At 39.7% G+C, this 71,370-nt stretch overlaps 4 protein-coding genes and 1 long non-coding RNA gene across 6 annotated transcripts; 3 read left to right on the top strand and 2 right to left on the bottom strand.

The window, feature by feature from the left end:
- Positions 1-5,955: 5,955 nt before the first annotated feature.
- Positions 5,956-8,560, top strand: tac3a (tachykinin precursor 3a). The gene is made up of 7 exons (XM_086277860.1): positions 5,956-6,181; positions 6,519-6,634; positions 6,889-6,988; positions 7,278-7,307; positions 7,391-7,444; positions 7,529-7,595; positions 7,861-8,560. Exons 1-7 carry the CDS (start codon positions 5,956-5,958, stop codon positions 7,877-7,879), a joined length of 612 nt encoding a protein of 203 aa, XP_086133986.1. The 3' UTR covers positions 7,880-8,560.
- c1galt1la (core 1 synthase, glycoprotein-N-acetylgalactosamine 3-beta-galactosyltransferase 1, like a) lies at positions 8,020-15,523 on the bottom strand. 2 transcript variants are annotated; one of them, XM_086277859.1, is made up of 4 exons: positions 15,302-15,523; positions 13,946-14,200; positions 12,867-13,531; positions 8,020-9,197 (listed from the first exon to the last, which is right to left on the bottom strand). In XM_086277859.1, the coding sequence occupies exons 2-4, from the start codon at positions 14,154-14,156 to the stop codon at positions 8,862-8,864; spliced, it is 1,212 nt and encodes a 403-aa protein (XP_086133985.1). In that variant the 5' UTR covers positions 14,157-14,200; positions 15,302-15,523; the 3' UTR covers positions 8,020-8,861. The 2 variants fall into 2 exon arrangements, with proteins under 2 accessions (XP_086133985.1, XP_086133984.1); XM_086277858.1 differs by lacking the exon at positions 15,302-15,523 and adding an exon at positions 15,071-15,295.
- A 10,743-nt stretch (positions 15,524-26,266) lies between these two features.
- Positions 26,267-28,850, top strand: LOC147304819 (uncharacterized). Its single transcript, XR_015126654.1, has 3 exons — positions 26,267-26,402; positions 26,850-27,132; positions 27,297-28,850. It is a non-coding gene; the product is annotated as an uncharacterized LOC147304819 (long non-coding RNA).
- A 579-nt stretch (positions 28,851-29,429) lies between these two features.
- Positions 29,430-56,473, top strand: b4galnt1a (beta-1,4-N-acetyl-galactosaminyl transferase 1a). The gene is made up of 11 exons (XM_086278148.1): positions 29,430-29,529; positions 32,178-32,389; positions 32,464-32,646; positions 33,011-33,117; positions 33,442-33,479; positions 33,579-33,759; positions 34,628-34,720; positions 34,823-35,010; positions 35,561-35,701; positions 53,270-53,507; positions 53,686-56,473. Exons 2-11 carry the CDS (start codon positions 32,178-32,180, stop codon positions 53,895-53,897), a joined length of 1,593 nt encoding a protein of 530 aa, XP_086134274.1. The 5' UTR covers positions 29,430-29,529; the 3' UTR covers positions 53,898-56,473.
- Positions 56,474-59,436: 2,963 nt separating this feature from the next.
- On the bottom strand, positions 59,437-66,623 carry slc26a10 (solute carrier family 26 member 10). Its single transcript, XM_086277189.1, has 18 exons — positions 66,218-66,623; positions 65,708-65,818; positions 64,462-64,619; positions 64,208-64,372; positions 63,981-64,133; positions 63,823-63,905; positions 63,571-63,718; positions 63,381-63,494; positions 63,105-63,182; positions 62,925-63,020; positions 61,685-61,791; positions 61,424-61,493; positions 61,078-61,260; positions 60,901-60,955; positions 60,637-60,725; positions 60,455-60,509; positions 60,216-60,322; positions 59,437-60,130 (listed from the first exon to the last, which is right to left on the bottom strand). The coding sequence occupies exons 1-18, from the start codon at positions 66,480-66,482 to the stop codon at positions 60,092-60,094; spliced, it is 2,076 nt and encodes a 691-aa protein (XP_086133315.1). The 5' UTR covers positions 66,483-66,623; the 3' UTR covers positions 59,437-60,091.
- Positions 66,624-71,370: the final 4,747 nt, after the last annotated feature.

The following is a 71,370-nucleotide window of genomic DNA, read 5'->3' as shown; positions in this document are numbered from 1 at the left end:
GTAAGTGTATACTGGGAGTAGGCCCGCTGATTTGTAAGACAATAGCCTCAAATGAGGGATAATGAGGAATAGTTTTAGAGGATACTTTCCACTTCTTATTGTAGAATGAGATCCCAGGAGAAATACCTCGATTTAGCTGTCCAAAATTATTGTCAAGTAAAACTCACAGCACTCAGCAAATCACAAAATAGAGGAGATGGTGAGTGACTGAATGTTAAATAGCCAGAACGACAGTTTGTTCATCTCAACTGTGGCATTAGTCAACCTTGACAGGTTAGCCAGCAAGCTGTGGTCAACAGTCCATCCAGATCGCTGTGGAGGTAGAGTGTAGACTAGAATGATAACACTTGATTTTGATCATGACAGTTGAAGTTCTGTTAAGAGCCACAATTTTTTTTGTATTTTTGATGAAAATGACAGAAAATATCCAGGTGATGATACAGTGGTGGCTCAGAAGAATGAAGTCAAAGCTGAAGAAGCTCGGCTTTAATGAAATGCATCACAGCGGTGTTTTTAGTTTGCAGGTCATCAGTCATCTGACCTGCAGATGACCATAGATGGTACAAAATAACATTATCAAAGTCAGAGTTGTTCCTGACCTAGTTTGTCACTACAACATTCACATTAGTTGATCAATTGTTAATATTAAATTAAATTAAATTAAATTAAATTAAATTAAATTAAATATTAATTAGTGCATCTTAAATCATCATAAGTGCATCATAAATGTATCTAATCTATATTTTATTGTTAGTTATTATTACTTTATAAAATAAATAGCAATTACTACCACCTTATATCAATCCAACAGAGCCAGGAGAATTCTCTTTGGGTTCACAACATGAGCAAACACAAAAAATTGCCAATAGCTGCTACAGGTTTCCTTTCAAGTGAAACACCGCTATCCTGCTGTGTCAGTTTGATCAATAGCTGACCCTCACACCATAAAAGCAATAACAGCTGTTTCTTGCAGATAACACAGGAGCAACATATTAAGAGTGTTCCATGAATAATGTGTTTCATTGACTTGGTCTCCTGTGAAGAGACCACATGAAACAAACAATTGCCAGAGGTTTGTTCATAGGCAAGTGATTTTATTGTCTGAAGTTACTGCTGTGCAGGATTCATGTTTGGTCTAGACTTGTCATTCCTTGACTTTTGAATTTCAGGTGAATTTCAGATTTTGAATTTTGGCAAGCATGGTCAAAGCAGCCATCGGTCTGCAGAGGATCACACACCTCAAAGCTTTTTATGCATCTTATTTGGAAGCAGCTGACCCCATAAGCAAATTAAGAACAAAGGACTAATTCGGGAAATGACTGTGGTGATTGCTGTGGTGATTGCTACAGAAAAGAGCTGAGATCAATGAGTCCAGATTATTTCCGACACTCTCCTGGGAAATTTCCCAGTGTCTCATGAGTTTCTGTCAAATCCCAAGTGAAAAAAAAGGGCAGTTTATTTGCTAATTGTGCATTCATACATTTAAACATTTATGCTGCCATTACTCCAAATATGGACATAAAACTTTGCTCAAATAGATAAACAAACATCCACCATCAATAAAACACTTAATAACAAAATTTCTGAATCAGAGGGTGAATAATGCATGAACTGCTTCATGATTTCCAATTTCTGCCTCAGTCAGTATGTTGCTCGCTTGATCTTGTATTTCCGTAATTGCTCTTGACACAATTTTATGAGCAGGCCACGGACAAAATAAAATAAGCTCCAGAGAGAGGCCACATCAAAACACACTCACTCACTTTTATAAGCTCTGTTGCATTGTGGGTGCTCAGAGACATCATGGTAATGACCTGTGAACTATATTTTACATCACCATCATCTACCCACATGCCCAAAAAGACACACCTCCCAGTCCAAAATAGTGGTTTAAGAGCCTGTTCTCTTAACCTCTTCATTGGTTGGTTTGGCAACTCGTCTGTTTTCTAGCCGGTCTGAACACTGAATAGAGGCTGCATGGAGTGAGATACAGATGAAAACAGAAAAAACAGAATGGTAAAACAGAGGTGGGCATTAAAAATTGTGTTTCAATCAAATTGTTCGGTTCAGCTTAAAGATTTTAATAAAAAAGATGATCTTTAGCACATGACATTACTTCAAGTTATTGCTTCTTCAACCTGGTTTCAAGCTTATATAATAGGTATAAAGTCAGCTTTAAAGTTAAGGTTAACAGAATGAATGGTGACTTCAGTCACCACTGGGTGGGTGTTGTATGCGTAAAGTGCTCAGATCTTCAGAGACAGTTCTGTCTTTGTGTCAAACAATACACATGTAGTTGAGGTCTAAGTGAATATTCAGTCAGCTAGGTTTCTTACTTGTTGTAGCTCTTTGCTGTTATTACAGTAAATATAGCCTCGCTCTTTTGCACTTTCTTTACCCAATAACACAAAAGCCAAATGTAAAAAAAAAAGGGGGGGGGGGGTAAGAAAAGAGAATTTGTGAGTGGTAACAGGAGCAGTTAAAAGGTTTGGGAAGTTGGCAGCGGTACAATTCATAAAGCAAAAACATCTAACCCTAACAGAGGAAGAGAGGCATTCATCACGGCGCTGAAAATGAAAAATCATCCTAGTTTTGATAAGACTGTGCTTGATAATACACTGTAAGTTTAAAAAGTAAACCCCCTTTGGCAAAAAACAAACTGCATCATCAATAACAAACTTTCTATGTTCCCGGTGTGTTTGATTTAAAACTTCTGATGTCACACATTTTATTAACTAAAAAAAAGGTGGTAGGCATGAGACGTGAGAGACGGCGATTGTGTCTGTGATGAACAGGATGTGAATGTGTCTTTGAGACTATTCTCACTCCATGATCAATACAAAATACTGTTTTGAGTCAGAAGGAAAAGTTCACCAATCTAAAAAAGAGTGATTCAAGAGGCTCAACAGCACCAGAGCATCTTATTTTCTCCCGAAGGCCAGTGCCAACCGCTGTCACTGAAAGAAGATTAAAGAGGACAAAGAGAAAAAACCTGTTGACAAGTAGACAGCAGAAAAACACTTTTGGAAAACACTGAGAAAAACAAAAAGGATTTTGGTTTCGAGACACCGCAGCTCACAATCTCACATACCCAGTATGGTCTTATGCTAATAGTATTTCAAGACATATCAACATCCATGTCAGTTTTAAAGAAGCAGCCTTCAAATTAACATTTAGATGGAAGTGACACTTCAGGACCTCGCGAGTCAGAGATCAGGAAAGAGTGGGTTCAAAAAAAACGGGTCCATCAAAATCATTTTACACGCCTCAAGGAGATGTATAAAGTGGAGTCTGAGTTAAAATCACCCACTGGATTAAAAGCCTATTAAGTCAATTACTGACAGGTGTGTCTTATGATCTACCGTGGAGAAGAGACTAGATCTGCTTATTTTCATCTATACGTCGCCACAAGCAACAGTGATCAGCAGGAACTGCCGCTGAGTGTGTGAAGGCGTTCACACTTGTAGAATACCCTTTGGACTCAATGGACGGAGACTCTCATCTGTAAGTCCGGCAGCATACACGCAGTCATTTGTAGCTAAATGTACACCATGCAATTTCTCACACTTACAGTCTCACTCCTTCTTCTCAGCCTCACACAATAAGCTCCTCTGTACCCATCTGATCCTGTATTTCTTCATACCATCACTCCCATATAAGGGCTGTGGCGTCACTGTGAACCTCTTCCCTCCTTCCCACAAACAGATGATTGGCAGCTCCATTAAAGAGAAAGGCGAGCAAAAGGATTATGACTGTACTCCATGCTCTGTCCTCTGCCAAGTACGCAGCTACACAGATGTATGAATCTCTATCCTCATGTCCTTACGTGGACCTCCAAATAAACTGAGCTGCCAAACATGTTGGAAATTTGAACCAAAGAAACCCACACAAAGTAACACACACGGAAATTATTATCCTTTCTCTGTCTGCGCATGTTTTAAACATTTTTCCTTCTCTCATTCTCTTTTTCTATGGGTTCCACAGCAAGGTTACCTCTATCTATTCAGCCTGTTAATTCAATAAGCATTGCAGAAAAAGCAGGATCAATTGGCAATTTTTTTTTAAATTATCAAACAGGTTGAAACCCGAGGATATTTTATGTGGACAAGGATGTCCCACTCTTTATACTCAGATGAATATCTGTGAGATATAGAAGAACGTGATTACATGAGAGGTTTAAACTTTAACAACACTTAACTGCTGCAAACAAAGATTGAGATTAATTTAGTTGGCCAAAGGATTAGTCACTATAATAAAAACAGAAATTTGGCTTGCATGGAAACACTGTTTCAAATTCATTCGCATAGAATGATCTCATCATGGTGTTGGTCTGTGTTTTTGTTTTTGTTTTATATACTGCTTCACCTATAGCCACCATGGTCTACCTGCTGTTACTGAGCCAGCTGTGAAGGTCCAGCTGACCTGTCAGGACTAGAGATTATCCAGCTGTCTGCAGCTCTGAGGGAAGCGCATACATAATGACAGTTCAACAGGTTTGGTACTGAGTAGGATGGCAGGATTGGATGACTTCCAAATGTTGTAAAGCAGAAAGATACAAGACATTATTGTTCAGCACTATGCAAGATATGTGCCTGTAATGTCGTCTGTAGCAGGATGTCAATGTTGGCTAACATAATCGATACAATATATCTACTCACCTTGTCATTAAATGAGAAGCTTTCCCTGCAATTGCATGCTGTGGAAAAACAGCCACTGGCACTCTTTCCTTGTGTTACTGGGTTGCTTTGATTACCAGGGGAGATAAGAAAGAAACACTCATCAATAATGCAAAAACGCAATTAATGACTTCCCCACTTCTGACGGATCTCCCATCCCGGACCCCTGCACTGCTGCAATCCCCACCCTGACCCATCCCCGCACGATTACAGACAGGAACAAGACAAATATGGAAATGGGAAGCCATTTCTTAACATGTGAAAGGCACAATTTGGATTCCGGCTTAATGCTTTGTTGTCAGTGTCACACCCTCTCACATCGGTCCTAAATCTCCAGACCACAGTAATTGATGTGCATTACTTCCCTTTGCCTGCACTACAATTTGAATCTCAAACTTTGCTTTACTGAAGAATTATGCTTGTTTGCATTCTGAATGCGTAAACAAACACCAACACAACTCTAATTGCTTGTGTAATTGCAAGAAAAATTATAGGTTTGGTACTTGCACTAAATTTGAGCCATTTTCAGAGGCTGGTGAAAACATGTTTAAACACGTTTAAACACGTTTCAGGATTTCTGTGAATACTGACAGTATATACTAAATTTCCAGGCTATGCTGAATTAATTTGAAAAAGTAGCAGTTCTTGAGCATTTTACCCATGCAGTTTTTCACTCACAAAAAATGTATAAAAAGTCCCTCAGTGGTTGTCAGGTGATGACATTTCATCTCAACACCTGTCGCACACCATTTAACAGAGAATTTAGCAAGCATGAAAACAATTTCAAATGATGTCTGAATAACATGTTACTCATTGTGTCAGGACTGGTATGAAGATGTGTCTATCCAAGCTCAGCTCACCGCGTATAGGCTCTAAAAATGGTTGTGCTGATAATATTTCTACCCAGTGATATTAAACATATTTAAGTCTTGCTTTCAAACCAGCAGAGATCAATTATATATGGTATATTTTATATTCTGTCTCCTAAAAAAATTCCATGTTGATGTAAAATTAAAAGCCATTAAAATGGTCAGATTAATTGACTTCTATATCCTTTCTTCCCCAAACTAACTGCAGATATAGCCTTATCTTTTTCCAAATATGTTCAGTGGTGTGCTTCAGTCCACGAAAACAAACATGTATCCTCGTCACGAATCCTAAACTTTTCTCTATTTTCTTTTCTTTTTAAAAGGGTGTGTGCGTGTTTTGTGTGCAGTGAGGAGTTGCGGGGGGAGGGGAGGGGCAGACGCTCTCATCATCATCATCATCATGACCATCAATGAGTAGGCTCTGTAGCCTTCAGTGCAACGTGATAAAAGAGTACTCCACCTACGCTGCTGATTGGCGTTACGCAGGTATCCAGCTATTATTTATTACCCCAAAGCCCAGACGCTTCATTCATCCGGACTGGCTCTCACAGCGGGATCTAGCCGATTCCACTCTACTTTGCACTTGGGCGCACTCAGCTGACTTGCCAACCGCATTATCTGCTCGACAGAAAACAGGTAAAAGCTAAAAAAAAATGTCTTAATGCTTAAAAATGATCTTTAAAATAACATTTAAACTGTTATCTTGTTGTGAAAGAAGATAGTTTAAGGTTTACTTTAACTCTTTGGTAACGGAACAGAAAGAAACACTGCGTAAAACTACTGTCTTTGATCAATATGAATCTGTTATTTACTGATTTTGAAAAATTCTCTTCAATCTAACTTTGCGAACAGTAAATTGTGCGTTTTTACGCACCGATTGCATCGTCCCTTGTGCGCAGTGGGTTTCTTAATGAAAATGCAATGAATTTCCCCATTACGAAAACACCTTATAAAACGAATTGTTTTTGCACAGGCGACACCAACAAGATGAGAAGAGGTTTGCTACTGGTGACTTTTTTCCTCGTCATGGAATTTCGCTACAGCCGGTGCAGATGCGACGAGCCCGGATCGCGCAGATCAACTTCAGATGTAGGTTCCCGGGCACGTAATAATAATAATAATAATAATGATTGCATTTATATGGCGCTTTTCGGGGCCCTCAAGGCGCTGTACAATTCCACTATTCATTCACTCTCACATTCACACTTTGGTGGAGGCAGCTACAGTTGTAGCCGCAGCTGCCCTGGGGCATACTGACAGAAGCGAGGCTGCCACATCGCGCCAGAGTCTGAGAACATCTTTTAGAATAATCAGATTTTGTTTTATTCTTCTCATTATTGCAGCAGACCATAGGCTTAGAGAACTTTAAGCGGAACATCCTGAAGAGATATAATGACTTGGATTATGACAGCTTTGTGGGTCTGATGGGCAGAAGAAGTGCAGGTTAGTGTTTTCGACGGGCGAACATGACCAGTTTAAAAAAATAAAAATAATAATAATAATATATATATATATATATATATATATATATATATATATATATATATATATATATATATATATATATATATATATATATATATTGATATTGATATTGTGTGAGTGTGTGTGTGTGTGTGTGTGATGTATGATGACAGTAATGCTGAAGCTATAAACTGAAGAATAAAATATTTGCTGCAATGTTTCTGAAAATCTCGCCGGTCTTCTGTTTTTGTTTTATTTTCTTCATCAGAGGCTGACGCTGAACAACCATCCCAAAAAAGTAAGATTTTGTAATTTACTTATGGCGTAAAACGACCGTTTAAAATTGTCATGAAATATTGCATTTTGCTTTTTATATATAAGGGGAGATGGATGACATTTTTATTGGACTTATGGGACGGAGAAACGCAGAGACTGGTGAGTGTATGGCAGGTGTCTAATATCCATGTCCTTTTAGCTTTGTCGCCTTTCATATTCATGTTTTCTATGTATATGTTACAGATAATGGTGCCTGGAGGAGAGAGTATCCAGAGAGGAGAGGCATTTTTCTCAACAAGTGCAGGCTGAGGTGAGTGCTTCTTCCTTATTCTTAAACAGACATCACCAAATGTCAGCTGTTTAGAAAAAATAAGTTAATGATCATCCTGCATAATTAAGGATAAAACCGATTTCAGACATAGAACTTCGGAAGATTTGGGGTGTTTTAAAAGGGACTGGTTTATGCAAACCATCTGCATGCTTTTCATTTCTTAAAGTAAATCTCTACTTGTAGTTCTCACAGTGGATTTTTAGGGTACTTATGTCCATGTATGTGTTTTGTTTTTTTCCTGCAGGTTACTTCAGGGACTGTAGACACTGAGAGTTACTTTCATTTGGCTACAATGACAGAATGTCACCGAGAGCATCAACAGCAAACCAAATGTCTGATAGAAACAAAAAAAAAACACATGATTCCCACTGTACCTGGCTTATGAAAGTGACAATGTACCAAGCATAATGTACGGTTTTATTTGGAGACAAAGCATAATTAGAAGTAATAAATTCTATTTCTTTATCATGTCATTCTTTTTCTTAAAGTTCAAAATAAATGTAATTTTTATACATAATTCATTCATTTAAATGTCGGTGCAGTTTCCCTTGTTGTTTAAGTGATTCTTCAAGCTGTTGTCTCATGTTGAGACAATACTGTTCAATCACAGTGTTGGGTTAAATAAAATCAGGTGCTCAAACGGTTCAATGGGGGGTTTCAAATATACTCTGAAAGGTGAAAAGAAAACACTTTATTTTGCATTTCTGAAACAAACATCATATCAAACATCCTGGCTCTGGTTTTAAAGCGTGTGTTAATTAGATTGAGTTACAAACGAAATTTAAACAAAATTAATTTATTAACTTGAAGCATTTTATGCCAAATTACTTAATTACTCACAATTAATAATAAATGTCATACATCTATTGCTTTTTCCTGCATAACTCCAAGCACATTGGCTGTGACAATAAATTCAAACACTGATGATGTCAAATATAATTAAGGCTAAACCAGATGTTCATATTGTTTGAACACAGCTGAGACACATGTAGCCTCCACTCAAACATCTCTTATCTTTAACAACTCACTCATGTTGTCATACTCAGCAGAAAAGAGTTGTTAGTGCGCAGTAAAAGGGTTATCTGAAAAAGTCATACTTTTCACCACAGTTCTTCTTGACTAATCACAGAAGGAAAGTAGCCACAGGTGCTCCTGATGTAGTTTCTGATGGCGATCAGACACACTGCAGTTAAAACACATTCAGTACCATCTAAAAACACAACACAGCTAATACAATACAGCGTTTTATTCGACTGCAGTCCTGTTCACAGTGAGATGGGAGTTTAAATTCTCAGTCTCCTTTTCCTCTGTCACCGTATCCTCTTTGGTTTGGTTTCCTTTGAGAGAAAAGGCAACAGTTGTGCGATTCTTTCCGTCCTTCACCCCTCGAACTGCTTTAAGTCCCGCTGTTACAGCCGTCTGCGAGTGTGGGCTGACATTCAAACCATGACGTAAAGAGGGCTGGTAGCGTGGAATATAACCATACGCTCTTAGGTGGTAGGTGTAGTACTCCATCACGTACATCAGCTCTGCTTCGATATAATGAAACGATACAGCCAGGTCTGAGCAGCACTGCGGACCCTAAGGAAGAATAACACGTAGGTTAAAAACATAAACCACACACAGAACAATAAAAAGCAACTCACTCAAAATATGTTAACACTGAAGTATTCATATTTTTACTACATGAGTAGCAGTCACCGTCCATAATCACATTGATAGTCATTGCTATTGTAAACCACTGAGTTTTGCTTTAATGCCCACACCTGAGAACATGATCAGTAATCGTCCTTGTACAAAGTGTACACTGCTCTCTGCTTTCAATCTCTGAACTGAAATGTAATTTTCAACAAAATATTGGATTTAATAAAGACAAATAACCACATACGGTCCAAAGAAAAGAGAGTGCTGCACATTAGGGCTGCCACTAACGATTATTTTGATAGTCGACTATCAGATCATCATCCATTGGACGTAAAACGTACAGCTTACTGCACCAGCAGCATCTGCTCTTATATAACTATCATTAGCTTACAGCTTTAAGTGTTTAAGGTCTGTGCTAACTAAAAATAAAGACAAGATGATAGTTTGTTAAATTTTAATGAAATTTGCAGATTGTTTCAGTGAAGTTTAATAAACTCCTTGCTATCTAAAATATAACAGGACACCGGAGTATATTCTCCAGCATCTCACACTTCTGATGATCAGCTGTCTGGTTGACGTTTATTCAGCTGTGTAAAAACTATAACTTTAATCTCAGCCAAAGCGATTTACTCAGGAACAAATAAAATACTAAAAAAAGCCAAACAATAACATTTTTAAGTTATCTAAGTGACTCATATATATTTAACCTGAGTAGCGAAAGACGGTGGTGGGTTTGAACACGATTTGCCGGGAGTCCGGTGTTCTCACGGCTCTAGTGAGCCTTGTCCCCGGCTAGCTATCGAGCTAGTGGGTAACAGACGTCTCCGAAAACGTGGAGCGCTTTTGAAAATATGCGGTGTCTTGATAAACTGAGCAGATATTTGAAGTTTACACAGCTACATTCTCACCTGAAAATATGTTAAATGTTTATTTTGTGACCCAGAAAGAATAATAAGAGTAACATTAAAACTAACTACTGTTTCATAAACGGACACATGTTGTCACAGTTTTTCCTTTTCATTGTCTGAGGAAAAAAAAAAAAATAATTGTGGCTTAAAAATATTAAAAGTACATTTATGTTCTTATTACCCTTTAAAAAATAAAAATAAAGCAGCTCCATACTCAGGCAGACAGCACTTGACAGCATCAGTAATGAACCTGCCTCATTTTAATTGCAAAGTACAACAGATTAGTTGCATCATCAGCAACAAATTGACCAATTTTCCCCTCATTCGACAGCACATTGTCTGTGCTGCAATCGTCTACTTTAAAATGAACACTTTCTTTTTTCCAATTCAATTATTGTTTGCAAGGGTCAGGCACACAACTTGAATGTGTTAGATACTCACATATTCATTTATTTTAGTCAGTACTCTTCTGATGATTCATTTAAATCAATGCCTATGTTTCTAATTCAAAGTAAAATATACAAAACATCAGGCAACAGTTTTTAAATGTGATTCTAAATAATTAAATAAATAAAGAGATATAAATTGGTCAGAATTATTGATTATTCCTTCACATGTTCAGAGACCCTGCTCGGTGCGATTAAATCTGTTACTTGGTTAACTGACTAATCCTGCTTCGGGTGATAACCGTAGATGAACTGTAGGTTTGGAAAGGCTTACGTTTCACTCAGACATTTGGTCTGGAAATCAAAGCAAACGTTCCACTGAATAGCTGGATAATTTATTTACTTATTTATCAGTTTATTTAAGTATCACTTATGAACAAGTGGTCACGTTTTGCAACACTCTTTGAGCCAAGTAGTTTTAACCACTTTATCCTTTAATTTATCATATTAGATTTGTGTCAAGCATACCTTTTCTTTATTCAACCTTTTGAAGCATGGTGTCACCTGTAATTTGTAAAACTGTGCTTTCAAAGAAGTTTCCTCAACCCTTGATTACTTGGATTACTGTGAAGGTAGCATTAATGCTCAACAATATACATCCATTAGCCACTTCATTAGATTTTCCTTGCTAGTGGCATTTAGATCTGCCTTAATACTGGCATATATTCAACGAGGTGCTGGAAACATTCCTCAGAGATTTTTCTCAATATGAACCTGACAGCATCATGCATTTGCTGCAGATTCATGGGCTCCGCATCCATGATTCTCATGTTTCACCACAGTGTTCTGTTGATTTGACAGATGGCTGCTAGAAGCAGCCATCAGAAGATAAATACACTGTGGTGATAAAGGGATGCAAATGGTCAAAAATAATAGTAATGTAGGCTCTGGCATTTAAACAATGCTCAGTTGGTGCTGTGCCAAGTGTGCCAAGAGAATATTCCTGCGATACAGGCAGGATGGGACCATACCTTCATGTTGCTATGGCAATTTCTGACCGGACCATCCAATTGTCTTAATGAGCCTGTGCGAGACTGTTTTCTGTTCTTAGCTGACAGTAGTGGCAACCAGTGTGGTTTTCTACTGCTCTGGTACATCTGCTTCAAGGCTCAAGATGTTGTGCGCTGAGAGATGTTCTTCTCCATATCTTGGTTATAACAAGTGCTATTTGAGTTACTATCTGGCTATTCTCCGTTGACTTCTGCATCAACAAGGCATTTTCACCCAGTGAACTGCCTCCCACTAGATATTTTCTCCTTTCTATGTGAACTGTACAGATGTTTATGAAGGAAAATTCCAGTAGGGCAACAGTTTCTGAAACACTTAGGCCAGCCCATCTGAAACTGTCTTCCCCATTCTGATAGTCAGTTTGAAAGTCTCTAGGTCATCATGATCAGGTCCTCATACCTACATTCACTGAGTTTCTGCCATGTGATTGGCTAATTGACTGCTACAGTATGTGTGGCCAAACATATTTTGGAGCAAATTATGTTGCCATCCAAAGGAAGGCCTTTTTTGGTTTTTAAAGAAAACACCTTCCTGGTTTCAGTCAGAATATTGTCAAACCAAATTTGCCAATATTCTGATTGCATGTCTCCATATTTAAAATGTTAAACTGGCTAGCTTACAAGTCCAGATACGCCATCGATTGAAAAAGTTTGGCATGGTGTGACACTAAAATTCAAAGAAGGGCTTGAACTGTTGAAAAGTTTTCTATATAAGCTGGCCTCCTTAGTTCTAAAGCAGTTTTGTTAAATGAAAACATGACACCACACAGCAGTAAACATGTTCTTGATCCAACTTTTTTTGAAAGTTTGTATGTGCCTGACATTAAATTCAAAATTTGATTATTTTTCTAAATTAGGAACTTTTTAGTGTTAGCACTAAATATACAGTCTTTGAAGTACTTTCAGTTAAAGACTGTAAACATTATTGCCTATATGACAGTAAGTGTAACTTTCACTAAGAAAAAAGTGTGTACACTTTTTTAAATGAAAGACCTCTGTCACTTGAATGGAAGACATAAGCTAATGACATTAAAGGATTTCTAATTTAAGGTTCAGTCCGTCATCAGCATGACGGCCTAACCTAACTTGCCCCTTTCTAACAAGGTTAATCTACGCGCTATCTGTGAACTGGATTTTAGAAATGGCCTTTGTATGAAAAGATTTCTTTGTTTTTTTACCACCACAATGTGTAAGCCCATTTCACTATTACTCGCTCAAAAATAAAACTAATGTGAGGGGACTTGCCTCAACAATTGGGTAGTAGCAATAGCTCCAGTACCAGAAGCTCTTGGAGAACTTGCCAGTAAGATGGTGCTCTGGCACAAATGGGTGAAAAGTTTCTCGTTGCAAAGTGTCTCTGGAATCTCCTGCCAGAACACCCATCTTCTCCAAACACTGACCGAGAGCTAGGTCTTCCACAGGGGTCGTGTGTGTGCAAACTTTGGTTCGAAAGCCTTCCACAAATCTTTTGAGGGCTTCTTTACTGAGTACATAACCTGCTCCCCCACTCATGTAGCCTTGTTTGGTATAAGGTTTGAAGCGCTTGCCAAAATAGATTGGTTCTTCGGAGGAGTGGTTGGACAGAATCCAGCGCAGGTTGTCCACTACCACATAGGTGTCATCATCCGCTTTTAAGAACCAGTCTGCTTCATTCCCGTGGTGTTCGTAGACATAATGGAACGCTCGAATGGTCTTCCAGTAGAGCTGGTCACGGCCCTCCTTTGTCCCCAGGCCCACAGTGGGGAAGTCAGGGTCGTCCACAGAGCTCATGAACACGACGATGTTGCAGTGCCGACTCCAGGTAGCCCTGACATGTTGGGCCCTGCTCTGCAGGTTATACGGCCCCGTCATCACCCAACAGAGAACACGTACTTTCTGATACAACATATCTGCCACCTGGCTGTCTTCATCTGGAGGGACACACGACAGGATATAGCAGTGTTAACTGGTATGCAGTTGACCTGTTGCATTTGTCATTCTACAAGCCACACCACACTCTGCTTAACACATTTGGATACATATGCAGTTAGTTCCCTTCCACATCCTTTCAGCTGTCATTATTTTGGCCATGCCAATTGGAAGTAGCATGAAAGCAATAGTGGAAAAAATCCATATATGCATCACAGTCCAAAGCAGAATAGGTATTATCATCATTATACAGTCTAAAGTAGACTTGGTGCTATTTCAAGTCCGTTGTGTCTGTAAACCAATCTCTAAACTTTAAGGCAAAGTTCAGTCACGGGCTTAGAATGTTTCCTGCACTGTAAATATGTGAAAGCTATTATTAAATTAGAAAAAAAAAATGTATTCACAACATAACACACCTGTACGGTGAGGAAGGTGCAGATTCTTAACAGCAGCTCCCTCCTTCCTCCAGCTGGTCGGCCTCTCCCTTACAGCAGTGACTTTTTCCTGAGCTCCTGACAGAACAGGGTAACTTCTCTCAAACCACACCTGGTGAAGGAAGAAGTACGTACTGCAGGCCCCTAAAATGAAGCCCAGCGAAAAGCCCAATCTGGAGCTGAAGCCTTTCATGGCGATAATGTCTCCACAGCTGCGAGGTCCAAGTTATTGCATGTCTACATGAAACAGCACCACACTCAGTCAATTTGATGCACAGCCAAACCACAAAGGCCAACAAATATCAGTCATTAAACGTCTTGATAGCAGACTGACTGCATGTAGTTGTACAATTAATTTTGCTATCATTGTTTTCTTTTTTTAATTGCAATAATTTTAAAATTATAATACTTTGCCTCATGATTTTAGTCTTTGAAAAATGTCATTAAAAAACTATTTGAATGTCTATGAAGTCATAGCGCGCTGACACAGCAGTAGACATGCGTTTAATGTATAATGTGCACAAATGACGACATAGTGATTAACTTCGCTGCTCGTGCCTAGAGAAGCCGTTTGATTTATTATGGTGACGTCACGTCAAGACCTCCTCCTTTTGTTTAGTTTAAAGACGGGATGATTAAAACTAATATTAGCAACACTTAAATTCAGTTTGTCGCTGGAGCAAAAAAGACTAGAGAAGTGCTTTTGACACGCACTTCATAACTAACTGTCAGCGGGCCGCTGGCAGTGTTTTTCATTGCGTCTGATGAGGTTAAAGACCCCAAATCCGAGACAGATGTTAATGATTAACGTGACGAGAAATGTTTATGGCAAAGCAGCTTCTCTCCTGTATGCTGCTCTTCTACTTTATCCAGACGATAAATAAAATGACATGACAATCTGGTTACAATAATCAGGGATTCGTCCGTTGAGACAATAAATGAATAAACACGACAGAAACTGCTTGGCAGCAAAACGAGGCCAAAGGGAACCCAGATCGCTTTCCAAATGAAATAAATCAATACCAAAAGTTTCGTGTATGTCCACTGAGTAAATAAATGAGAAATACAAGCCTTTAAGAGACTCCCTCCCTCCTGTATGTTATTTACCTTTGCTGGGGATCAGTCATTTGTGAGCACGATGTGCTTGTCACCCCAAGGAGCAGCTAAAGTATTTCGTGAAAAACAGCACAAGGACGCTACACCTGTCGAGCACACGGCTACATGCAGGTCTCATTCATCCGAAATACTGTTTCTCAGTGAAGTCCTCCCTGCACTGTGTCGCCAAATAAGATGATTACCAGCAAAGAAAAGCTTCTGAGTAGAATTACATTCTTCTACCTCGCGGTGGGTAAGCTCTGAAAATGAACGCTGCCATTGGTCGCCTGTCGGTGACGTATGAGGAAGCGCTCGTCCGAGTCCTGAGAAATAATAATTGTTTCAGATGATCAAGATTTGTTTGTCACAAGTGACACTGGTTTTTCGGAGACGCCGGTGAGACAGTTAAAGGGTAACGCTAAATGATGGCGACGACTTGTCGTCTGCAAATAATCGCCACTAGGTGTCACCCTTACAACGGCTCCAAAAGGCTTCAAGCCAGCTCCAGCAATCATAAGCACTTTACGTTAATGCAAGCTACCTAACCAGAGCTACTGACTCCACTTTCAAACAGAACTCGGAAATTAAAGTACATTCCGAGTCACCTGTTGCCCTGGATCCCCATTTCGTCTCTTGCAGTTAAAGGCAACCTGGCTATAACTACCTGCTCAGCTCCCCAGTTAGTAAAGACGTTTTGATGCTACCTTACAAAAGCTTACATACCTTACATAACCAATAAAACCATGGCTATGATCCTGTTTTTATCTCTGTTCTACAGCTGGGTTCTTAGCTTGCTCCAGATAAGCAAATGTAATATATACAACAAATGTGACTCAATGTAAAGCTTAAAAAATTTAATGTATTTAAATTTACAACATATACAAAAGTGCTAACAAAGCACTTTTGAAGGGGACTAAATTTCTAGAGTTTTGATGTTCTTGAACCTCTAAACACACACAGTTCAATTCATTTGTAGGTCATTTTCACCTCTTGTAAACAGTCATTTGGTATTGTGGTGGAAATCCAAAGTCAAACTGTGAGAGTAATAGGTGTTTTCTCTTTCATTTAGTAACTTCTGCAAAGACAGCAACACTGTAATGCAAATGTATCACTTCTGAGGAGGAAGTGCTTTTTTTGTCTTGTGCAAAAAGAATGTGTTAACAGAGTACGAGCAAATTTCATATATGATAAAGCTACACTTTTTATACTGTATGTACAATCTCTGTTTGTACTTTGTCTATTTAGAGTATACTGTGCACTAAGAAAGAGCTTTAACAGCTGCACAGAGCAAGACTGGTTAATGTGCATCAGCTTATATTTTTATACTGCAATATACAAAAACATAGAAAATAAAAACAAGGACATTTGATCAGAACAGATTATGCAAGCAAGTAAGCAATTAATTAAGTAATGAAATGTTAATTATTGATGCAACAAAATTAACCTCTTAAGCACACACGCCTAACCCTAAATGCGATCTCCTCCCTTTTGTCCCTGTATCTGGGGGCGCTGGTGCTTAAGAGGTTAAGCTCTAAACTAACAAGAGATGAATTCTTATAATTGTAAATACAGCAAGTGTTTCACAGCAAAGTAGGTTATTTCATTTGAGGTCCTAAAGAATAACAGAAAGGAAAATACTGTAAATGGTTACATTTTTTCAAAGCAGGAATGCATAATTGACTTTTTTTTTTTAATTCAGAGAATCTAAAACTATGGAAGTTATTGAATTTGGGTATAAATAAATTTCCATGTTTTGTCCATTTTTATAGTGAGTGATGGGGGAAGTCGACTTTTGCAGATCGTTCAAGCCTGGAATGGTTTGATCACTGTTGTTGTTGGATGGATTTGAAAGGTTTTTCCTAACAAATAAAGGACTCTTTTGGGGGTTTTTTTGTTTTAGTTTTTTTGCCTGCCCTGTTTGGCTCTTCTGCCATCAGAATTATTGTCTAAAGGTGAAGAAAGATGCCCAACGGATTTACTTTACCAAATGGTCCATCCCAGCCTTACCGTAATGGTCTATTTGATTCACCTTTTATTGTTTATTTTCACTTGCTAAATACAGGACAGACTTGACTGAGGAAAAGAAAGGGGAGGAAGACAGAGGGAAAGAAAAACAGCAGAGAAGAGGGACGGGGATAAAGGGCAAAAAAAACAAAAACCAACTGTCAATGGAAAATTGTACTTAGTAGTCAGTATAATATTTTAATGATATAAGTTTGCATATGGTAGAATACTGCATGTAATCATTTGTGTTTAGAAGTATATAGTTGGTGGCATATTGAAAGAATGTCTCATCCTAGGAGGTCTGTAACATTCTTTCAAGGTGCTCTAGCGTCCACCCCCACATCCTGGGAGCATGGGAAGAGGTCGTACCTTGTCTTATTGTTTTACGGTAGGATTAACGTAGCTATATCAGTTTTAGTCTAAGTGCTTTTTGGTTTGATGAACTGCTGGACTTCGAGACCAGCAGGTTTAGGGAAGTCTTTATGGGGTCACACTCTGACCCCACACACACACACACACACACACACACACACACACACACACACACACACACACACACACACACACAAGCACCCACTGAAGTATAAATAAAGACCGGGGCAGTCCTCAGCGCGAGCCTCAGTGCTGGAGGCTGCTCTTGCTAGCAAGAAGTTCTGTGTGTTTCTCTTCTCTGACTCTTTACTGAAGAAGTGTTTTAGAGTATATTTCTTGACACCAACAAAATAAGCAGACAAAAAATACATATATCAATCAGCTGGATCACCTGTTGAGAAAGAAAAAAGAAAACGAGCAGAAGAAAAAGAGAGCAACATAATAAACAACATCACAATGATATATGGGAATATAACAGTAAATGCTAAATATTAAACATTATTGTGCAGCACGTAAGATCGACAGCGCACAGTGTGCTTTGAGGTAGGAGCCAAAAAGGGTGTAGTTTGTGTGTGTGAGCACCCGTGTGTACACCTGTGAGCATGGACGCGCTTGTTTTTAAAAGGTTCCTTCATGTAATGATCTGCTAGAGGGTGTGGGGGGGGGCCACAGCCCTGTCCACCAGGGCATGAACAGGTATGGAGGAGATCAAGACTCCAGACATCCAGAGGCCCTCAGAGCACAAGAGACCAAGGAAGACCAACAGAGGGGCAGCCACGCCACTGTCCCAGAAAGAGCTGGCGAGAGTCCCAGATGAGGGCTCACTCAGCAGCCGCGGAGCAGAAGCCAGGGGGGGTTGCAGTGACGCGCCCGTGAGCTCCGCCGGCAGCCAGCTGTGCCTGAGTGACCGAGGCTCCAGGCTCCAGGCCCCAGGCCCCGATAAGCAGCCACCAAGGAGTGAGCCGGTGTGTACCTGGATGCCCATTCCCGGACACAAAGAACTACCAACGCACCGATGTCTGAGGGAGTCCGCCACTGGCAGGGGAAGTGGTGGTGGGGGGAGATAGGCCTCCATACCTTGGAGGGCCTGAGATGTCCCCAGAGAGGTGGCGTCTGATACCCAACCTGACATATAGACACAGACATACAGGCAGACACAGACACAAACATCCATTCCCACCCTCATGCTCTCATATGCAATTACTCAACACTCACCCAACGTGGAGACAGACATACAGGGAGTGTAGAATTAAGATAAGATAAGATAAGATAACCTTTATTAGTCCCACACGTGGGAAATTTGTTTTGCAATTGTTTTGCAATTATTAGGCAAGTTGTATTTTTGAGGAATAATTTTATTATTGAACAACAACCATGTTCTCAATGAACCCAAAAAACTCATTAATATCAAAGCTGAATGTTTGTGGAAGTAGTTTTTAGTTTGTTTTTAGTTTTAGCTATTTTAGGGGGATATCTGTGTGTGCAGGTGACTATTACTGTGCAGAATTATTAGGCAACTTAACAAAAAACAAATATATACCCATTTCAATTATTTGGTTTTACCAGTGAAACCAATATAACATCTCCACATTCACAAATATACATTTCTGACATTCAAAAACAAAACAAAAACAAATCAGCGACCAATATAGCCACCTTTCTTTGCAAGGACACTCAAAAGCCTGCCATCCATGGATTCTGTCAGTGTTTTGATCTGTTCACCATCAACATTGCGTGCAGCAGCAACCACAGCCTCCCAGACACTGTTCAGAGAGGTGTACTGTTTTCCCTCCTTGTAAATCTCACATTTGATGATGGACCACAGGTTCTCAATGGGGTTCAGATCAGGTGAACAAGGTGGCCATGTCATTAGTTTTTCTTCTTTTATACCCTTTCTTGCCAGCCACGCTGTGGAGTACTTGGACGCGTGTGATGGAGCATTGTCCTGCATGAAAATCATGTTTTTCTTGAAGGATGCAGACTTCTTCCTGTACCACTGCTTGAAGAAGGTGTCTTCCAGAAACTGGCAGTAGGACTGGGAGTTGAGCTTGACTCCATCCTCAACCCGAAAAGGCCCCACAAGCTCATCTTTGATGATACCAGCCCAAACCAGTACTCCACCTCCACCTTGCTGGCGTCTGAGTCGGACTGGAGCTCTCTGCCCTTTACCAATCCAGCCACGGGCCCATCCATCTGGCCCATCAAGACTCACTCTCATTTCATCAGTCCATAAAACCTTAGAAAAACCAGTCTTGAGATATTTCTTGGCCCAGTCTTGACGTTTCAGCTTGTGTGTCTTGTTCAGTGGTGCTCGTCTTTCAGCCTTTCTTACCTTGGCCATATCTCTGAGTATTGCACACCTTGTGCTTTTGGGCACTCCAGTGATGTTGCAGCTCTGAAATATGGCCAAACTGGTGGCAAGTGGCATCTTGGCAGCTGCACGCTTGACTTTTCTCAGTTCATGGGCAGTTATTTTGCGCCTTGGTTTTTCCACATGCTTCTTGCGACCCTGTTGACTATTTTGAATGAAACGCTCGATTGTTTGATGATCACGCTTCAGAAGCTTTGCAATTTTGAGACTGCTGCATCCCTCTGCAAGATATCTCACTATTTTTGACTTTTCTGAGCCTGTCAAGTCCTTCTTTTGACCCATTTTGCCAAAGGAAAGGACGTTGCCTAATAATTATGCACACCTGATATAGGGTGTTGATGTCATTAGACCACACCCCTTCTCATTACAGAGATGCACATCACCTAATATGCTTAATTGGTAGTAGGCTTTCGAGCCTATACAGCTTGGAGTAAGACAACATGCATGAAGAGGATGATGTGGACAAAATACTCATTTGCCTAATAATTTTGCACTCCCTGTAGAGAGACACTGTACATACAATCACACTCCCCAAGCGTACTCTAAACCCCGGGTCTAGGTACCCTTGCCCCTGGAAGGGGAAACTGCACCCAGACCCAGGTGGTGTTACCCTTTTTCCTGGGGTGGGGAGAAGCAGACCGCCCCGACGGGGGCTGTGTGAAGACTCCAAACCTCCCTCCGCCCGCTCATATGTAGTGTTGATGCATGTGTGTTCTAAGGTGCATTTAAAACCCAGGAGGGCATGGAGCTACCTGCCAGAGAGCAGCAGGTAAGCGCATAGCCCCTCCTGATAGCCCTCAATGTCTACATGTATTTAAAATTGAGAGGTGGGCAACGACACCAGGGGTGAGGTTGTACACCCTGATGGTCTTTTGGATTTCGTGTAGCGTGCCAACCCCCACGATCCTATATGTATGTGTTATGAGAGTCTTAAATGGAAAGTTTTTGAACATGGACGTTATTTGGAGTTGTGGTTGCTCGTTTTCCTTTTGTTTGCTTTGTTCATTTGTCTTTTTTAATTCTATTTTTTTTATACTTTTTCAACATGTTCAAAATAAAGATTCAATCAAAATCAAAATCAAAGTTTGAGTTATGTTTGAACAGCAGGTGTGTCAACATTATTCCCCTATTCAGCTGCTCAGCGACTCAGTTTGACAGTTGCCAATACACCTTACCCACAATTGTCCATGATCTTATCTGTGTTTGTTGACATAATTCAGTGTTATCACAACAGCATCATCACCATCTGCTCTCTTCAGGTCCTCTTCAGGATTTCATACAAATGTATCTGCTTCATCTATGACTAGAACAAATTCAAAAGCTTCAGGACAGGTGTACTGGGACTCTATTTGGGAAAATTCATCAAGAACTGTGCCGGTCAGATAATTACTTCAGAGGAAATCATTGATTTTCATCACGGTTTATCATTACTAGACTTTTGGTTCATGGCTCTGTGATTTCTAGTCCTTAGGTTTTGTCTCTTTGTTCCCTCTGGTTCCAAGTCCAGGTGTGTTTCCTGGTTTATGTCAGTGTATCCTGCCTAATTAGTCCCAGCTGTGTTTCCTTCCTGTCTCCTGTTCCCTGATAACTCCGCTGCGTATTTTAGTCCTTTGTCATTCTCTGCCTGCTGTCGCGTCATTAACCTAACCTGCATTCTCCTTGTGCTGTGTCTTCTCTCTTCATGTCCTCCGCATCTCCTAGTTTGAGTTTCCGAGTTTCTGGGTTCCAGTTCCAGTTTAGTTTCTAGTTCTGGGTTTTGGTTTGTTGGTTTGTTTGTTTTTGTAAGTCTTAATTTCTAACAAGAGTTTGTCCGGCAATAAAGCTATGCCCTAAGTTCCACCCTCTGTTTCTGAGTCCTGCATATGAGTCCTCCCTCCTGCCTGCCACACAGCACTAGCCAAATAGGCAGCTGGAAAGCTATGTGGTAAAAACGTGCATACATTTCTGTCATTTTGGAATGCTGTGAGCATTTGATCAGAACAGATCACACATACCTTTTTATAGAACAAGTCAACTCTGATAGACAATGCTCCAAATGCATACCAGCAGGAGCAATTCATAAATGTTTATTTTTAACTTGACCTAAACTATAAAGATATTAAATTGGTGCTTGGCAGTAGACATGTTTTTATATAAATGAGAGACATCTGAAGAGAATTCTTAGTACAAGGGTAACACTTGTTGCAAGACGTACTCTGCCCTGTCATTCTTGGTTGAATTCATTAACAACCAGCGAAAGTGTTCTGGACAGCTCCACTGGTACTGAAGAATGTATGCGAAAAACAGGAAACATGGACTAAGCATTAGCAAACAGGATGTGCGCTTGGTGTTGAAAGAGCTGGATCCCCTTGTTTGAGGCAAGCAAGAAGTTTCACACGAAGGAACTATTTTTCAAAAGGGCCGATCCTCACCTGGCACCTGGAATCATATGATAAACTGAAGCCATATGACATCTGTATCAACGGAAGTGTTGATGGTTTCTCAAGGAAAATAATAATAACATTTTATTAGTAACTATATATTTTTAAATCTAGTGTTAAATCCTACCTTATGTTCTTGATTATTCAGGAAATGTTTAAATCTGATAATGTTTACTTGTTAATTTATCATTTATTAAGGCAGTATAAAAAAATATATAGATCATTTGTATATCACATTATGGGAAAATGCACAGACTTTTTCAAGAGGATAGCTTGTGATGGTAATTTGGTTTTTAACACACACAAAACACACAACTTTTAGACTTTTGTAAACTAGTTCTCATCAACATTAACTTTCAATTACTTTTTCTCAACCAAAAATTGAGATTTGCAAAAGAAAAATTAACCAGGTTTTTACCCCCTAATCAAATGTACATTATGTTGATGTTGGGAGATATTGATTATGAAGTGGTTAGACAGGGGAGGAGCCACACACAGGTAATATCACCTCAACCTCCTAAAAGCATGGAAAGAGTTCACAGGTTACCTGAGCATAAAAGAGAAATTGTTCAGAAGGAATCCGCTAAGCTGATAAAAATGGGAGCAATAGAAGAGTCGCACTATGCATGGTGTATCCCCATAGATCTTGCAGTGAAGAAAGATGGGTCTATACGGTTCTGTGTTGACTACCACAAGTTGAATGAGGTGTAAAAGTTTGAAGTGTACCCCATGCCCCGGCTTGACAAGCTCCTGGACCGGTTAGGCACTGCTTGATTTTCCATAATGCTGGATTTGACCAAGGGCTACCGTTTGTAGAGTCTAAGGGGAAAAAACAGCCTTTCCCACTCCGTACGGTTTGCACCAGTTCACACTTCCGTTCAGCTCGTTTGGAGCCCCAGCCACCTTCCAACGCCTCATGGATTGGGTCCTGTGCCCGCATGCAGTTTATGCCACCACCTACTTGGATGATGCTATCATCCACTGTAACACCTGAGTGGAGCGTGTGCAGCTAATGCTTGGAGTCCCTAAGGCAGGGGGACTGCCTTAGGGACAAGGGAGCCTCGGGGAGTTCAAGGAGAAAAAGCCTACTCTGTAATTAGGAGGTAGCGAACAAGAAGAAATTGTTCAAGTGGCCACTCATTCAATGATGAGGATGTACACATTATGGACAGGTAGGAACTCTGGTTTGAGCAGGGAGTCAAGGAGGGCATTTACGTGAAAAGGAAAAGACCATCTCTAAATCCAGGAGGGGGCCTCCTGGATCACTGGTCTTTGATTAGTGGTTGTTGATCAATGGACATGAGAATTTGCATATTAATGATCAAAAAACTGATTCCACAGCCCATTGTTCATTCACTGGGATAGTTTCAGTCATTGGGGAAAGGTACTGTTTATAAGGTTGGGGAAACCTGCAGTCAGCTGACACTGAAGAAGTCACGTGGATGAGTGACGAAATGTTTCTCCCATTGAAAACGCTATGTTGGGGACGTTGACAGAATTGGGGCCAGTATATGAAACCACCTGCCTTAGACTGATCAATATACTAGATGAATTATCTGAAACTGTTAATACTGTCTGACCATTTTTATTGGTGCACCATGAGTACCAAAATTTTGTGGGCTTAACACTAATTATGAAGACTAGAAAAGCCAGATTAGTGCAATGCTCTGTGCTCAAAAATGGTCTATAGAACAGCAGTGTCATTTTGTGCTGAGTGCGTTAGGAGGAGAACCACTGTGCAAATTCTTATTTTGGAGCAAGTGGAACAGGATACACCAGATAAGATCTTTCTTTAACTTAAAGAACTGTATGGGGATACAACAGCTGTGGGTTCCCTGTGTGCCATGTTTTACGATTGCAGACAAAGACCAAAAGAGCTTATTAAAAAGTTTACTTTATGTTTAAGAGAGCTAGGTCATCGCTTGCAGATAAAAGAGCCACAAGACCCTCGGCGTGCAGACCTGCACATGATCAGTTTGTCTAGGGCCTCAGAGAGAATGAGATCCAATGAGATCTACGGCATCTGTTAAGGCATGATCCTAATCTTTCATTCGAACAGGTGCATAAGATCTCAAAAATACTCTTCAGGAGGAGCTGAGGGAATTTGCTCGACCAGCACCAATTCCACAGATATGCCAAGCTCCCGGAAGGGAGCGAGAAAGGCAGGACTTTAGTCCCTGTTGGTTTCAGGAGATGTGCTGAAGTTTCAGAGCCACTCCAAGAGACAAAGCAAATTTCATTGCCAGTAGAACATCCAGGGCATGAGTGAGATCAACAAGGGCAAGTAAGTGTGGAATCAGTGGACACGTGGCAAGGGAGTGTTGGGGAGCTCCATCCAAGATGGCTTTAAATGATTAATTCCAGTCACTATGGACCAGGTGACTGGGAAGGATGACAATGGTCCAGTCCAGATAAACCACTCTCAATTTTTAGGGGCATTTTTAGAGGTATTTGTTGATGGTAAGGAAGTGATATTTTTGTTAGATACTGGTTTTAATGTAACAATAATGCCTGAAGCCTGTTTTAAGAGGTTGTTTGGAGATCATGAACCAGGAAATGAAAGAGATCTCAACTGGTTAAAGTGGAAAACAGCAAATGGATTAGCAATTCCTTATGTGGGCTATGTTTTAGCCGAAGTACAGATGGGAGATATTACTCTGAAGGATATGGGAATTGTGATGACAATAATAATCCAAATGCACTGCCTATTTTAGGAACGAATGTCATTGTTCCATGCTGGGATATGCTTTTCTCAAAGCCTCAGATACAGATGCTGTTGGATCCAATGTAAACACTCAACAAGTATGGGCAGCAGCTTTTCAGGACTGTCAGAGAATTCTGCCTGCAATAGGACTCTTCGACCAGCTTATCGCCACCCAGTGGTAATCCCTGGACAGAGTGAGCAGGTGATTTGGGTCAGGGCCCCACAAACACTAGGGAAAGAGCAATGTATTTTGGTGGAACCACTTGAGGGGCTTAGTACAGTTGCTGTTGCTCGATCTCTAGGAACTGTCTGTAGAGACAGAGTCCCCATCGAAGTAAGGAATCGCAACCATTTTTTTTATATTATTGTACGAGGTTATGAGGCCTTTGCTATATTCTCTACTGAAAACGTTGACATTCAGGAACCTTTTGAAATTACTTTTGAGCAAAACAGGCCAGGTATTGCTGAAGTTGGTGTCCACCAACTACTAACTGGGCTAGTAATGCACCTGATATTGAAGTTATGACACAAGGGAATTCAAACCTATCTACAGAGGAGCAAGACAAGCTAAGATGCTTGCTTGAATCGAAGAGATCTTGACGGTGCTGACTAAATCAAAATACTATTCTATCTTTGATTTAGCTAGTGGATTTAATATCATGCAATCCCGACACCAGTCAAAATCAAGTAGAATATGCACAGAGCATAGAACAAGACATCTTAGCATCATGCTCATCACTGTCGTCTCTATTCAGCTCAAGCAGCTGCACTGGTAGCATTCACACAAGCATGTGAAATTGCTAAGGTCCAAATAATCACTTTATCTGATTCCAGATATGCGGTGATAAATTATTTTGTCACATTACGGAAACAATAGTTTTTAACTAATTCAGAGAAATCCACTGCACATCATAAACTTGTAGCTCCATTGTTGGAGGCCTCGTTACTCCCAAAGACCTTTCTGTAAATGTGAAGCTCACACTAACTCAGAAGACTCTGTTTCTACAGACAGCTATACACTGGATGCTTCAGCCAACACAGCAGCTAATCAGAATGTGAAACCAGACCACAGCATGACATCAAAACCACACGCTCTCCAAACACTGACTTACAGACTACCCATAGCAAGGTTACCCAGAGGAGAAATGTGTGGAAAACAGCAGGAGTGTACATAACAGGTGAGGTCCTGTATGGCCCTAGTGACAAACCATATCTGCCCCACATTTTTTCCCCTCATTATGCTAAATTGACACATAGGAAGTGTCATGGTCCTGGGTCTTTGAATGAAAAGCCTCTTCTACCCAGTCACAGGTGAATCGCGTTACAGTATCCCCTACTCTACAAGTATATATATAATGTAAACCAACAGACAGGATTGGCATGAGGTGCATACTGAATCTACAAAACATGGAACGTCAGCCTTGTGGAAGAGGGGTGAGGATCGGTGGAGGACGAGGACGAGGACAAAACCGGGTAAGAAGAGGCCAACCACATAGACACGTCCCTGACGAAATCAGGGCAACACTTGTGGATCATGTGATAAACCATGGCCTCACAATGGCCGAGGCTGGTCGAAGGGTGCAGCCAAATGTTGGGAGAACTACTGTAAGTTCTATTATTCAGACATTTCGTCAGGAAAACAGGCAAGCATACTGTAATGTAGTTATTCAGCACAAACTAATTTGCTCTGCACTTTCATAGACATACAGGAGACTTGCATTAGGACATGACCTTATAGATCTTTACATATAGACGTAGTGTAACTGAAGCGCAGACTTGGCCCAGGTGTGGCATAGTGTGCTGTGGTACAATACAGTAATGCTGTAAAGAAAGGAGTTTTGAATGATAGTCCTGTAACAATTACTGTAAGCATGTTTGCGCTTATTTATGTTTGTGTTTTTTCATCTGCATCTCAAAAAGGACTGCCAGACAACCTAGAAGAGGTGGAAGAGGTCCACTTTTGACTCCGCAGCAAGAGGAAAGAATTTGTGCAATGGTGGCTGCAAACAACGCTTTGAGACTGAGAGAAATACAAAGAACTGTCGTAGAAGATGACACCATCTTCGGAAATATTCAGTCAATATCAATTTCCACCATAGACAGAGTCCTCAGACGGAATGAAATGTCCATGAAGCAATTGTACAAAGTACCATTTGAACGGAACAGTGATCGAGTGTAGAAGCGCCATCACCAGTATGTACAGGTAAAACATGTTTGCATATGTACCTCTGTTTACTGTAAAAGTTTAGGCCATGTACTGCACTTACATTTATGCATGTTACTGTAATCTTATTTACAGTTCAAACTGTACAATCTGTTGTGCCAAATGCACCATTACAGACTTTTTTATTCTCATCCTTTGGATAGTGTATCCTGGAATTGGAGGCCAGGGAACCCCTGCACATGTTTGTATATCTTGACGAAGCGGGATTCAATCTCGCAAAAGGCAGACGGCGTGGACGAAAGAGCCACCATTGATGTCCCAGGCCAACGAGGAGGAAATATTACAATGTGTGCAGCAATCTCAGAAAATGGCGTTCACACCCATATTCCTCGTATTGGTGCATACAATACACAACACCTGTTGGCTTTTCTGGACGCTCTTTATAGGGACCTAATCCCACAAAATGAAAGGGATGATCCTGGTGACAATCGGACAATGTATGTAGTGGTTTGGGATAATGTTAGCTTCCATCACTCTGCTGTAGTCAGGCAGTTGTTTGCAGCACACGACAGGATGCTTATGGAGTTTCTTCCTCCTTACACTCCATTCCTAAATCCAATTGAGGAGTTTTTCTCTTCCTGGAGGTGGAAGGTATATGACAGGCATCCACATACCCAAATGACCCTGCTAGCAGCTATGGATGCAGCTTGTGATGACATCACAGCAGAGTCCTGCAGAGGGTGGATTCGACACTCCAGAAGATGCTTTCCCCGATGCATCGATAGAGCTGACATTCGCTGCGATGTTGATGCAAATATGTGGGCAGACAGACGGGAGCGTCTAGATATCAATGATTGATATGCAGCAGTGTCTGTTTTTCAGGTTTTTGTTTCATGACTACTGCAGTAAGGTTTACTGTCTAAGTGAGTTTATGTTTGCTGTAAAATGTTTGATTTACTGTATTTCCCCAGTTGCACAATGCTGTGAACAGTTTCAATTAAATATTATCAAGAGTGCATATGAACTCTTGATTTTTCTTTACAATTTATGGTTTTCAACATGCCGTGCATGCTGTCCAGACTTGACATGTCATTGGGAAGCACCTACAAAGAAATCCGTCACAATGAGAACATGTTCAAACCATTTGATTTTGTGACCAAAGGTGCTGGTGTAGTGACTTGTAATTGTGACAGCCCTGACACTTTGATATAAGTACTTGCTTTTGATGGATATATTATCTGTTTTGATTAAGGGACTTGCTTTTGAAGCATTGACTACTTATTTTGAACAACTGACTTTTCTTTTTGATGAAGTGACTCACTTTTGCAAGTTATCCACCATGTTTTGCAGTTTGCACTAATTGTTTTGAGAAGAGCCTTAGTAGTGGTGCAGAGATCAATTCTGTGAGAAATGCACCAAAGCAAATGAGGGAAAAACTGTAAAAGGAAAAAAGGCACTGTTAAGGAGTTTTTACTGTTTTATTTGATTATGCTTCAAATGTTATGTTATACTTATGTTCACATATTTCACCAGACAGTTTTCTGTTGAAACAAGAAGCTGACTCTGTGACCTTTACCGCAAGAGATCAGTACAGAAATACATATCCGCAGAAGTTGACTTGTATCTTATTCTTAGAAATTGACTTGTAGCACACACACTCCGTGACACACACAGCTTACACACAGAGAGCATTAGGACCTGCATAACAGGAAATGTGATTATATTTGCATATTGACGATGTAACCTATGAAAATAAACGAATACTGCAGTTCGGTGTGATTGCTCTCTGAGTATTTCACCCGTGCAGCACGTTAACTATCTCCAGTGTCTCAGTGTTGTTTATTCACCTGACTGTTAACTGTAAATCTCTGACAGGCACAGACCTCCAAAGTGGCCTGCAGAGTTACACTCTGTGTCGCCCACAAGGGAGCAGCAATGGAACACAGACAAAACCTGTAATCGGCCTGGCTGGTGTGACCCAAAAGGTTATAATACTTTTTTAAGTTATTGTAGGTACTGACGAGGCTTTTCTAATCATGTTTGTATATGTTAAGCCTTTGACTCTCCAAACATATTTTCTTTTAGCTTCAACCCTTACTATAGTAAATTGTGAGCTTAAAAACAAGTGTGGTTTTGGCAATATATTAATTTGTAACAGTACTATAGCACCACATGAATTTTACAAAACCACTGAATGGATAATAATCAGGTTTCATTCAGGGGACATTCGCACCTTTCAAAAATGGCCTTCTTTTTAAAGAAAATGTTTTACACTTTGACCAGTCGGAAGCAGTTGGTTTGTAAATGAGGTGTGGCTGTCAGCTGTAACGTATACTGACAGCCTAGAACCCACAAACACGTGAACGCACCCTATGCAAAGCTGGTTGGAGAGTTCTCCGCCGTAAAGAACGTCTTTATCGCAGGGAAGCAGCAACAGTAAGAAACATTTCTTTTTCCTGTACTACTGTCACATATCTTCTGAAAAAGTGCAGGCTGCTGGTTATATTCAGAGTGCAGTGGTTTTCTTTCATTTCCCTTTGTAATGGGGCTACAATGTGTGCGAATATGTTGTGCTAAATAGTTTTAATTGTCTAAGAAAATATGAAACGGAGCATTCTCATTTTGCCAAAAACACTAACTAACATTTTTGAATGATCGTTTAGCCCCCAAGTTTATTTATCAAAAAAAAAAAAAGCGTTGTGGTGTACCAGGATCTAGTTAACTTTGAGCTGATTTGACTAAGGCTCTTGCTAGCACTGGGTTTTGCCTTCAGAGCTTCGTAGATTCAGCGAGGTTCTAGAAACATTCCTCAAACGACCATGATTTGAACTTCCTGTTCCACTGCATCCCAACGATTTTCTGTAAAATCTGTTGCGTCAAGTGACTCAGTGATCAATAAGAACAGAAACACTTTTTTAAAGTGTTTGCAAGCTGTTTTTAAAGCTGCCTTGCCTGGTTATAAGTACTGCAAATAAGCTACCAAGAGGTAAATAAATATAAAATAATTAGACAGCATCCCATTTCGGTAAGATGTTTTAATATATGTTTTAATATAAAATATTAATTTAATACAAGATATTACGTTTTCAGCTGGATAAATTAAAAGAAAGAAAATTATCTAGAATATATAGATATAGATATAGAGATATAGATATATATATATAGATAAGAACTGTTGCGCGTTACATCCTGTACCTGCTGATTTGTAAACTAAAGTCTGAAACTAAAGCCTGAAAGAAAGAGTACAGTAGCACTCCAAAATGCGAAGTTATATCTTTAAACACTGCTGTGCAGAAGTCTTCAACAAGCACTCAGTTCATTTGTAATATCATTGCTACATGTATATCCCCCAGTTCATCCAATACTGAGATGAGAGTGGGCATGTTTGAGTGTGAGACCTCGGTCTGAAACTTGATTGATAAGTGATCACTGTTAATAAGTGCCATACAAGGAAGCTACTGTAACAACCTCCAACAAACCACAGTGCGTGGTAAAAACCTGTTCCTCCTGAAGGTTGAAACGAAAAGCTAGTTTCATTACCTGACATATCCAATAATTCAGGCTATAAAGCAGGAAATACTATCAGCCAGTGATGAGTGGCTGAGTGCAAGTAAATAAATGATAGTTATTTCCCACATGCAATGCTAGTTGCCCTCCATATGACAGAAAGAGCAAACACATTGCACACTACACATTAACCCTAGCTCTAGTTTTTAAATGATAATGTCAGCACAGCAAAATTGTACTAATATTGTCATGTTTTCTAAAAGTAAGAACTAATTAGGAGGGAAGAATACGGACCAAATAAATCAAAGACATTAATTAAAGTTCCCTACTGTAGTCAGGCTGATCTATTCCTTTGCATTGTGTGTTTCCTTCTTAATAAAAAATGTTTCCTTCCTTTAAATTATGATAACACTTCCTTTTGTGTCTTTTGGAAGCACAAATTTGACATCTTAAATTGGCAAGTCAGTAAGTCTGTATTTTCTTGACAATATCTTGGAAAGTGGAAACATTAAATGAAAGCAGATCTACAATTTTTCACAAACATAACCATTTACAGCTACATTCAGACTTCAGTTGTTAGGATTATGCGTCCGCTGGAGAAGCAGCCAATGTAGCTCAGTCAGTTATATAAAAATACCTATTAAAGACCAACATTGATTAATTGATGGTTACAAACGATCACAGATGGTCCTACAGACTTGACCTGCTGCCTTTCAAATGATTATCTACACAGGTTCTGTAGTTGTAGATTTTGTTTATTAAATCCCACAGAAACTATGATACCGACAAACTGCTGTTATTGTGTATATATATATTTATTTATATTTCTTCATACATTCTTATATAGTTCTATACTGTGTATTGTGTATTTTGTTGTACAGTTATTTCATTTTTAACCTTCATTTTTTTATATTTTATTCCTTCCTAGTTAAATTTACCCTTTTTAATTTTTCATATTTATTTCCTATCCTATTCATAGCCTTTTCCTTTTTGTTTTCTTTAGGTCACGAGCAGTTGTCTAAGCATTTCACTGCATATCGTACTGTGTATGACTGTGTACGTGACAAATAAAATTTGAATTTGATTGTGGTTACACAACCAATGATTTTCCAGTTCAGACCACATAAAATTGTGTCAACAGCAGACCCACATGCTTCAAAATAAGAAGTACAGTAGTAGAGCAGCTCTAAAAAGCTATACTGGAGTTACAGTTTTGATATAATTTCCTCGTGATGATTTGTGCATCTGCAGCATAATACGTCTTCAAATAAGGTTTGACAGTCCTAATAAAGTTAGGTAAACTTTATCTTTGAAATTATAAGTCTACAAGTTCAATTATTTTATGGTTTAGTACTTTGTACTGTAGTCTTCAGCACATGTTTGCAGTGTGCATGTCTGGCTTTCGGCCTTGCACCTAGATAGGTTTTCCATCGAGCACTAATAAAGTGTAGGCTCATTTCAAGTTTCCAATGACCCACTGAAACACAGTAATTCCAGTGTGAAACACATAATGTCTGTCCCTCCCAAGCCACTTTGCTTTATCAACCTGATGATATCTATACAAATTTTCTTTCTAGATGCACAACAGTTCTAGGAAGTGTGTTCAACTTGCTTTGCTTAGTGGAATTCTTCTGGTCGCCCTCCGTTATTTTTGGAAACCTAGCAGCAAAGAAGTTGACATAAGCTCAAGCCAGGTTACGCCCATTAAAAAATTCTTCACTGGGAAAATTGGAGACGCCACAAATGGTTATAAGAACATTTCCTACCACATAAAGGAGGAAATGGCAAGGTGTGTAAGTGTGACCTTTTCTTTTAAATTCAAGTTTTTGTTCCTATTACTTAACTCTTTGTTATTTCCAACAGTCATTTGGCTCAAAATGCCTGCGTATGCCAGGCTGATGAAGAAACCTTTCACCTACCATTGTCAAATCTGCTCTTTCCACACGTGTGGGCTCACAATCTTGATCAAGCATTTTTGGAGCTCCACCCTGATCCTGAAAGTGTAAAGCAGCACAGAGCTGATGAGTACAACAACCTTCAAGAAAGGTGAAGCATGTTTTGCATCTTTTGATTAAATAAGGAATGGTTTATAAGATTTTAGATGACAATCTGGAAATTTTCCCACATCAAGCAACCTTTTCGTCCAAGAGGCTTTTAATATACTTAGCAGAACGGCATTCTTGATACAATCTGCAATTGTCTATGATCATATTTTAAAGTAAGATATTTTATTTATTTTAGATATACAAGAGGATACGTGAATTTAGGTTTTTAGATGTCACCTGTTAAATTCACTATCAAGCCTGAGTTGATCAAATAAATTGTACTGCTCTAAGTGTACAGACTACAACTGTAAAAACTCACAGCTTTTATGTTGTAGTGTGTGTATATCATTGTCATGTTTCCAAAGGTCCTACAATCCTGCAGATGTGCTTAATGTAGCTGAGGCCAACAGTCCTCTTCAGTATCCTACCCAGGGGGTGCTGGTGCGACCCCTAAAGACAATCATCATTCCTGGTAAAGGCATATTTAACATGCAAAAAAACATTGAAACCCAGTCTAACTTTTACCTTTAAAAGGTCAGTTACACTGGGCCCTACTTTGATTGAAAACACTGTGCATGGTATAATACAGGATGCAGAACAATCACAGGAAGGTTAAGTGCATGTGTGGTCTTTTTATTTAAAGCTACAGAAAGCAAAACAAAACTTAACCGTCTGTGTTCTACATGAGCACTTTCTTGTTAAAAAGAGTAAAATTGCTATTTAAATGGGTGCATATTTTTAAATCTTCTATTTATATAATTTCACTTTGTCTCCAAAAATAACCGTTTCTCTGCAGGTTTAGCCCTTAAAGAAGAAACAAGATCAGTTCACATGGTAATGCCTCAATTATTGTCTTGCACTTTTTTTTTTGTCATCATTTTAAATATGATTATTTTTAATTCTTTATTGCAACCAATGCTTATCCTGTAACAGGTATCTTTGACTGCAACACTTGGAAGTTTTGATGTTGCTGCTAAGGTGGACATGGTCTCCATCCAGGGAGTGGGAGAGAAGAACATGGTTCTGTCGAGTCCTCTTCTCTCTGCTCTGAACAAACAACTGCAGTTTGTCACCTATACAAACATCGTGTTTCATCCGAAGACAGCAGACACAAGTAAAGCTATGATGTGGATATGAAACTGATACTAAAAGTGCAATGTAGAATGAACCTGTTTGAACATATAAACAGTTAGTGCACCCCCACCCACAATGAGACGAAAGGAAGGCAAAGTTTGGTACGTAACTTTATACAAGCAATTATTTTCTTATCTATTAAATAAATAAATGGGCATTAGAATACAAATTTAAGGAGATTTAAACTCAAGTAGATTTTTTTAAAGCATTGACAGTATTTGATTAAAGAGCTTACACATGCTAGCTAAGCATTAACCATTACAGAATGATAGATGATATCCGTGAACTGGAGGTTACAGATGGCAGTCTGACAGCCGTGTGCATTTTACATTTACTGCTATTTCTTGACTCATTATGTATTTCAGGAAGTTAAAATGTAAGTGTACTATTCAGTTTTTTTCAGCTCCTAGTTGATGATAACATCAGCATATGTCACACTTGTAAAGACAAGAAAGAAACTACTTTAATCAGATCAGAATACTCAGAACTAAATTAAATAAATCGATATATTACAATGTTTATAAAGTATAAGAAATAGCTCTAATATATACAAATAGGACTGACCACAACAAAAATAAAAAGGAGTTGACCAATGTAATGTTTGAGGAATATTCTTGTCCAGAAGGTTCCAATAGAAATTCAACTTGACCACATGGTTTAAAAGCCAATGAAGTAGGTGAGTGAAGGCTTCTCCAGTGGGTTTTTTTAAGACATGTCATTGAGGGCGGGGCTGTGCTTAGGCAAATGCAGCTTACAGCTTCATGTGCAAAGGTTATTTTCACAACGATAACTGCCCATAAATTCTGCAGCTGGCCTTTATCATTTTGTTTGTTTGTTTCATTCTGCAGTTCAGTTTGCAACTAAAGATCACCAGTCATTTTTCACCATCAAAATTGAACACAGAAACAATCCGAAACTTTACAACTCGGGATACCAAAAAGGTTCGTGAGCAGTTACTATGAACACATGTAAAGTTTAGCTTTTTGATGCACAGTGTTTAAAAGTCACATGAGTATTTAATTTGTTGTTCTTGTTTCCCTTAGAGTACAATATTACAGCTCTAGTTACCATCGCCACCAAGACCTTTCTGCGCTATGACAAACTGAAAGATCTCATTGACAGCATAAGAAAATATTATCCCACCGTCACTATTGTGATAGCAGATGATAATGAACACCCTCAGCCCGTGACTGGTCCTCATATTGAACACTACATTATGCCATTTGGAAAGGTAAACAAGTTACTGTTTCTGTATGTAATAACCTGGGCCCTATTCCAGGAAGCAAGGTTAGTGAAAAACTCTGAGTTTGTTAAGCCTGAGATGAAGGACACTCTTCTGGGAGTTCCAGAAAGAGAGTTAACTTCAATAACTGGAATAACAGACTGTGAACTTAACCTGCTTGCTGGCAGGTTTTCTCCAACAATCTGAGTTGGTCTCCAACTCTTCCCCTTCTGCTTCACTTTAACCACCTTGTTTACTTTATTTGTAGGACCCAAATGCAACATATTTACTTTGTTTTAGTTTTTTTTATTCAATTTAAAAATGCCCTCAAACTTAATACTTTTATCTTTAGTTTGTGCCACCTATTTCCTTGTTGCTATGGTGAATCCTAGTATCAGAGCTCCCCTGATAATCGCTTTCTTCTCTCTGCCCAAAACTGTTCTGGAACCAAAACTCAGAGTTGCTCATCTCAGTCAGTTTGACCTGCTTCCTCAAATAGGATCCTGCTTTGCCATTTTTACTGTGGTTATTCTATTATTGATTGCTTTTGTTTATACAGGGTTGGTTTGCAGGTAGAAACCTGGCAGTGTCTCAGGTAATCACCAAATATGTACTCTGGGTGGATGATGATTTCATCTTTACTGCAAACACCAAGTTGGAGAAGATGGTGGACATCCTAGAAAAGACCACTCTGGATCTGGTAAGACGATGCAGTTGTTTTTGTTTGTTTGGTTGTTTTGTTTTGTTTTGTTTTGTTTTTAAAGTGAGCTTAAAGGAGTGGCCTGAAACTTCATGCAAATATGCAAACTAGTAATTAGAAAAGCGCAATGTCACTGTGCCCTTACAATCTTTGATTATGAGCAGAATATTCAGTTGTTGCTGAAAGAAATTTAATCACTAGAATTACCATTTTACAAGATTAACTTGTAAAATACAAGTTAACTTCCTTTTCGTGTCATAATTTTCTGCCACTGTATGTTTCTATTTATTCATTCATTTATTACTTATAGTCAGGAGCAGAAGGGAAATGGTGACTGCGTTTTACATTTCTTTTCCCTGAAATTGCCCTGATGACAAGTCTTGGGTGCCAGTTTTGGAAGTGCAGTGGTGATGTAGATCTGAATTACCAGTCAAAAGTTTTAGGAAACCCAATTTTTTATTTATTTATTTTTTTAAATTGAAAGTCATGCAGTTTCCTGTTAGCCGCCTATCACAAAAGCTGTTGTGGCTTTGGGTCTGCCAGACCTCTTCCTGTCAGTTTGTCCCAGTTTCTGAGTCCCTTTACTTGTACTCACGCACACGTTGACTTTCCTTGCAAAGTCTCTGTGGGAAAGATTTTTTTTTTTTGCTAGCAACGCACTACTTTCTGCAGTACAATACTGTTCAACTGATGCTCACGAGCGTATGGTACCACAGTGTGTTTCAACACTGCTTTTATGCAGACAGAGGGGGTTTGTAAGTAATCCAGAAAAGCTGGAAAACCTGTAGCAACTTGTAGCACCAGCTTTCAAAGCTTGATCAACCTCCATTGCTGCAGAACAGCTTTAAATTGTTATCCCATTTTGTGTTCCCTGAAAAGGCCTTTTTGTATAATTCTGAAATGTACATTATTTTTCAGTTTTGGGTAACCTTACCTTTTTTTTTTTTTTTTCTCCTCTAAACCTCTGGCAGTTCACCACTGACCTTTGTACCATTTCAAGCTATTCACTGGGCTTCATGACACAAATTGCAATAAATAACGGGAAAAATTGGAGTATGCTACAACTTTTGATGGATAATTTGTATATTTGACACATTTTGTCCTCTTTGTCCACGGTGTTCTACCATGCAGGCAACGAATGCAAACAATGTAATTGTTTGTATGCCGGCTTGCACACATACGCGAGAGGCACGAGAGTTCTTCTTTACTGATGTTTACTGTGCTTCTCTTAACGTACACAGGTACACCGTAGAACTGGTGAATGCATATGTACAAGGAAATTATATTTCAGCAAACATATTGCAATATAAAATTCACAAAATATAAACAAACATACCACTTTGGCCTGCAAGTAGACAAACGGTGTATTTGGAACTTAGGACTTTTTATTTCTTCTTTGACATTCACCATGAGCAGCTTCTGACCTTTTTTCCCAAAACAGGAAGTGACCTCTGCCCTTACCTTAAACTTAGAAAACTTTAACCGATTATTTACCATGTATCAAATTAACAGTACACCAATCTGGTATGCAAATAATAATAATATATTATCATGCTGTTTACAACTACATGAATGTACTAATTGCTGTGATTTATTACTGTTACTGAAGGTCCGCGGCTCCGAACCGTAGTAAAGGGACCTCTGGCTAATAGGTCGGGCTCGTAGCCGAAAACTAGCTTTACTTTGTTGTCTGGGTCAACTTTGCTATTGTGACCAAGTGGTCGGCGGGGTTATAAACAAAATAATAAACTTGACAACGCCACCTAGGGGAATTGCACCCCCAGGAAATATATTTAAGATAAATAGATAAAAGGAATAAAAGGACTCCGCACAGATTCAAGGATGCACACTGAGGCAGGTTGGCTTCCAATACTAAAACAGTTTTATTTATAGAAAAAATAAATAAAATATTAAAAGTCAAGATGTAGCGTCATTATTGACAGTGTCCTACAGTAAAAAAATAAAACAATCGTGGAACTTGGACTTACCAGCAGCCGTGGAACCAAAAGAAAAATCACACAAAAAGAATCACTGCAGCCCACCCAGTGCTGTACAAAAGAAAGTGTGAAAACGACCCACCACCTGAGGTCCCAGGGCCACTGGCTCGTCCTCCGTTCACTGAAATAAAACACAGAAAAATATGTTAAAAGGATAAAAAGGACACTGAGCGTCAGGCTCGCTACAGATCATCAAAAAACTAAAACACACTTTAATAAAAGAAATCACACACGCACACACAGGAAAGGCTTATACCCCACGGGTCAAACTACCACTCGTGCTGGTAATAATTATTCTCAGGCGTAGGCCGGTCTGGCTCCCCACCGGCTGAGACCGGCAACCCAGGCGATTTGGAGTCTCAGCACAACGCTCGGGCAGAGTGTCACTTCCGCCCGATCACAGAAGCGTGGGTACGAGCAACAGTCCAAAATAAAATAGAAGAACACCAGGCGAACCAAAAAAAAAAAAAAAGTGAGCCTACTTAATAAAAACAAGACAAGACAAGACAGCAGCTAGGCAGGCGTCTCGACTCTTTGCTTAAAAATCAGGCAGTTGGTCCCTGAGAAGGTGCAGCAGCAATCAAACCCTACAAACAAAAAAAGGCAAAGATAACCTTAATCGTCTCCAATTTACAAATACTAGCAGCTATAATATAAGCGGGCTTACCCCAAGACTGGAGGCGCTGTACTGTACGGTGAACGCGTCTCTCCACCACAGCTGGAGTAAAGAAAGAGAAACAGCCGCGCTGTAGCGGGCCACAGAATTATGACTACCAGTTGCTGACTTTTGAGATAAAGAGGTCGAAAGGAGGCCTACCTGTAGCAGTCACATAATCCGATTGTATCGGTAAATTAACCAATAGGCCAGCATTTACTGCTGTATCGCACCAGAAGCTCGGGAGGAATGATCCAACAAAAAACCGGCTTCCCTTTATACAGGTAAACACCCCCCTGTAATCAATATGCAGGTGGGTTCCTAATTAACCCAATCACATGATACAAGGAGCGAGTGCAGCGGAGAGAGAGCGAGGGTGGTAGAGCGAGCGAGAGAGAAAAAGAAGGGCGAGTAGCCCATCCGGCTACACTAGCGAGAGACAGAGAGAGGCGTTGAAAGACTGCTCCAACGGAACTTATTGTTTCAATAAGTTTCAACAAAGTAACTGTATTCTAAATACCACCTTTATAAACGGTAACTGTAACGGAATACAGTTACTCATATTTTGTATTTTAAATGCGTAACGGCGGTACATGTATTCCGTTACTCCCCAACACTGAAGGTGTGTGGTGATTTGTGCTTTTACCAGTAAATGTCCTTTCTGAAAAGGCAAAATGTTAAAAAAAAATAAGTTTCATTCCACATCCTCTTAAAAACCCAGCACTTCCCCTCTGCTGTCGGACACATAAACAATAACCGTATGACTGTTCCCACCACTAACACATGACCCTACGCTGTGTTCACTGCATCATTCCATGTTTGGCACTGATCACTACCTGCACTCATGTATATATCATGTATATATCTATCTACTTAGCACTTTTAATTCTTATTCTTATTTTCATGTCTATTTAAGCGTAATTTATGACAGTATGTTTGCACTGAAGCACCGCAGCAATTTCCTAATGTTGTAAACCTGCTCAACATTTGGCAATAAAACCCTTTCTGATTCTGAGTTCACTTTTCCCCTCTGTGGGTGCCATGAATCTCAAATCAAATCAAAATCAAATCACTTTTATTGTCACATCACATGTGCAGGTACATTGGTACAGCACATGTGAGTGAAATTCTTGTGTGCGAGCTTCACAAGCAACAGAGTTGTGCAAAATACAAGAATGGCTACATCTGAAACTAATAAATATATGTACAATATATAATAGTATATGCATTTCTGGATGTGTATACTAAATATTTTTCTGTGTGTGTGTGTGTGTGTGTGTGTACACATATTTTACAAATTAAATAGAGTAAACAATAAATAAAATATATAAAATAAAATATACAGAGTGAGACATGTGCAAAACAGTGGCGTTACTGTACAGTATGGAGTGCATAATGTTGAAGTTCCAGTAGTGAAGCTGAGGTGTCTATGACGTGTTCAGCAGTCTGATGGCCTGATGGAAAAAGCTGTCTCTCAGTCTGCTGGTACGGGACCGGATGCTGCAGAACCTCCTTCCTGATGGAAGCAGTCTGAACAGTTTATGGCTGGGGTGACTGGAGTCCTTGATGATCCTCCCCGCTTTCCTCAGGCAGCGCTTCCTGTAGATGTCTTGGAGGGAGGGAAGCTCACCTCCAATTATCCGTTCAGAGCACCGCACTACTCGCTGGAGAGCTTTGCAGTTGTAGGCGGTGCTGTTGCCATACCAGGTGGTGATGCATCCAGTGAGGATGCTCTCAATGGCACAGTGATAGAAGGTCCTGAGGATGCGGGGGCTCATGCTGAATCTTTTCAGTCTCCTGAGAAAGAAGAGGCGCTGCTGCGCCTTCTTCACTGTTTTGTTTGTGTGTACTGACCACGTAAGATCCTCAGCCAGATGTACACCAAGGAACCGGAAGCTGCTCACTCTCTCCACAGCAGCGCCGTTGATGGTGATGGGGGTGTGTACTTCTCTGCACCTCCGGAAGTCCACTATCAACTCCTTTTGTCTTTGCGACGTTGAGGGTGAGATGGTTGTCTTGACACCAGTGGGTCAGGGCGCTGACCTCCTCCCTGTAAGCCGTCTCATCACCGTTGGTGATAAGACCCACCACTGTAGTGTCGTCCGCAAACTTCACAATGATGTTGGAGCTGTTAGTGGCTGTGCAGTCGTAGGTGTAGAGTGAGTACAGGAGAGGGCTCAGTACACACCCCTGTGGAGCACCAGTGTTCAGTGTGACGGGGGATGAGGTGATGCTGCCCAGTCTGACCACTTGGCGTCTGTCAGACAGGAAGCTAAGGATCCAGCTGCAGAGGGAGCTGCTCAGTCCTAGATCCTGCAGTTTCCTGTCCAGCTTCGAGGGAACGATGGTATTGAATGCTGAGCTGTAATCTACAAACAGCATCCTCACATACGTGTCTCTCTTCTCCAGGTGTGACAGGGCAGTGTGTAGTGTCAGGGCTATGGCATCATCAGTGGACCTGTTGTGGCAGTATGCGAACTGTAGAGGGTCCAGTGAGTCGGGTAGTGCAGAGCAGATGAAGTCCCTGACCAGCTTCTCGAAGCATTTGCTTACGATGGGGGTCAGGGCTACAGGTCGCCAGTCGTTCAATGAGGAGATGGTGGAGGATTTGGGTACAGGGACGATGGTGGCCATTTTGAAGCAGGCTGGGACTACAGACAGAGAGAGGGAAAGGTTGAAGATGTGCGTGAACACTCCAGCCAGCTGAGCCGCGCATGACTTGAGGACGCGGCCGGGAATCCCGTCCGGACCAGTAGCTTTGCGCGCGTTCACCTTCCTGAAGCACTTCCGCACATCCTCCTCAGACACAGTGTGCGCACTGACGTCATCCGCGGTGCGCACACTGTCCGGTCTCATGGTGTTCGCTGCGTCGAATCTAGCGTAGAATACGTTTAGATCCTCACACAGAGAGGCCGTGGTCTGCGGTGTGCTGGTTTTCCCTCTAAAGTCTGTGATCGTGTTGAGTCCCTGCCACATACTCCGCGGGTTGTGAAACTGTTGCTCCACCCTGTCCCTGTACTCACGTTTGGCTGCTTTGATCGTCTTCCGGAGTTGGTAATGTGCGTGTTTGTAGTCCGATGTGTTCGCGGAGGCAAAGGCGGTGCTCCGTGCCGCGCGAACATCTCCGTTAATCCAGGGTTTTTGATTTGGGAAGGATTTAACTGTTCTGGATGGGACGACATCTTCCACGCATTTCCTGATAAATCCGCAGACTGAGTCTGTGTACTCATCAATGTCTCTGGCGGCCACGTGAAACATTTCCCAGTCCGCGTGATCAAAACAGTCCCGCAGCGCAGACTCCGATTGGTCCGTCCAACAGTGCACCGCCCTCCGGGTTGGAGCTTCCTGTTTCAGCTTCTGCCTGTAGGCGGGCAGGAGCAGGATGGAGCGGTGATCTGATTGGCCGAATGGGGCGCGGGGGAGGGCTTTGTACGCGTCCCGGAAAGAGGTGTAGCAGTGGTCGAGTAGCCGATCTCCACGAGTGTTAAAATGGATGTGTTGGTGGAGTTTGGGTGAGACTTTCTTCAGGTTTCCCTCATTAAAGTCTCCGGCTGTGATAAACGCTGCCTCTGGGTGTGCGGTTTCCTCGCTGCTTATCGCGCTGTACAGTTCCCTGAGTGCTCGGTCAGTGTCGGCTTGTGGGGGAATGTAAACAGCCGTAATAATCACTGCTGTAAATTCCCTCGGTAGCCAGAATGGCCGGCACTTAATCATCAGGTACTCCAGGTCCGGTGAGCAGAAGGATTTGACCGGGTGCACGTTCGCATAATCACACCAGCTGTTGTTGATCATGAAACACACACCACCACCTCTGCTTTTCCCAGTAAGATCCTGTGACCTGTCTGCGCGGTGCACAGAGAACCCCGGTAGTTGTATTGCGGAGTCCGGTACCTTGTCCGATAGCCAGGTTTCTGTGAGGCAGATCACGCAGCAGTACCGCATCTCTCGCTGGAATGAGATCCGTGCCCGAAGCTCGCACAGCTTGTTCTCCAGAGACTGCACATTAGCCAGTAATAAACTGGGTAACGGTGGTCTGTTAGTGCGCCGTCTCAGTCGAACCAGAGCGCCAGATCTTCTCCCTCTGCGTCGGCGTTTGCGGCCTCCAGGGCCAGAGAACAAAGGCGTCTCAGGTGAGATGAATGGGGGGTCTGCAAACGGAGCGTTCGTGTTGCAAAACTTGAACTCCGGAAAGTTATAAGAAAGACCGTCTTTTATGTCCAGTAAGGTTTGTCGGTCGTACACAAGGAGACATGTGCTACTCGCGAAAAAATGAAGGAAAAGTAAAATTAAACACAGAAAAAAGCTGTTGCTTGGGGGAGCTCGCGACGAGGCTGCCATACTCGGCGCCATCTTGTTCTCTTGTGAATCTGAAAGCTCTATGTCAAGCACCATTTGTGCAATCTCTGTGAGTCAACCTCTGTGAGTCCATCTCTGGGCTTTCTATTACCACATTTGTGGAGGCTGGGTTAACAGAGTACGTGACATTTCCTTTCAGAATAACAGGAATTGATATGTTTCACATTTTGTGGCCACAAGTGAAGTTAAATGATTCTGTTGCTAAAACCCAAATCGCTTCTTTAATGTCTTTGTCTTAACTTGGATTTTAGTGGGATTTGAGAAAACTACGGTAACTTTACCTTCCAAAACAAAACTTTAATTCGGTAACTCTGAACCACTACCATAGATTTTTAACCTGTGTCCATACTTAAAGAGGAAGAGAGACAGATGAGTCTAGAGTTTACTTAAAATTGTGAAAGGGAAGTCAGACATTGGAACATGGAGGTGAAAGGTCAGAAGAAGACATGATATCATTATGAATGAGAAGACGTGTAGAAAACTAAATAAGAACCTTTATATACACACACACACACACACACACACACACACACACACACACACACACACACACACACACACCTTTATCACTGTAACAAGTATAACGAAATTAATTGCAGTGTCAAAAGAAAGTTTAAGTATAATTACAAAAGAATAGAATAAAAAAGTAGAGCATGATATTCAGTAATAATAAATAGAACCTTATTGCACATAAACACTATAGCACAGGATGTCATCCATTGCACTATTTGCCAGTTTGAATTGTAGGTGATTACTTGTGATTCAAAGCCCTAACAGCTAGAGAGTAGAAACTGCTATCTAGTCTATTAGTCTTTGTTCTGATGCTCTTGTATCTTTTGCCTGATGGCAGCAGTTCAAAAAAGATTATGAGTGGGGTTTGAGGAGTCTTTTATATTTCCTCCTTTCCTGAGACAGCAGAAGTGGTTGAGTATATCCAATGATCCCCTGGGCAATATTTACAATCCCCTGAACTTTTTTTTTTTCCCTGCGCTGTCGTGCAGCTGGAAAACCACAGAGGGAGTAGCACAGGATGCTCTCAATAGAACAACGATAGGACCATAATGGAAGGCCTTAGTCATCACATGCTTAAACTCATCATATATTTTTGCATATGCTGAACAGGCAGTCAGACATGCTGTAACTGTGGGGTAGAAAACAGCATGAACACCATACAGCAGGGGTCTCAAACTCCAGTCCTCGAGGGCATGGAAAAGTTGCATGACACTGGCCCTTGAGGACTGGAGTTTGAGGCCCCTGTCATATGGAATATGACAGGTGTGGTTGAACTGCATGAAGACTCTGAAGTTTCTCTTCTCTTCTGGCAGGACAGGAATGTGGCCTTGTCCTGTGAGCCACCGTAAGGATGTACTTAAGAGTAGAACTGGACTGTCACCGGCCTCAGGCTCTTCACCCATTTCAAAAACAAAGCAGTCATTTAGATAAAATATTAGATATTGTTTACCTGTAAATGCACAAAGTAAATTTAGAAATGTAATTATTTTCAAGAATGAACAAGCACTGATAGTGTAATCTACAGCTGTGGCCAAACGTTTAGAGAATGAGAAGTGTTGTTTGCTTATTTACAAAGTTTGCTGTTTCAGTGATATTTGTATATCACATTATATCACTTCAAACAGAGGTGATCCAGTAATGCTGCACTAATGAATTAGACTAACTATTCACTTTAGCTAAAGTTATTAAGTTAGCTAAAGAGTTGGGATGCTGTGTAAGACATAAATAAAGCTAAAATACAAAGGTTTGGACACCGTTTTGCATGTTTCCCTACTGTAGGGGTCTCTGCAAGCATACAGAGGGAGTACTCTGAGAGGGTACAAGATGACAACTTTGGAATTCTACTAGAAACAGTCGATCATATTTGTTTGTCAAAGCTGAATTCAGGGCAAACTACGCTAAATTAGCGTTTTTAGCTAACAGCTACAATAAGCATAACAGTTACTGTACGGCTATCATTTGTTAACATGACGCTTGTTCTTATACATGTAGTACATTTATTACCAACCTGAGAGTTTATCCGCTGGTCATTCGACATGACGAATGACTTCTGAAGTCTTAATTCAGCTCAAGACGCTGTAGATTCCCGTCAGTAACACTTTCGGTCCGCTAGTAAAACGTAGTTCTATTAATCTGCGCTTGAACCGGAACCGGATGTAAGTTCCAAAAAACTGAATTGTAGAACTGAAACTGAATCGTGAGAAGTGAAACTGAAATTATGCGAGAGCTGAATTTTTAAAGGATAAAATGCAGTTTCAAAGCAAATCAATTCATTTTCAAAATATAAAATTCAATTTCAAATTAGACTAATTCAAATTCAGTTTTCAAAAGCATTTATTCAAGTTACAATTCAGATTCAATCTCAGCAATTCAAATTTACCTTATTAGTGTGAATGCTTGAAAAGCATTCACAGTATTGTTCTTCTAATCTTTATTAGTGTGAATGCTTGAAAAGCATTCACAGTATTGTTATTCTAATCTTTATTATTATTAGTGTGAATGCTTGAAAAGCATTCACAGTATTGTTCTTCTAATCTTTATTCTATTTTTTTATTTATTATTATTCTGTATTCCGTACGTTTTTTGTAATCTATCTCCTTCAAAACCGTTCAACTTAGAAAAACCATTCAAACACCGTTAGATTCCTATTCTTTTGGACAACACTGCTTCTATTTTTCTCATTTTTAACATTTATATTTTTAATTTTATTCAACTTTTTTCAACAAAAATTTATAATGTATTTCAATGGGGAGACCCTTCAAATCCTCATTCAACTTCCTCCTCTTTAAAGTGTATCTACTTCCACATACATTGACATAGAGCCACCATTCAAACTTTAAAACGAAGACAAGACATTCAACTATTCAACTTGTATTTATCTTTTCAATATCTATTATACTTTTTCTTCAGTTCCAGTTTAAGTTTCATGATGTTTTTTCACCCGTTTCAAAATTTATAATGGGTGTGTATGGGACGGAATGTTGGGGCTAGAGTGAGACAGCTCAACTGCTAGAGTGAGAGGAGCAAAAAAATTAATCTTAAAATCTTTTTTAAAACTGCAGCTGTGTCCACAGCGTTTGCTCTACAGGTATGATTTTACCCTCAAAACGTAGCCATGGCTGTCCTCTTTCATCCAATGTTTTTACTATTGTACTAGGTGTTATGGTTCTTTCATAAATGTCGCCAATGCACAGCCTCCTCCCTCCAACTCTTCCATAGACTCCAATGTTAAAATGGCTCAGAAGGTTCGTTTGAAAATCAGAAGAGCATGGTGTCTTTCCACTGTCACCACGTCCATATAATAAACTCCACAGACATGAAAACTGAGAATTTGGTAGACTAGAAGCTGCTGTCGCTCACGGTGAAAGAATTTTGTCAATACGACTTTTACTTTTCATTTGGGAACGATTTGTTTCGGCCTGACTTTTCTGTTCATTTTAAGGAGCAAAAGTGAGGTGCATGTCTGTGTCGTGTGTATGGAGCCATTGGGTGCAGTCACTATAGCAACCAGGCTCACACCTGCCTGCTTAGCTCTCTCTCTCTCTCTCTCTCTCTCTCTCTCTCTGCCAAGATTTATCTTAAACACTTCTCTTTCAACTGCTGCTGTGTCCACAGTGTCACAGCCATCATTTTACCCTCAAAACGTCGCCATCGTTGTTCTTTTTCCAACATCTTGTCTTTCAAAGCTCAGAGATGTAAACTTTTTAAACTGTGTGGGTCCAAGTGGAGGGATCACATTTTAGTCATTCAGTGATTCAAAGAATATGACCTTTTAATATTCTTTCAGATGTTTTCTGACTCTAAATGTTCTTTTCTCATTTCTTAGGTTTTTCTAATTTACAATTAAAACATTTTCAGCTTTTTTCCAACTTCTTCTTCTGTGTAACCTTCAGCTTTTAGCAGTTCAGCACTTTTGTTTTCAGGTTAAATTCAGGTTGTTTTTTTGTTTTTTTATCTCATTCAATATTTTTAACTCAAAATTCAGCAATTAATTCATTTCAGTCCATACATTCAGATTCAAGCATTCACACTGCAGTTTCTTCAGAAAATGCACTTTCTAGTTATTATTATTATATTTTATCTATTCCGTACGTTTTTTGTAATCCTATAACTTCAAAACCGTTCAACTTAGAAAAACCATTCAAACACCGTTAGATTCCTATTCTTTTGGACAACACTGCTTCTATTTTTCATATTTTTAACATTTATATTTTTAATTTTATTCAACTTTATTCAACAAAAATTTATAATGTATTTCAATGGGGAGACCCTTCAAATCCTCATTCAACTTACTCATTTTTAAACTCTTACTACTTCCACATACATTGACATAGAGCCACCATTCAAACTTTAAAACGAAGACAAGACATTCAACTATTCAACTTGTATTTATCTTTTCAATATCTATTATACTTTTTCTTCAGTTCCAGTTTAAGTTTCATGATGTTTTTTCACCCGTTTCAGAGTTTATAATGGGTGTGTATGGGACGGAATGTTGGGGCTAGAGTGAGGCAGCTCAACTGCTAGAGTGAGAGGAGCAAAAAAATTAATCTTAAAATATTTTTTAAAACTGCTGCTGTGTCCGCAGCGTTTGCTCTACAGGTATGATTTTACCCTCAAAACGTAGCCATGGCTGTCCTCTTTCATCCAATGTGTTTACTATTGTATTAGGTGTTATGGTTCTTTCATAAATGTCACCAATGCACAGCCTCCTCCCTCCAACTCTTCCATAGACTCTAATGTTAAAATGGCTCAGAAGGTTCGTTTGAAAATCAGAAGAGCATGGTGTCTTTCCACTGTCACCACGTCCATATAATAAGCTCCACAGGCATGAAAACTGAGAATTAGGTAGACTAGACATTGCTGTCGCTCACGGTGAAAGAATTTCGTCAATACGACTTTTACTTTTCATTTGGGAACGATTTGTTTCGGCCTGACTTTTCTGTTCATTTTAAGCAGCAAAAGTGAGGCGCATGTCTGTGTACGTGTGTATGGAGCCATTGGGTGCGGTCACTATAGCAACCAGGCTCACACCTGCCTGCTTAACGAGCTCTGCCTGCCACTCTGCCAAGATTCATCTTAAACACTTCTCTTTCAACTGCTGCTGTGTCCACAGTGTTAAAGCCATCATTTTACCCTCAAAACGTCGCCATCGTTGTTCTCTTTCCAACATCTTGTCTTTCAAAGCTCAGAGATGTAAACTTTTTAAACTGTGTGGGTCCAAGTGGAGGGATCACATTTTAGTCATTCAGTGATTCAAAGAATATGACCTTTTAATATTCTTTCAGATGTTTTCTGACTCTAAATGTTCTTTTCTCATTTCTTAGGTTTTTCTAATTTGCAATTAAAACATTTTCAGCTTTTTTCCAACTCCTCCTTCTGTGTAACCTTCAGCTTTTAGCAGTTCAGCACCTTTGTTTTCAGGTTAAATTCGTTTTTTTTTTTTTGTTTTTTTTTTAATCTCATTCAATATTTTTAACTCAAAATTCAGCAATTAATTCATTTCAGTGCATACATTCAGATTCAAGCATTCACACTGCAGTTTCTTCAGAAAATGCACTTTCTAGTTCTATTTTATTATTATGGATTCCGTACGTTTTTTGTAATCTATCTTCTTCAAAACCGTTCAACTTAGAAAAACCATTCAAACACCATTAGATTCCTATTCTTTTGGACATGACTGCTTCTATTTTTCTCATTTTTAACATTTATATTTTTAATTTTATTCAACTTTTTTCAACAAAAATTTCCCATGTATTTCAATGGGGAGACCCTTCAAATTCTCATTCAACTTCCTCCTCTTTAAACTGTATCTACTTCCACATACATTGACATAGAGCCACCATTCAAACTTTAAAACGAAGACAAGACATTCAACTATTCAACTTGTATTTATCTTTTCAATATCTATTATACTTTTTCTTCAGTTCCAGTTTAAGTTTCATGATGTTTTTTCAGCCGTTTCAGAGTTTATAATGGGTGTGTATGGGACGGAATGTTGGGGCTAGAGTGAGGCAGCTCAACTGCTAGAGTGAGAGGAGCAAAAAAATTAATCTTAAAATCTTTTTTAAAACTGCTGCTGTGTCTGCAGCGTTTGCTCTACAGGTATGATTTTACCCTCAAAACGTAGCCATCGCTGTCCTCTTTCGTCCAATGTGTTTACTATTGTCCTAGGTGTTATGGTTCTTTCATAAATGTCACCAATGCACAGCCTCCTCCCTCCAACTCTTCCATAGACTCTAATGTTAAAATGGCTCAGAAGGTTCGTTTGAAAATCAGAAGAGCATGGTGTCTTTACACTGTCACCACGTCCATATAATAAGCCCCACAGGCATGAAAACTGAGAATTAGTTAGACTAGACATTGCTGTCGCTCACGGTGAAAGAATTTTGTCAATATGACCTATACTTTTCATTTGGGAGCGATTTGTTTCGCCCTGACTTTTCTGTTCATTTTAAGCAGCAAAAGTGAGGCGCATGTCTGTGTACGTGTGTATGGAGCCATTGGGTGCGGTCACTATAGCAACCAGGCTCACACCTGCCTGCTTAACGAGCTCTGCCTGCCACTGTACCAAGATTCATCTTAAGCACTTCTCTTTCAACTGCTGCTGTGTCCACAGTGTTACAGCCATCATTTTACCCTCAAATTGTCGCCATTATTGTTCTCTTTCCAACACCGTATCTTTCAAAGCTCAGGCATTTAAACTTTTTAAACTGTGTGGATCAAAGTGGAGGGATCACATTTGAGTCATTCAGTGATTCAAAGAATATGACCTTTTAATATTCATTCAGATGTTTTCTGACTCTAAATGTTCTTTTCTCATTTCTTAGGGTTTTCTAATTTACATTTAAAACATTTTCAGTTTTTTTCCAACTCCTTCTTCTGTGTAACCTTCAGCTTTTAGCAGTTCAGCACCTTTGTTTTCAGGTTAAATTCGTTTTTTTTTTTTGTTTTTTTTTTAATCTCATTCAATATTTTTAACTCAAAATTCAGCAATTAATTCATTTCAGTGCATACATTCAGATTCAAGCATTCACACTGCAGTTTCTTCAGAAAATGCACTTTCTAGTTCAAATTCAGTTTCTGATGGCACAGATTTCTGCCCATGTTTCCACCCCATCTCCATTGATGTAAAGAGGTTTAATGTCCATTTTCTTTTTTCTGAAATCCACAACAATCTCCTTTGTCTTGGTTGTGTTCAGGAGCAGGCTGTTGTCCCTGCACAATGCTGTCAGCTGCTCCACTTTGTCCCTGTAGGCAGATTCATCCTCCCCCAGGGATGAGCCCGACCACAGTGGGTCGTCTGCAGATTTTATGATGGTGTTACTGTGGTGAGCGGGGGCACAGTCATATGTGTATAGTGTGAAGAGCATTGGGCTCAGCACACAGTCCTGGGGAGAGCCGGTGCTGATGCTGATGGCCGAGGAAATGTGGGGACCCACCCTTGTGTCCGGTTTGTCAGAAAGTCCTTAATCCATAGACAGGTGGATTATGGGAGTCCTAGGGTCAACAGCTTGCTCACCAATCTGTGAGGGAGGGTGGTGTTAAAGGCAAAGCTTAAATCAATAAAGAGGTGTGCGGAGCTCCTCTGCTTCAGGTGGGACAGGGTAGCATGGAGAGCAGCAGCGTCCTCAGTAGACCTGTTAACCCTGTAGGCAAATTGGTGAGTATCAAACTACTGGCCGATACTCATTCAGGCAGGTTGTGGGTGATTTGTCTTTTTTCTTTTGGTAAGGGGACTATGGTGTAGGATTTCAGACGGGGTGGAAGTGAGGCCTGGTAGTGTGACAGATTAAAAACATCAACTAAAAGTTAGATTTATTTAACTATTTACACTGTTGATTTCTGCAGTTAGTATCATAGTATGCAATAATAATGATAATAATAATGATGGATTGCATTTATATAGCGCTTTTTGGGGCCCTCAAAGCGCTTTACAATACCACTATTCATTCACTCTCACATTCACACACTGGTGGAGGCAGCTACAGTTGTAGCCACAGCTGCCCTGGAGCAGACTGACAGAAGCGAGGCTGCCATATCGCGCCATCGGCCCCTCTGGGGCTATAACTGCATTAGACACACACATCTCCTGTCTTTGTCAGTTCAGTTTCAACCATATAGAAATCTGCATGAAACATGAAAGCAGAACACCTGGTCACAACTGCCAAGAGTGGTAGCTCTCTGATAAGATCAAACAGTAAAGGTTTGAGAAAGACAAATGTCAAAGCACATAAAACACAGACAGATCAGCTCATCTCTGTAGATAGCATTTAAACTGAAAACATACCAGTGTTTGTGGAAAAACTCAGATAACCTAGAATCTGCATTTACTGGTTCTTTGTTTTAGTCAGTTCAGTAAATTAAGACAGACTCTTTAAGATCAAAGTAACAAATGATCTTGATGTCTCTGGTAAGGGACCTCTGGAAGGTGAGACCTCTCTTAAACAGTATGCGACAAGGCTGTCTCAATCTGCTGAGACCATAGAAAGATGGGCCGCTGTCCTGTATGGCATTTGAGAAACCAATTCCCACAACTTCAGAGCCCTATACAATACTTCTTATCCATAATGAATAAGAAGTATTGTATAGGGCTCTGGATGTCGTCATTTATGCCCCTGCTTTCCTGTTCCTGCTTTAGTGCCTTTAGTGCCATCTCCTTTCAGCACTGACTGTGACTCATCTTCCACAGTTCTTCCTCACTCAGCTCGGTCATACCACGCATGACCATTATTGGTGCCATGGGTGATGTGATCTAACAACATTTAGGTGACTATTGGGTCAGCAGATTGAAGTTTAATCAAAAAGCTTGACTATGAGAAGTTATTGCTTAAAATTATGTTTTAGTGTTCAGATGCAGTTCTAATGTTCAGAAATCCACACATGGAAACGATGTCATTACATTACACCACATCATCCTGTGATCAAGACATGACCCGATGTCCACTACAAAAGACTTACGATTTTTTTTTTTCAAAATCACAATTTTGCGGGGGAAAAAGCAATTGTAAGATATTATTTTCATGCAAAATAGTTAAATTATCTTTCAAAAAAATAAAGATCAAAACATATTTTGCTCAGGCTCACAGGAGGAAATATTCCCCAAGCTGTGAATGACTTGCTATGTTTCTGTTTTGTCTTATTTATTTCCTCTGCACTTGATATCAACAGCAGCAAGGACACAGGAATGCTGCAACTGTTGAATGCAAAAGAATGCTGTTGACATCAAAGGCTGAGGAAGTTGGGGGAAGGTGGAGGCTGGGGGGGCTGTGAGTGGGTACCCTGTGGGATTGGTTGTCCATCAGCTCCTGTAGACATTATCAATTGGCCAAAATTGGAAATCTTTTCAAGTTACTATTCTCTCATATGTGCACTTTGCAAAAAATTTGGATTTCTTTTTATTATTTACATTTCCATTCAAGGGCAACTCTGAGCACTGACACACAGGCTGTGTGAGTCAGAAACAGACATCCTGTAAAGGGATTTTCCAGATGGAAATGAAAACACTGGAAATAGTTCGTAGAAAGGAAATTCTCTACTGTGATAACACCATTTTATGTCCACATATGGAAGAAGCACAAAAAAGAGAACAAGCAGCAAAAGAAAACAAATACTAAAGGAGGAAAATCCCTCAGACAGATCCAGAGACTGCGCAGAGACTGAGGTCACTGGCAGAGTCCTTTCAGCTAGGCAAAGAATATGCAGTTACATGAGATATGAATAACTCATACAACAGTGAAAGTAAGGATTCAGTTGTAATAGATGATGTTATATCTTCAGCATTGCTTAACTTTGATTTTCAAAATGTTATTGCTCAGTTAGTCGTTTCAGCAATCCGATTACCTATAGACTGTGTTCAGGCAGTCATATGATATATTCTACCTATTGAAAGGTGTTAAATAATATATATTTTTTGGAACAACAAAAATATACCTCAAATGAAATATGAAAATGCTTGAATAAAATATGTCATTGTCATTTCTACAGCAGATTTAAAGCCACAGGAGTTGATCCAAAGTGCTTTTCAGGTCTCCAAAAAAAGAAACCTGGTCTGTTCCAGAAAACATTTGGAAAAACTGTGAAGCTGTGTTTTGTTAACTTTGTTAACTACCAGTGAAAAGCAAAGGTCAGCTATTTAGTGCTCATTAAAATGTGCTCAGATTTAGCATTTTACTTGGTAAAACCAGGTTTGGTAGCTAATCATAGCTTTCTATGGCTGCCCATGCACATGGTTAACTGGGGAGCAACATTCACAAAGTCGATTAAGCCAGCTTCTATCAGTTTGTGCTCGAACTGAAAACTGCTAACAATGGCTTTCTTTCCGTACTGACGCACAACCCTAAATCAATGATCAGCCTTTCTTGAAGAGAAGAAACTCACAGTTGTCAGACTGTTTTTCTTTGTTTTTCTGTAATTTTTTAAAATTTTTGAACACTACTCCAGAAATAGGGCCCAGATCCAAGTTGCAATGGTTGCCTAGTCAACGTATTGCTTCTTGAAACCATGCATATCTTTTCTGCCTTAACATTATTGTCTTACTGATTTCAGGTTGGTGGTGCAGTCAGAGAGGTGACAGGTTACACTGCAACTTATCGTCACACCATATCGGTGGAGGATGGCGGAAACGAGGGTGACTGCTTACATATCAGACTTGGCTACCACCATGCCATCAAAGGATTTCCCAACTGCGTGGTAGCTGATGCTGTCATCAACTTCTTCATGGCGCGGACGGTCAAAGTGCAGCAGGTTGGATTTGACCCGCGCCTCGCACGGCAGGCCCATCTAGGTGAGTTATTAATTGTTATCAGAATCACAATACTTCAATAATCCTTAAGGAATTTGTGTTACTTGTGTAGAACTTATAGAACTTGTAGAAATTACATTGATGAGTTTCTTCGCAATGAAAAAAAGTAAAGTGGCACAAAATCAAGGCTTGTGGAAAATGGAATACTTTCTTTTTGCAGAGTTCTTCATCGACGCTCTTGGCCACCTCCACATTGGCTCCTGTAGTGACGTCATTGTGAGTCACGCGTCAAAGATCATACTACCCTGGAGTAAAACAGACGTACAAAAAGCCTATGAAAAATTCCGCTACTCATCGTCAGCCACGAATGCTAAAACTCATAATGAAATCTTCTACTTTAAGAACAGGTTCAAATGCATGACCAGTCAATGAAGTGTGAGAAATAGTTTTGCTCGGGTAAAATAAGACAAACTGTTTATTTTGGCTTTTACTGACAAAAGAACTGGGTGGATTACCCAGTTATGATCTTTGGTATCCAAGGTTGGTGTTTGTTTTCTTTTTTTTGTTTTTTATGTTTGTGGCTTGTAGTGTTTCTAGCAACTCTCTGGAAACTTGTAAATCGCCTTTTGACTGTTTTCAAAGCGTTTCAAACTGATTTGCAAAATGTTGACACTGAAAAGGAAAATCTTCAGTTACATAATAAATAGCTTCAGCTTGTGAAGCACCGCATTTTTATTTATTTATTTTATTTAAACGGGTTCTAAAAAAATGGAGTTAAGAAAAAGGTACGTTGTTGCAAGTCACAATATAGCAGCAAGTATTCTACAGCAAAACAGTTTCAGTTTGATAAAAATGGCTTTGTAAACTAATGCCCAGTGTCACATGATTGTTTTTGTTGTTTAAGTTGTTTCATTTGTATGTATTTTTAGTAGGATACTGTTATGCCCCACTTAGAAACGAAGTGTTAACTGGGGTGGGGGGGACACAAAGTGAAAAAGAAACACAGGGAAGCTCTTTTCTTCAGGGTCTCCAAGGCCAAAACAACAAATAAAACACCCTCTTTAACTAAGAAATGAACCAAGAACTCTTTAGCCGAAAACAAAATACAATGGCTGAGCTCCCTGTCTAGCAAAAGCAGGAGAAAACGATTGAAACAAAAATGGCAGAGAACCCCTACCTGCTTCCACTGTGATTAACCAATTACCACTGTAAAGGCACACCGTTGCTCACAATAAAGAAAGAAAGAAATGGGGGAAAGTGGAAGGAGCGTGGCGGTTTGAGATATGCCGTGGCTGACGAGCTGCAATACACCTCAGCTGCGGCTCATGAGGCAGACCTGGAACACAGGAAAGGGAGAAAAAAAACTCTGACAGAGGGAGAGCCACTAGAGGTCAGCGACCATAACAAACACTCAGGTCAGCACTCTTTGTTTTTTCCCTCTCCCCTAATGTCAGTGATTTCGCAATATCCTGCTGCTGTGACTGTCTCTAAATTTAATCTATGAAACCTTTAGTCAGTAATTTACGTAAACAGATGCTGTCTCTGTCTTTTCTTAACAGTATTTCTAAAAATGCTTGTTTAATATTTTTTAGAGTGTATCGTTTGTTTGTTTGTTTGAAAAAAAAACCTTAGCATCCATTTCCTGTTTATTTTTTATATTAAATTTCTTGTTTTCTGGCTAAGTAATAACACAGAAAAACTGTGTAAGAGAGAGTGAGCACCCAACAGATTGACAGTCAATCTTTAAACAGAAAATATGACTTACATTTCGAGTTTAAGTGACACTCCTTTAGCAAATAGTGGCCTTGCACTTCTTTCCCAAATCCGATGGAACATTAAAGATGGTTCTCATTAATATCTACTACAGCCCCCTTCCACTCTAAGGGAGGCTCTTTTTTATGGTTAGTGGTTAAAGGTGTAATATGTGAATGAGTGTACATGTTTACCAAATTAGTACTTGTTTTTTTTCCCCAACATCTGCTGTTTCTTACTAGTAGAACCAAAGTTGCTCCTCAACTACCTCACTCAGTCTAGAGAGCAAGGCAATCACTGGGCTGCAGAATCCTTTACATGACTATCATGACTTGTGAACTGAATCTGGTCAGCATTTACCTCTTTTACTAACCCCCCCTTTGCTGGGAGGTAAAGTTGGCAATGTTGTTAGTTCCACACCAGAATAGGAGCACATCAACCATCAGCTAAGTACCTACGTACACAGAAACAATCTAGCAATCATTTTGGGGTTGTTTTGTTCTGTGATATGAGTATTTAAATACAGCTTTGTTATATTTAAAATGATGTAATTTAAATAAAAAGCACAGATCCATTATGTGGCCATTGTTTTGTTAAAGCCTACAGGGCCTCAGGAGGAAGAGTGCGTCGTCTATCAATTAGAAGGTTGTTGGTTTAATATCTAGCTCCTCAAGTCAGCATGTCGAAGTATCTTTGAGCAAGACACCAGAACCCAAGTTGCCCCTGATGCGTTCATCGACACTCTTCGACATTGAACAAATGGGGTAAATAATGTTTGTCATAAAAAGCGTTTTGAGTGCTCAGAGTAGAAAAGAACTAAGTGGAAGTCCTTTATCCCTGTATTTTAGGAGAGAGGAAGTTTCCTCATCAGAGTTCATCATTTCTAATAACGAACACAAATTATGAATAAATAATGTGGAACCTATTTGTATACTTCTTTGTGTCTCACTCATATCGCCTCCAGCAATCCTCCACTCAAAAAAAAAATTTGTGGTAACCTGAATATGATTAAAAATAATTAACAACACTTTTTGTAATGGTGTTAAAATCAGCCCAACTTTTATTTTCAAACACAAAGTATAACAGCCAACATACTGGACACTGTTCTGCTGAACAACAAACAATTATATTGCCATCACTGTTATAATCTTACAATGAAACAAAGTCTCAGATGTAATTATTCTGAAAATAAGTTTAGGCCTACCACAACTTTGTTTTGTACTTACTTATATAATCAAAATAAAATGTTTATTGTTCTGTCACAAGTGCAGTCTCTGATTTAAACAACACATTTGTTTTTCATTCCAACACAGGAGCTGGAATGTTGTAATGTTTTAAGGATGCTTGTTTCCAGTCCAGGCATTACTGCCTGAATGACTGTCATGGATCGAGGTGATCCAAATGTAGGTGCAGAAGAAAGTCTTTAACTTCCCTTAAGTACAGTGGCAGTGGATGTGGGTTGGAGATGCAATGAGCTTGAACCTGCAGGCGACCATCTTCACTGACCACACCATCTGTGACGGAGGACTCATCTCTCCTGGTGTCCTGCAAGCAAACAATCCTATTTTTTGGAACACAAACTTCATTGCCTTCTTAAAACATTTTTTCTGCATTTGGTATAAAACAGACTCCAATTTAAACAATCTCAGGCCCCCTCCCCACCGGAGAGGTGACATTCAACATCCCACTTGTCAGTCTAGATAGCCGTGGCCACCACCCAACATACAATAATGTCATGAAAGCATCATTTTAAAAAGGGCTATGCAAACATGGCCAATAACTTTCATTCTAATGATCTTCAAAATGATTTGGGCAGAAAACAAATTTTGCTGTTAGAAAACTTGCAGACTTCACTATATGCAGTGTAGACCCTCTAAACTAAGTTTGGGGGATGTAATCTTTCAAGAAATGCAGACCAAACTGTTGTTTGTTTACTTACACAGCGTGTCATAAGATAAGATAAGACTTTGTCTGTGAAGGTTCTCAGTCATCCAGGTCATCGTAGTCAAAGGAGCTTGCAAAGAAAAGCGTCTGGACTCTTTGCAAGCTCCTTTGAATAAGACTTTATTGATCCCACAACAGGGAAATTTTTGTATCACCTCAGCTCAGGTACAGATATCAGAAGGAATGCATGAAGTGGTGACCGTGGATGTTCAGTGTCCAGTGACTTATGACATCGTGATTGAGGAGTTATAGAGTCTAACTGCTGTTGGGATGAATGATCTGTGAAAGCGCTCCTTCCTGCAGCGAGGGTGTTTCAGTCTCTGACTAAATAAATATATAAATAAAAATCCAACATTTACCTATTGGTAAATATTAGGGGGAAGGGCGCTAGTTAGTGAACGTGATTAGGCGGAGATCTCATCTGACATAATTAACACACTGCTGTTAATCGTGTTGTCACCTATAATGTATCTTTGGAGTAGTGGCGCCCCCTGGAGACAAGCAGTTAAAACTAGCGCCACCTCAAGTTAAATCAAATTCTGTTTGCTTGCTCTTTAACAATATTTTCGTGCCATCATTGGGCCTGATCTATAGACATTCAATTTCACTAGGATAAATGGCAACTAGAGGCTTCCCACCTGGCAAGACAGGCAACACCTCGGGGCCTCAGGCCAGAGAGTTCACAAACTTTAAACTGCAGCAGTGGCAATGTGCAAATTTTGCAAGGATAGTATGAGAAACCTGGCCTCCCTAAGAGGGCCCTACAACGGAGATGGGAGGGGTCGTCTGTGAATTTTTGCCGAGGGTCAGAACAGATCACCACTGATGACGATGGAGCAGCACGTGACCATTTTCTCAGGCTAGACACCCGCAGACTAACTGCTGCTCCAACGTTTGACCACAAGGTGAAAATAAAACATCAGACAAAAATGCAATACAAGTTGCATTTTTATGAAGTGAATTCATCCATCCATCCGCTTCCGCTTATTCTTTTCAGGGTCGCGGGGGGGCGCTGGAGCCTATCCCAGCTATGAAGTGAATTCCAGCATATTTATTTTTATTTTAATTCACGCTCTTTATCTTCAAATTCCTGTTATTACCAGATACGTTTCAATTATAATCCACTTTATTTCTTGTTCCTGGTTTTCTTTCTTTGCTGCCATAATGGTACTCAAAGCGTGGGGAGAAAATTACCTTATTTTTCCCTCTCAGTAGTCAAGTCAGCTTATATGAATTATCTTCTGCACGCCTCCAGTTTTCCATGTTTGCAGATTATCTTAAAACAGGTATTCATTTAAATCCGAGTTTGATTACTACATCGCTGAAATTCCTGGGGGATTTTCCAGTGTTACTTTTATTTTGATTTAGATTTATTTTTTGGAAAGTGTGTGTGTGTGTGTGTGTGTGTGTGTGTGTGTGTGTGTGTGTGTGTGTGTGTAGGCAGGCCTGAGTGTAGAATCGGGCTTAAGTAAACATTTGGCCACAGCCATGTGTATGGCGTTCTAATTAAAGTGGACAACTTCCTACTAATTAGTAAAACACTCCTTGAGCTTTAAAGGGAAAACCCAAAGGGCACGGTATCCCGAGGGCCCTTTGAAATATGCACAGGAAAAAATTAATAACTTGGCTATCCAACATCAAGCAGGGAAATAATTAGGGTTTTTTGTTTTTTTGTCCTGGTTTTTGACTCTCACTACATGTAGTTTTATCAGGTCAAGGTAACAAGAATGTGATAGCAGGGAGGTTTTTACCCGTCGGACAGCAGAGGGCAGCATAACAGTGTGAGATGCTTTCAGTTATTGTAATGAATATAGCAGATTTCATCACATTTTTTAGAATATGTCTGCGTTTTGAAAGTAAAGACAGATACACATACCAGAATAAAAGTGGCATGTTTATGTATTTCCAGTGAAAACTGCATTTTGTATCATAAATTAACCAGTAATCTGCAAGATTAATAACCTGTTTTTCTCCAATTGTTTTTGGGTTTGTTTGTTTCATTTTTTTTATAATACTAAAATATAATTTTCTCTGCTGCTATGAGACTTTGTAGTATTTTTTAATCTTTCTCAGTCCAGACAGCCTGGTTTACAATGGCTGATAAAGTACAAAGACTGCTCTTCTCCCCCCTTCCAAATCTCAGAGTGGCATTCTTCACATTCCTCACCGTTTTCCTTCAAAAGTATAAGTCTTCACACTTAATAACTATTGCTAATCAATACATTGATTTAGAAACCTACAGATGACATTTTACTTCTATTTATTGCATGTTTTTATTCACTAAAATGCTCCAGGTTTTGTTTGTAAGATGTATTCATTGTCAGAACAGCCACTGGGTGGCACAGTCGCCGCAGCTCATTCCTAAAGTCTTTTATTCAGTCTTTCTGGAGTCGCAGTGCTATTTACTGTACATGACTGCATACTGAAGCACAGATTTCAAAATGTATAAATATGCATAGTAAAAGAAAAATATATACAATGTGCATGAAATGCATTTGTATTAAAAACAACAAAAAATAAATACAACCAATGCTGATAACATGCCAAAATACATCATATACAACAAGAAAAATACAAAATTATACAACAACTAAAAAAAAAAAACGGGCGAAAACAATTCACGTCAGTCATATATATCATTTTTTTATTGTTTTGTATTGATGGGTTTTGTGTTGTGGACTAATTCCTTCTGCTTGATTTGATTTTGATTTAAGTTTGGCAGTCAGTCTGATATTTGAAAAATAAAAAACATGGTAAAACTATCATGTAAGAAGTTAACACAAATTAAGACTTCATGCTACAACAGGCTACTGCGCCTTTCAAACACTGGCAAGTACAGTCTTAGCTATTACAGCAGCTAAAATGGTCTCTGCCATTTTAGCACTCAACACTTGGTTGAGGGGAACATAACTCATCACCTTCCTTCAGCCTCATACCCAAACTGTCGTGGTGTTCGCTGAAGGTTTTTCCTGCAACAGACAAGATAGTTAACATCATTGTTCTTATTATCAGAATTTAAAGTCTCATCTATTTATAAAATACTCTGACATTTACCTTCTGCTGTTGGATATACACCACAGCATCGTGGACGGTGACAAAGATATGTTGTGGATTCATGTATTTCATCAGCCCACTGGACGTTAGGATCTTTAAAACACTCTCTGTGCACAGAGAACAAGCGGTCAGCATGTCTACTCTCTAGAAAATATGAAAGCTTCTACATAAAAGTTTGCACAGAATAAAACAGAAAGAACACAATTAGGAATAAAATATTTGGGGTACATGGGCCTCACCATTGCAGTTAGCCAAATATACATGAACTCCAACTTTCTGGCACTCAGTACACATCTAAATGGGGGAAAAGCAATAAATTGCACTGATTACAATGCATCAAGAAATAAGGAAAAGCCTATACAGTGACATGGTGTAATTCAGGCTCAATGTTTTCAATTAGGTCTTACTTTCACCGACTAACCTGTGTCAGGAGTCTTGCTCCAGCAACATCAACAAATATCACGCTGCTGCAATCGATTAACACTGCCTGGTCATAGCTTTCAGATGTTTCTGCAGAAAAAATGTATTCATTTGAAAGTTCAAACTATTTGCAATACAAGAACGTCTTCAGAAAATGTTAATAAGGTGTGAAAAAGTCTCTTGATTTTTTTTTTTTAATTCATGAAATAGCAGTTGTATTTAGAATTGTTTACTTAGCATACACTTATACAAAGTCATTGCTTACCTGATTTGAAGAACTCATTTTCTGAGGAAAACGATGTGTTTGCAATCCCTCTTTCCTACAAAAAACACAGGGGGAAGCGGAAAGTTACTGAAGTATTTTGTATTTTTACCATGTATGTGTACTCTATTTTTTTTATATTTTGTGACTCAGATTAACGAGGAATAGCAATAATCATACCACAGTGCTGACAGTGGTCTCCCTCTCCCGTTTCTCCAGGGCTTTTATGGCCTTCTCCCGTCTGCGGATCTTCTCTGGTGTCAGGCCCAACAGCCTAATCATTTCCTCCCTGAAGAAGCTACGGTTGCCGTAGTAAATGGGCCCGTTGTAAGTCAGGATTTTCACTCCAGGCACTTCGTGGCACTGTAAGAAAAATAGAAATGCATCACCTGTATTCTTGGATATTCATACTGCAAATCCACATGCAAATTTGACGAGATATTGACAGGGTGAGAGAAAGTTTGTATATTTCTGGAGCTGGTTGCTCATTTTCATATTTCAAAGAAGAGAAGTAACCCTCGCTCACCTTGTTATGGTTCTCCAGAGGTCTGTAAATTTCTGTGTTGCTGGCCCGACCAAGCACTGAACAACCAGCCCTGTTAAATCATAAACTTTAAATTAATATAAGAAGTTATGATAGACCACATATGCTACTTACATACATGAAGTATGATGTTTGTGTTTATGTGAGTTTTATTTTTAACCTTCCAGATGTGCACATTTTCCCTTATAAGTGCTTTTGCTGGATTGCACTGTGGTATTTGTGCAGAGGGAATGGAAAATGTACCTTTGTGTGCGGCAGATGACAGTCATCATAGAGAAGACCACCCCGATAGCCAGGCCAAGGTCCACATTGAGTATCACCACAGAGAGCCAAGTTACAAGCCAAACCATCTACACACAAACAGAGACACAATAATGCATTGTCTTGTCAGGATATAACAGGATATAAATTATGATTAATTCTAGCCTAGCAATTAATGCGAAGGTGCAAGGATCAAGCAATTTATGTGATGTGCTCCCCGTGTTCCAGTAGGTCAGGATTCCAGGGTCCTGATTAATGCTTCTTGGCTTCAGGCAGTGTTTATTTCAAAAAGTCTGGCAACTGATGATGCCGTACTTATTGTTTAAAGACAGTACAGGTGACATCAATTTGTCAAATGAACTTGGAATAATTGAGTGTTAGTATTACAAAGTATGGAAGACGTGCATGGAAAAATATTCACAGCATTTCTTTAAATGGCACATACTTTGACACAGTTCAAAGCTGGAGATACTGTTATCCTGCATGATTAAATTAAACATTATAATATACTTCACCCCACCTGTGTAAAATGTTCACTAGACCAAGGAAATCTGTGTCACTAATTCTTAAAGTTACATTAGTTGCTGCACTAATTACTTAGAAGTCTGGATGACAGCTATGAGGCCAGTCTTCTATCTCCACACTGCCAGCAAGAACTTCTGCTGCAATTCTGGAAATTTGAGGAAAAACCCAGCAATATGACATGAGGCTTTAACCCTGTAAAGCCTGAACTATATGAAAATGGCCAGAAAATTCTCATTTTTTTAAACTGGAGCATTTATTTAATCTTCAGACCTTTTTTAAAAAAAAAATAGAAATTAAAATATCAATTTGCATATATGTGTTTGCTACTGCCAGCATTTTTGTTCAATTTGTTGCTCAGAGGTTTTTTTGTTTTTTTTTATCATAAACAAACAAAAGCAGGTTATGGTTAAAAAAGAAATCCTACTGATGATGTAGAGCAGGGATGCCAAGCTCATTTTACATTACACTTTGATCTCATGTGGGCCGGACCAGCGAAATAGTCCTTTCTGGCAGCGTACAGAAGTTTATCTATATATTTAATCCCTGAGATAGCTATTTATATGTCTATTTGCAGTGTTTTAAAATAAATAAAGATTCTGGCTGCATTAAATAATCATTCTTCTGTTTTCTGGTATTTATTTGTCTTCATAGGTGAGAAACACTTATCGTGTTATAGCTTTCTTTTAAGTGGCCTTACAAAGTCAATTTTACTGATTCTCCACAGGTCAGGTAAGTCTTGGAACTGCAGGAACATCTGTCTGAGGCTGGTAACATTGATGCATGCCAGGACTGCCTGCAGACACAGACAGAGGATAGGATAAGTGAACTTGCCCCCTCTCCTTCTCTAAAGGTTGTTGAGACACATATTTAAGCTCACCTTGGGTAGGAAGTAGAACAGTGGTCCAATTAGCAGAAGAACAATCAGGACAACAAGACTAGTGAACAACCCAGAGAGCTGCACGAATACACCAAAAGATACAAGGATTTCTATGTTAATAAATGTAAAATTAGCATTTTGTATTCTCTGTGCAGATTGTTTGGAAATTGAAGCATGTTTTTCTGCTCCTATTATAACATCAGTATAACATCAGGTGTCACATTTTCTGCTCCTTGGTGAGAACTCTTAGTGGAAACTGAATATCATGTATGCTACCTGTGTGTATCCTCCAGCACTCTCGAGTATATTAGTGGTGGCTAAAGTGGCTGAGCTAGGGAAGCAGGTAAAAAAGGATGACACTGTGTTGGAGATCCCATGAGCCAGCAGCTCCTGAAATAAAACACAGGTTCAGTCCAAATACCTGACAGATTTGCAAGAATCGAGCAGTGACATTCCTACATTTTACCTGGTTGGGGTGTATAGAATATCCATGTTTATCGGCATAAATCATTGCCAGTGACACGGACACAGCATAGCCAACAAATGTTATGGCTATTGTGTCCCCAGCAATGGCAGGGAACATGTGAAAGGCAGGCAATTGTGGCCTCGGGAATCTGAAGACCACAAGATTTGTGAAAATTAGTCAGAGCACTTTTAACTACTGAATGAATCAGTCTTTTATTTTATTTTATTTTTAAATTTAAGTCTAAAAGCTTACCCAGCAGGGATATGGCCAACTATCTCAATGTTGTAAGTGGAGTCCAGTGAGCAGGCATAAGCCACACCTGTGGCAATAATCACCTGAAGCATAAAGTCAGAGTTACAACTGTAAATTATTAAATATATCTTTAGTGTTCACAAAGCTAGTTAACTAACCGTGAGGATCTCCACAGGGATAGGTGTTCGGAGGCGTTTCCTGAAACGCATGTTGAGCTCCTTAACTGGTACCAGGATGGCCAAACACACCAAAGAGATCAGCAGCTCCGCCATGTTAGTGTGAGGCAGGTTTTCCATCACTGATGCTAAAGTCTGAGCACACAAGACCGTGATAAGACTACAAAAAATAACTCTTTGCTTCTTCACCAAGAAGCACTGCTTTTTACCTTGAAGAGAGAGAAGGCCCCATTGTGGCGAGGGAGCCGCAGGCCCAGCATGCTTTGCAGCTGTGAGATGGTAACATGGAAGGCGGCAGCACTGGTGAAGGCCTTAACAATTGGCTCAGATAGGTAGGTGGAGAGAAATCCCAGCTGAAGAGCAAACATGCAGAGCTGGGCGAAAAGAGTTTAATGTAACACTGTGAGTTTGATACACACATACACTATTATTTCACTTTATTGACTTTCTGTGTCTGTTTTACCATAATAATTCCTGAGAGAAGTGCTATAGCTGAGGCCACTCCAATTCTCTGGGCTTCAAAGTCACTCGCTTCAGAAGAACTTGAGTTAATCTCCAGAGGACTGGGAACCAGCTGCTCCACCACAGAGCCAGTCATCAAACTCACTACAGCAAAGGTCCCTGAAAAGAGGCCAAACATATCCATAAAGCAATATAAAAGTAATCTGACTTTAATTCCAAGAGATATGCTTCAAATCATTTAACCCTCACATACAGGTGGGGTAACATTGACCTGTTTTTCATAGCCTGAAATGTGATGACTTTTCCTAAAATTAACCAAAACACAAAAAAGGGAAATATATTATTTACAAGCTAGAAGATTCAGTATATTTAAGGCTTGGTCAAATTTGACCTGCATCCATTGAGACATTGGAAATGGTGTTTTTAGGGAATCTTCAAATTGTGAAACTGTCTGTGTGTATTTTTATGTGATACTGGTGGTTCAAGGGGGACATTGACTGTCCCAACAACTGCCTTTGTTCATCACATTTACCCAGGTTCCCCTGGTGTCAGACTCCAGCTGCTCTTTGAAACTGTGAAATAGGAAAACTGTGTAGCAGCAACCATTTAAGGTGCACAGAAGCCCAGAGGTCATTAAATCTGCAACTGCAAGCACGAGCAATGCCATAAAAGAATCTAATATATATTCTGAGATAAGTGAGATTACAACCAAGATCAATAGAACCATTGTGAGTTTCATATGATTATAAAATTTCAACGAATGCACTCAGTAGTTTGCAATAAACAAAATAGTTGTTTTTTAATAAATACTGATGATATAGATGGTAGTTATGATTGTAATGGCTTTTTAATTGTAATAGTTTTACATTTATATAGTAAATCCCAACAGCTCTAGAATGTTCTGGACATATTCAAATAATTATTGCTGCTATAAAACAGGACATAAAAACAAACAAACAAACAAACAAAAACACTCCACCTGCTCTCTGAAACATTAATAAAAGATTAAGGTTCCGTTTAATAATGACATGCAGGGTATTTTACAGAGATCTGTTGTTCGAGATTCAGTATAGACACTTATTACGTGGAAGTTCTTGACCTCATCAAAACTTACAGAGAGGGCATGAAATATGCACAGTATGTGAGGGTTACATCTGATCATGACTCTGCTGTTGTCCCAGATTATTGAATTTCATCTTATACACTTCTCTGTGAATAAATAGACACCCTGTGGACTAACATCTTACCTGTGGATACATGGCGACCCGTGCCAAAAAACATATAAAGGACAACAGGAAAGAAAGAGGTGTAAAGACCAAATATCGGAGCCACGGATGTGAGTAGAGCAAAGGCCATGCCTGTTTAGAGGGGGGGAAGAAGAAGGAGAGAAGGAAAGGACAGTTAATGGTGTGTTGCTTCTCTTTCATTTAGGAATTTACGATCTGTTCCTGTTCTTCACACTAAGGCGATGAAGGTGCAGTGTGACCAGATCAGACACCAACTATGTAAATGTACATTTAAGAAGTTTGAAGTTTACAGTTGAAACATTTTTGAAATACTTGTTCAAAATAAATTTATTTCAAAGTATCAGTATTAATAATGAACTATGTTTTGTCGTGAGATGCTTTTTTTGTTAATATTAAATTTTGGCAATGTAGGATTTTAATAAAAAAAAAAAAATTAAAGTACGAGAGAAGCTCCAAGTAATTAATTCTAACGCAAACTTTTTTCTTTTTCTCGACGCAGTGTTCTCTCACCTTGAGGAATATGAAGAATACCGACTGTGAGTCCTGCTATGGTATCTCCTAGAATCCATTTCTTTAGCTTGTATCTTGGCAGCCAGCTGAAAATGGGCACTCTCTCCCTCAACAGGTGAAGGCAGGCTCGGTTTGAACACCTGCACCTCCCTGCGAGTTTTTCCCGGAGCCGCAAGCTTCCACTGGCGTTATCGTCAGAGCCGTAAGCCTGTTTGAATCGGTCCTCCGTGTAAATGCTCCTGTATACAGCAACAGAAGCGCTCATGTTGTCCCTGCAGAGATGACTAATGACACCGTGCAGCCGCAGCAGTTGACTCAGTAGAGGTGTTGTCAGTTATAATACATTTATAGTTGACTCTACTCTGACCTCAAGAGCCATTCCATTTTCCTGTCAGACTCTAAGTAGCCAATGACATTGCTCATAGCTCTACTTTTTTTTCTTACAGTAATCAACAAGTTTTTTCACATCTTTGTCCAGCCTCAGAAATCATAAAGGTGTGCTGGTCGATTTTCCCCCCGAGAGAAATCCTCTGGGTCCTACTGCTAAAAGTTTTTTTTGTTTTTTTCCCCAGCAGAAGATAGAAAGCCAGACATACAATCTTCCTGTCCTTCACTCTCAATACCTACTTCTAAACACACACATAGGGGAGACCGGGGATAGTTGTAACGTGGGTCAGTTGTAACACTTCAAATTTCTCCAATCAGGGCTAAGTTTCAAATGATGCGACTCATCCTGTGCATGCCCAATTCAGTTCTGCTATCACATGTGAAAAATCAGCACATTTTGTCAAACACAGACAATTTAACATGAACAAAAGTCATTTGTATGCCAAAAAGTAAGTTTTTCTACTTTTTTCAATGTTTAATAGCATTATCTGCTTTGCAGCTAAACTCATCAAACTTAAATTTAGTTATTTGTATGTCTATGGGGATATATTCTGTGTAGGTCTTTAGTGCTAATGTTTTAGCCGTTGGCTGTAATGTTAGCTAGTTCAGTTGTAACAATAATGCAGATGTTACAACTTACCACACTTTTACTTTAATTTATATTAAACAAGTTGGGGCAACGACATCAGCAGAGAGAGGTTCACTGGTCGCATTTGTATATGTGGTTAATGCCATTGGCAACACTGTTTGTGTTCCCACACATACATTATGCAGACCACTGTGTCAGAGATGGACCAGTAAGAAATATTGGTGGAAATAAGTCAGGATGGGTGCAAGAAACAGATTTCCTCATCTTTCTGAAGCTCTCTGCAAACCACACCAAGGTAAGCCATGATAAAAAGTAATGGAATTGCGATGCTGGTGAACAACTACATTTTTTCAGCTTCATTGTTATGTTCAAAATTGGTGCAAGAGTTGTAGGTTATAATGCCCACTGAGCCAATGAGGCCAAACTCAAGGAAGACCAATCAAAATTAATGAAATATTCAGTTGCAGAAAATTCCATAATTTTACTTTTTTGGGGGGGTTGGAATATGTTCAAAAGCTAGATTTCTGCATTCTGTCACACACACACACACACACACAGCTACATAAATGGATGTAAGTGCATTCATGTGTTGAATAAACAAAGATTACATGTTAATGTTTTGTTAGTACCCTTATTTCATTGTGTTACATTTCACCCCAGGATATGTTACAACTAACCCAGACTATGGGGTTAATTGTAACATTTCACTCTTTGTGTTTGAGGCCATACCATGCAATGGGTAATTGTGCTGCAGAGAAAATAGCTGCACTATTTAATAGCAGAGACATGTAAATACTTTGCATTACATTTTGAATCCACTACCTTAAACGAGCTCCAATTTACAGACAGAAATGTCAAAAATGTTACAACTATCCCCGGTCTCCCCTACACACTCCTTCACACTGCACAGCTATGTGGGAGGTCAAAGGAGGCACAATTGATAAAGTCATACAATGTATAGCACTGTGAAACTCCTAAAGACATCAAAGTAGTGTCGCTGGTGGAGCTGAGGTGTAACCTCAAACCATGTCTGTTAACGAGGAGTTCATTTCCGAGAAGGATAAATGTCTGTAGTGGAGGGGGTTGTTTAAACTGTGTAGCCATAAGGAAAAGAGTCTGCATGGTACATGAAACCTCTGTGAAACTCAATCTTACATGGCATCCTGGTTCATGGATCAAACCACACCTTGACTCTGATCACAGATTGTATGTGATGAGTGAGATCTTCTTTGTCAGACAGGAGTGAATACAAGGGAGCTTTGGATAAATACAAGATAAAACGGGATCTGTATGTTTGTGTGTGTGTGTGTGTGTGTGTGTGTGTGCGTGCGTGCGTGCGTGCGTGCGTGCGTGCGTGCGTGCGTGCGTGCGTGCGTGCGTGCGTGTGTGTGTGTGTGTGTGTGAGTTAGCCTGCTGGCCGTATTCTCTGCAAGACGCAACTTGGAAATCTAACCGTATAATCAAAACAGAAACGGTTTTACCGAATGTGTGAGCAAGGGCGAAGCAGAGGGAAATCACAGTCTCAAGAAAGGACTGGTCTGAATGGTGGAGATAAAACTAAGGAAATGGAGAATTTATCTTAAAAGTAAACCCAGTCTTGGGTGCTGTGAATGAATCTCTTCCGTCTCATGAATAAAGTCTCCCATTCTATGAGAAGCTACGTGAGGTAGGGAAGGCAACGCCACTGCTTTCTATTGTTGTACAAGGCAACACCCAGGGGTTTCGGCTTGAATGGACCCAGACCTTGGCTAGAAGGGCATCAAGTTTAAATTTGAAAATTCAAAATGTACTGTAACACACGCCCAAACATCAAAGATAACAAAGCATGAGCTACAAATGTTACTGACCATGAACCCACACGCACACTGTAATATCATTAATATAGAGCACCATACAGGTATAACAATACACTGTACAAGAACTATTATCCCAGTGTGATACCAGAGACAGGTGATCAAAATATTGTAATTATTAATGCTAAAGTTTCACTTACTTTTGAATGCTCAGTCCCAGATATTAAATCCCCCTAAAGAGTTGCAGTTCTATAAAAAAATTATCTAATTTGCTCACACTTACTTTGCTCAGAATCGAAAAATGCTTTGTTGGTAGATTTTAGATTTCAGCCACTGAGTTCCATAAAGCAGTCAGATGTTTTGAAGGTCTTTAATCTGACACTCCATTCAGCAAGGCAGCACAACAATCACAAAACAACTTTGTCAGGTTTGGGAAAAGGTCAGAGTTAGGGTTAAATACGTACTTGGGGGTTAGGTGAGCTTCTAATTGCTTACAATAATTAACTTATCTATTTATAACTATTACTGCACAATGCAACCAAGCTATGAAGCTGCACACTTTGCTCTCGTAGATTTCATCACCACAGTGCATCAGACACATTACATGCAGTCATCTGAGTAATTCTTAAAATAAAACTAATCACTTTTGGAGTTTTCATGAAATCATTTTCACATGTCATGTCACCTCAGCCCAGGGGGTGTTAGGTAATCTCACATACGGCGACAAAGCTGGATCCAGGTCAAGTGATTTAATTCTGAGAAATCTTTCATTCTTATTACTGCGGTTCATTCTCATTTTTTTAAATGAAAACATTAGCTAATTTGAGCTAAAACTTCCCCATGTTGTTGTTATTCCCCGAAAGACAATTCACTGCTAACAATGCAAGGGGAGTCAGACAGGGTGTAGGTGAAAGGTCCAAGGATGTGTTGCAGATGCAAAGCGCTGCATTGGCAAAGTGTGATGTATTCTTGCCTTTATAACTGAATGAAATAAACAGACATGCATGTGAAGACTTGTTTTTGTTCTTGTGTCATATTCCTAGAATTTCTGTCTCTGGTGGAGAAGCGATCCAGTGATATTAGGGACTTCCTTTAAATGCCAGGAATGTGGGCTATTGTGTTGATTAGCTCCAGAGGATTTATAAACATGCCAGCAGAGTGATGTGTCTGCGACTGTTTAAACAAGATATTAGTCAGCTGTTAAAGGAAAAATGCATTGAATAGAAAAGGATATTGAATGAAAACCCCAAACTACAAACAGGGTTCTTTAGGAATGGTAACAATGAAAATGTGAATAACCGAGGGGCACAGTAAGCTACAAACCTGAGTCCTTTACACAGTTAGAGCCACAAATTATTGGACAAAGACAGAATTTCTATCCACCATAGTGGCTCAAACCATAATTAGACTCTCAGCTTTATTTCAAGGGGAATAACACAATAACAGTACTACTACTACTACTACTACTACTACTACTACTACTACTACTACTACTACTACTAATAATAATAATAATAATAATAATAATAATAATAATAATAAATTGTTTGGGAATTGCAGCCATCTTTAGTCGCTGTCCCCTGTTTTCAGAGGGTGAAAATTATTGGAAAAACTAACACAATTTTAAATATAATGATTGTTTTTAATAGTTGGATGAAAATCATTTGTAGTCAGTGACTGCCTGAAGTGTTGAACCCATGAACATCACGAAATGCTGCCTTTCCTCCTTTGAGATGATCTGCTCGGCCTTTACTGCAGCCACTTTCAGTTGCTTTCGCAGTGCAGGTTTGTGTTTAATAAGTGAAAGCAGGCTCTGCTGGCTGAGTTTAGGTGACTTGCTCGGCCATTTCTTTGACTGGAGAAACTGTCAGTCATACACGGCTCTATTATAACATTATCTCCACCATACTCACACTATATATTTTGGTAATGTAATGGATTATTATAGTGAATTCATTAATCACATTGCATTTACAGTTATGTTACTTACATTACAAAAGTTATTCAATGAAATGCAGAAAACACCAGCATCCAATTCTTTTATAAGCACATCTCAGTGCAGTCCTTGGTATTTTTGGTTTCTGTCACTTTTGCAGCTGTTCCATGACATTAAGTGTCTCCCCTAAATGACTTCACCTGTGTTTTATGAGCGTCTCTTTTATTTCAACTTCTGTTGTGTTTTGTGTGCATGCTGGTATTTTCTTAGGTTGCGGTGCATCGGACCTCTCAGGGACGCTGTAAGAATGGGTGGATTAAAAGAAAGAAAACAACATCAAGCGTGCCCTTTTTCTTCCTTTGTAGCTTCTATAATCAGCTCATTTCAGTTTGTGCACAGAGAGGAGGGAAGTGGTGGACATCTACAAATTTTGAGGATTAAAATGCAC

Source organism: Aulonocara sp. 'chitande type north' Nkhata Bay, linkage group LG20 (assembly GCF_057382095.1).
Source record: "Aulonocara sp. 'chitande type north' Nkhata Bay isolate Kocher_YH1m ecotype deep benthic linkage group LG20, A_spYH_male_GT1.1, whole genome shotgun sequence".
NCBI classification, from domain to species: domain Eukaryota; kingdom Metazoa; phylum Chordata; class Actinopteri; order Cichliformes; family Cichlidae; genus Aulonocara; species Aulonocara sp. 'chitande type north' Nkhata Bay.
Note: the sequence above shows the minus strand (reverse complement) of the source record. Positions and strands in the feature narration are given on the sequence as shown.

Coding starts and splice junctions, on each gene's coding strand:
- c1galt1la (XM_086277859.1), bottom strand. CDS start 14,156: ATGAAAGGCTTCAGCTCCAGATTGGGCTTTTCGCTGGGCTTCATTTTA. Junction 13,532..13,945: donor GCACCTTCCTCACCGTACAG/GTGTGTTATGTT, acceptor GTGTCCCTCCAG/ATGAAGACAGCCAGGTGGCA. Junction 9,198..12,866: donor GCTACTACCCAATTGTTGAG/GCAAGTCCCCTC, acceptor ATTCTTCCTTAG/GGTCCGCAGTGCTGCTCAGA.
- b4galnt1a (XM_086278148.1), top strand. CDS start 32,178: ATGCACAACAGTTCTAGGAAGTGTGTTCAACTTGCTTTGCTTAGTGGA. Junction 35,011..35,560: donor ACATTATGCCATTTGGAAAG/GTAAACAAGTTA, acceptor TTGTTTATACAG/GGTTGGTTTGCAGGTAGAAA. Junction 53,508..53,685: donor CGCACGGCAGGCCCATCTAG/GTGAGTTATTAA, acceptor TTCTTTTTGCAG/AGTTCTTCATCGACGCTCTT.
- tac3a (XM_086277860.1), top strand. CDS start 5,956: ATGAGTAGGCTCTGTAGCCTTCAGTGCAACGTGATAAAAGAGTACTCC. Junction 6,989..7,277: donor GATGGGCAGAAGAAGTGCAG/GTTAGTGTTTTC, acceptor TTTCTTCATCAG/AGGCTGACGCTGAACAACCA. Junction 7,308..7,390: donor TGAACAACCATCCCAAAAAA/GTAAGATTTTGT, acceptor TTTATATATAAG/GGGAGATGGATGACATTTTT.
- slc26a10 (XM_086277189.1), bottom strand. CDS start 66,482: ATGAGCGCTTCTGTTGCTGTATACAGGAGCATTTACACGGAGGACCGA. Junction 63,719..63,822: donor GTTGGCCATATCCCTGCTGG/GTAAGCTTTTAG, acceptor TGTGGTCTTCAG/ATTCCCGAGGCCACAATTGC. Junction 60,510..60,636: donor GAGCAAGACTCCTGACACAG/GTTAGTCGGTGA, acceptor TCCCCCATTTAG/ATGTGTACTGAGTGCCAGAA.